General features: G+C 43.5%; 1 protein-coding gene and 1 long non-coding RNA gene across 6 annotated transcripts; both read right to left on the bottom strand.

The window, feature by feature from the left end:
• Positions 1-5356: 5356 nt before the first annotated feature.
• Positions 5357-7569, bottom strand: LOC139040179 (uncharacterized). Its single transcript, XR_011494183.1, has 3 exons — positions 7309-7569; positions 6039-6219; positions 5357-5582 (listed from the first exon to the last, which is right to left on the bottom strand). It is a non-coding gene; the product is annotated as an uncharacterized lncRNA (long non-coding RNA).
• Positions 7570-7584: 15 nt separating this feature from the next.
• ITGAM (integrin subunit alpha M) lies at positions 7585-45643 on the bottom strand. Of its 5 annotated transcripts, none has more exons than XR_011494181.1 (31): positions 45499-45557; positions 45208-45262; positions 44275-44380; positions 41923-42026; positions 41514-41584; positions 41242-41359; positions 36989-37119; positions 36405-36550; positions 35219-35372; positions 34076-34226; positions 33153-33226; positions 25056-25185; positions 24629-24771; positions 18057-18197; positions 17754-17963; positions 16034-16164; positions 15776-15939; positions 13934-14088; positions 13706-13837; positions 13456-13529; positions 13086-13227; positions 12886-12990; positions 12261-12340; positions 11355-11438; positions 10973-11048; positions 10347-10454; positions 10070-10153; positions 9796-9909; positions 9607-9632; positions 9269-9379; positions 7585-8612 (listed from the first exon to the last, which is right to left on the bottom strand). XR_011494181.1 is itself a non-coding variant. In XM_070484538.1 (31 exons), the coding sequence occupies exons 2-31, from the start codon at positions 45260-45262 to the stop codon at positions 8553-8555; spliced, it is 3456 nt and encodes a 1151-aa protein (XP_070340639.1). In that variant the 5' UTR covers positions 45499-45570; the 3' UTR covers positions 7585-8552. The 5 variants fall into 5 exon arrangements, 3 of the variants coding, with proteins under 3 accessions (XP_070340639.1, XP_014697821.3, XP_070340640.1); XM_070484538.1 differs by having other exon boundaries at positions 9607-9708; positions 45499-45570; XR_011494182.1 differs by lacking the exon at positions 45208-45262 and having other exon boundaries at positions 45499-45637.
• Positions 45644-51338: the final 5695 nt, after the last annotated feature.

A 51338-nucleotide genomic window follows, 5' to 3' on the forward strand; every position in this document is an offset into this window, starting at 1 on the left:
CAACATAACCTAAAAAGGTTTATTATCACTTATTTGACCACGCTTCCTGTGTAGTTTGGCATATCAAATAAGCCTAATAAGTTTAACATCTTTTTTATGAGAGAAAACAAATCCTTTGAGAAGTTCCAAGGGTCTTCTGGAAATTCTCCAAGTTACTTTCAGGCCAAAAATACTTCATTTAGAATTTTAATTTTAGGGAATTTTGTCAAAAATATCAAAAGATTTGGACATGACAAAATAGGATCACAGATCATTATGAAATAATGCTTAAGTATCTATTGGATTAAAGTAACAATAAAAGATTTCAAAGGCAAATACAAAAGGTTACATAGCTGTAAACAAAATTTAACTTCTTTAATATTAAGAAGACTTGGTTTTCATAAATAATTAAAGACCTGATTAAAAACAACACTGGAAATTATTTCAATGAAACACAAAAGCTCGGTGTTCTAGGGATATTACTTAAAAAGTAAAGAAGCTTTCACAATCTATTATCAAAGGCAGACCAATAGCCTGAGAAAACTGTATCCTTTCAACAGAAAAGAAAGCCAGATTTTAATTTTGCATGAGCTTACTTCTGATATTAAAACTCATTCATTCTGATCTTAGCCAGTCCTGACCACTCATAAAATTCCCTTCCCAAGCAAGATTTCTTTCCATAAACCTTCTATAACTTTCTTTTTACATTCAGATTTTGTCCTATGTTTTCCTCTTTCTCATTCTGAAATAACCAGACTCTCCTTAAGATAAAACTGCTTTCTTTTCCTTCAACAAAATCCATTACACTTCTTTATACCTTCTTTTGCTGAAATCCACATCCTACTTTCCTTTCATAAGGAAATGTTTCCCTTTTTGCTTCTAGTAGCTTTAGTTACATATATTAAAATTCTTAGCCCTTAGAATCCTTAATCTCTAGTGAACACTGGGAAGTAAGCAATTGTGGACCTGCAAATTAATAATCTTTCAATGAGGCACAAGACATAGTTACTAACAGATCCAAATTTATCTTTAGTTTCTTTGCAATAGGAAGCCAAAAGTAGATGAACCTATGTTCATTAATTAATATTTTTAGTATTTTGTTTGAAAAATGATCCAAATATTCACTGAAATTCCATCATTTAATTTAGCTTAGCAAAACTCTAAAGTTTCAAGTTAACCAAAAAGATTTTGGAAGCTATTTTAAGCACACGTACCATAAAACATAATTATTGCACCCAAAACTCTTATTCCATTTCCATCTATCTAAATCATTTGTTCCAAACAATTATGTTTAGACTATTCACAAAAACTTGATGTGACATTAAATCAGTTAGCCATTATCTTAAGTTATTCTTTTCTTGCTGACAAATTTTGTAACAGACAGACTATGAACTTAATAAATTTGGGCAGAATGAAAGTTGCACATTTGCTTTACACCCAATATTAACAACTCTGAATACATGCATGTTTTTATTTACACCAACAAACTTAAACTAGCTTTTATTTACTAAAGATTAATTCTAGATCACATAAACTTAAAAAGCATTTGGGTTAGTTTCTATGTTGCTGAGAGTATATTTGATTTATATTAATGTTTGATTTCCTTTCAGCCAACTAAATATAGCTCTTTTACGAATTAATTTTGGCAATACCATCTGGAGGTAGGGAAATACCATATCTCTATAACATATATACACAGAGATACGTAACGTACAGACAGGTACAGAGAGAGATCTTATAGCTTTTGCTTTAAAATTTTTAGCCATGTCTCAGGTACAAAATTCAAAAGAATAGTTGGATCCAAATTGCATTAGTGGCAGGTGAGCTAAAGGGCGTCCTTGGTCCAACTCCCACTGCTTGGGAAGTGATTTAGCCAGAACAAGAAGAACATAGTACTTAATTTGTACTTAACTTCTGTGAAACAGAGACAGAGGAGAAAAGGAGAAGTGAAGACAAGTAACCAGGAAACAGGGTGAGCTGGGGGAGGCAGCCTGCTTAAGCGATGTGGAGAAACACTGAAAGCTGTCATAGACTTCTTGACCAGAGGCTGCAGAGCTCCCCAGAAGAGTACTCCTCTCTCCCCTCACGTACACCCACTTCCCCTTTCCAAGTTTGTACAAGATTTAGCATTTGTAAAAAGCCGTAAGCTCCTTTAAAAAGCAGAAAAAGATAAATAAGCTTCTGAAAATGCAGAGGGGGTAAGTTCTCTTGCTACTACTGTAAGATAAGCATCAGTTGTTCCATCAATTGCAAGTATCCACTGAGTGCCTCCTCAGTGCCAGGCATTGTAGCCAGGGCAAGAAAACAAATAACTCAAATACGTTGTCAGATACTCATAAGAGTTATAAAGAAAACAAAACCACACATGAGCCAGAGAATTCTTTGTAATGGCAATCTCCTTAGATCTGGTTTCCTGGAAGCAGAATCTGAGAGGGGAATTTGGGTGCTAGTGATTTACTGAAGGACGCTCTTAGGAAAAGGGGATGAAGGAAGCAGGATGGAGCAGGGAAAGAAGCTAAATGATAATGAGACTGAAATCTAGTTTCAGCCTGATCCCAGGGGGAGCTCTGAAGCAGGAACTGCACCACAGAACAGGTCCCCCCTTAAGGCCAGGATCTGGTCCTAGGTACCTGCTGCATCTGTCAGTCATCGACCAGTGGCTGCTCTTCCACCATCTCCCACACCCAGGGACAGAGGTTGCTCCTGTTCAGCCAAGGATGATTCTCCAGAGAAGGGGAAGCCTTTAACAGCCAATGCAGCAACTGACAAATGGGTGCTAACCCAGTGGAGGGATCCTGGAGGGGCACAGACAGCATCTAGTGACTATAGAATGGTTTCGTCTTAATCTCTTTTTAGGGCAAAAGGAAGGAGCAAGAGGTTCCTAGGAAGGTGGGGTGGGAGCGCAGAACAGCAGACATCCAGTGTCTCAGGGAGACCGTCGGCCAGGAGGGGCTGTGCCTGGGAGAGGCTGGGCTGAAGATGCCTGTGGGAATTAGGGAAGGGAGAATTCCAGAGAGGAGGGGTAAGTCTGGGTCGTGGCACTCAGCTTCTATATCTTAGTCTTGGCCTGAAAGTAGAATTGTTCTTAACAGGCAAATGTACATATGGCAGAACCTGGCAATCAATGCATTCAATTCGTGTTTACTCAGAGGGACCTGGAAGTTCAGTGGGCAGCAGAGGATAGGGGCAGGTAAGGGGAACATTTTCAGCAATTGTTCATCAAAGTCTGCACCAAAATGAGAATGCCCACAGAGAAACTGGAAAGAAAATAGCTATATTTAATTCTTATCACAGTCACTGGACCAGAGGATTGTGGAAATAAATGAAGACCAACCAAATGAGAACAGGCAAAGGTTATTTATTCAGAGCTTGCTCTAGCAAGAAAGTCAGACACCATCAGTTGCATCTTGGGAGATTTTCTTTGTCCATTTGCATAATCAGTCTCTCAGGATTTAGAAAATGTGAAGTAGTCACATATAGTCAGATACTATACGATGCTGAAGAAATATGTTGGGACATGGGGAAAAAGATTTTTGAGAGCTCTGTCTCCTGATAGAGGGCACAAAGATAACAGGAAGCTGGGAAACCCAACCTCTTCATTCATTCACTCATTCATTTACTCAACACATACATTCACAATTGTTTGTTCCATGTTCCAGATATTCTCCTAGGGGTCCCTACCCTCCAGGAATGGGCAGTGTCCAGCGGAAGAAACACAGGTTACTGGGCAGCATATGAGAGGTGGAGCTCCTGTCGGCTAGGGAGTCAGGAGGATCTGGATGAAGTCACACTCAAGCTAAGATAAGAATTATGTGAAGGAGAAGAGGAAGTGAGTTCCAGGCAGAGGGTACAGCATGGACAGAGGCTGGGAAGTGAAAGGGAGTGTCAGGAACACAGATACATACTGATCTGTCCTTGACAGGTCATGTTGAGGCCTGACATCCCAGAGTAATTATCAATCACACTCCCTTTCACTTTCAAAAGGGTCCTGGTTGGTCACCCTAAAAAAGCACATTTGAGAAATATGAGGTGGAGATGGAAGGGCTGGAGCAGAGGTGAGCTGCGGAGCTGGGCGGGGGCCGTATCATGCAGGGCCTCAAAGGTCACCTTAAACACAGCGGCCCTGGCCTCAGAGGCAGGAGTGCTGTATGGAGCAAACTGGAGAGCCACGTCCTGCCTCACAAGGTGGCTCAGCCGTACTGAAGCCTTATGTTGCCAAACACTCCTGTTTTTCAAGGGAAGCCATAGATCTGGATTTCTCTCAGAAATCTCTCAATTTTCAAATGTCAATAACTAACCCAAAACAAATAAATAAGTAAAACCATATGGGCTAAATAAAACCTGAGGGCTGCCTTTGGCCCAAGGATTGCCAGTTTGAGATCTATTTTCTAAAATGTAACTGGTTAAGAGCTGAGGATTAAAAAAAAAAAAGCCTATGAGCTTTCCCTGGGGAAGGGAAATCCCCAACATCAGGACACACATCTCTGGGTAATCTTTCAAGAGAGGGAGGGGAAACACCTGCCTAGGAACTTTCTCATGCATCTTTCTCATGCATCAAGGTAAACAGGTCAGTTAATTTCTCTATCAGGTCATTTTGCCACCAGGAGGGAAGGAACAGAGGGCTGGGACCCTCCCCATGGTGCTCTCAGGGCTTGAGGATAAATACTTGGAGATCAAACCAAGTGGACTCATCAGGAAGGTCCTACAGATGGAGAAAGCATAACTAAAGCCTGTGGCCATGCCAAGGATGGATAGTGGGGGACACTCCCAGCCCCTCCATTTTGGATGCCAACCATATCATGGGTTATGATAAGAAGGACAGGACTGAAATGCTAGGAGTTGGGTAACAGTATCATCAAGAAGTCTTCAGGCTTTACCACAAGTTTAGCTTCTTTTCTCAAGTAAGAAAACGGAACTTTTGGGAAGGTAGTGGTATCAGTTACAACACAGGGGAAGTTGCTGTTTCAGAGGCTCAGGATACCAGTGTCTTAAACAAGATCAGTGTTCATCTCTCTTCTATGACAGTATGAGAATATGGAGTCAGGGGCTAACATGGTGGTTCTACAGAGTTAGAATTCAGGGTCTTTCTGTCTCACTCTGGCATTCTTAGATGTTGCCCTCGTCTACAAGGTCCAAAATGGTGCACCATGACATTCACACTCCAGCTGGTGGAGAGACAGTAAGGATAAAGGGAAGACGAACCTTCTGTCAAAAGACCTGACTCCAAAGGTGTTCACTTACTCTACTCACATCCCATTAGCTAGAACCTAGCCACATGGCCATCCCTAGCTGCAAAGGAAAGTGGGAAATGTGCTCGTCAACTGGGTAGCTATATTAGTTATGCACTGCAGCATAATAAACCTCTCCAGAACGAAGTGGATTGAAACATCAACAATTTATTACTTCTCAAAGTTCCGTGAAGTGACAATCTGGGCAGTTCTTCTATTGGACTTGCCCAATGGCTGGACTGGGCTGGAAGGTCCGTGGTGGCCTCACGCATGCAAGTTGTGCTGCCTGTCAGCCACAGGCCTCAGTTATCTCCCCCACGTGGCTACTCATTCTCCAGTAGGCTAGAGTGGTCTCAGCATAGTGGTCTCAGGATTCTGAGAAGGTGAGAGCAGAAGCTGCGCTGCTTCTTACAGGCTAGACTCCGGAACTCGCACAACATCCCTTCTACCACATAATGTTGGTCAAAGGAAGCCACAAGACCAGCCCAGATTCCAGGGGGTAGAAAGATGGGGCCCATCACTTGACCAGAGGAGCAGCAATGTCACATTGCAAAAGAGCGGGGCTTAGGGAAGTACAATTCATGGGGGGTCACAGTTATAACAGTCTTTCCTGATGGCCCAGATAAGAACCACGTTACTAAGCAAGCAAAGGAGGGAGGAGACTGAAGGAATTCATTTATTCTGAATCAAGGGACCCCAGAAAGTGAAAACACGGGTAGATCTTCCTGGGGTTGGCTGCTTATCACCAGAGATTTATGGCCCTGTTTATTAGTAACTTTGTGGTCACGCTAGGGTAATTTGTCACTAGAAATGATTTACTTTCTAACCCACCATAAAGTTCCTATCTGGCTGAATTCAACACAAGCTTCCAATTCAAAAATGCTGACGTGGACTCCGAGCTCGCAGGACCTTGACTGTCCATTCCAGAACAGGTGCCTGCAGATGCAGAGGCCCTCTCCTCTCCGAGGTCAGTTAAGAACTTCTGCAGATACTGAGGTCTCTTATCGTCCAACTCAAGGAAGAAGAAAAACATTTTTAACCCATCTTAAAGTCAGGAGAGGACATTGTGTAGAACCATCTAAAGGTGACATGTGCTGTGGCACCCCCAAGGATACAAAGGGCGATTGCCTCATTAGTCACCCTTTGATGACATCTTATTGCACTTTGAATAAAACTGAAACTCCTCACTCTGGCTTACAGAGCGCATATGCCCAAGCTCCCGCCCAGGCTTCTAGCCTCACCTGTGCTGCCTTCTGACTGGAAAACTCCTGCCCCTACTTGAGTCAGGTGTCGCTTCCCCTGGGGACACTTCCCTCACCTTCCCAAGAAGGATAAGTTCTCTCTCCTTCCTATTACATCTGGAACAGATGTCCATCTAAGTCATAGTTGTCTTGTATTTCAGTGAACTGCATGAAATTGCCCTTTTTGTCAACAAACATGTCAGCAAGTTCATATGGTTCACCTAATATTATAACCGCTAAATAACAGCCTCTCCCTCCCTACACCTCCCTCGTGCCTGCTGCAGGGCCACTCCTCTGAAGCCACCAGGACAGTAAAAGAGAAAAGCTCTGGGGCCAGAAAGAGCTGGGTTTGAATTCCAGCTCCATTCCCTTCTCATCTGTGTGACCTCAGGCAATTGGTATGATCTCTCTAAGCCTCAGTGTCCTCATAAGTGAAATTCAGATACTACTAAATAGCAGGTGGTACCCACGCGGCAGACTGGTGTGAGAATTAAATAGGATGTGTGCTAAAGCATGAGTAGTGGCTACTGCATTGGCAAAAGCATGGAGATAGGCACTGGGGATACCTTCCTGAGGAGGGAGGGCTACCTGGAAACAGCTAGCAAAACCTGACCTGCAGACACCCTTGATAGCAAGTGCTGTTGGCCACCTGCCTGGACCCCTGTGGGCCTTGCCAGGGTCTATGCTCACCTGTCAGACTTCCAACTGGCAGCACCTGTATCCCCTTCTCTGACCACCAGTGCCCCCTCTGCCCACATTCAGGGCAGGCCAGAAGTGCCAGGGAATTAACACCCCACCACCACCACCGCCATGAAGAACAGCCCTCAGCTAATGACTATGTGGAATTGGCGTATACATACCCCAGCTCCTTCTCTCCTCAGGCGGGACAACGCTGAGGTGTGCATTCCACTCTGTCTCCCAGAACTCCTCAGTGGGGTTACCCTCCAGGGGCTCACAGTGGTGCCTCTGTTGATAACACCCCCTTCCCTTCTCCAGCTCACGTCCCTTCCCTATTGGTATTTCCTGAGACCACTCTTAAATATATTTCACTCAAATTCGTATCTTGGCTTTGCATCTGGGAGAACCTAAACCTCTGGGAATATAACCTATAAATTATCCTTACACATATGCGAAAATGACATATATTCAATTTATTTATTCACCATTGTTTGTATTTGTGAGAGGTTGAACATAATATATCGAAAGGAGACTGGTTAAATGCATTATGATCCACCCACACAGTGGAATACTATGCAGCTGTATAAAAGAATGAAAAGGTATTTTAAGTCTTGATATGAAACAATGTCTGGACTATATTAACAAAAAAAGCAAGATGCAGAACAGTATAAATGACATATGCTACGATTTGTGTAAAAAAGTTTGTGTGTGTGACCTGAAAACACATAATCTTGACTGCCCTTCAGGAGGGACTTGAACGGCTGGGGGGACCAGGAGGAAAGGGAGACTTTTCACCACACGCCCCTGCACATCTTCAATTTTTGTACTATGACAGGTTTATCTGTTCAAAAATAAAAGTAACATTAAAATAATAAATAAATGGATAAAGGGAGTACATCATTGCTCATTGTACATATTTAGCTCTAGTGTGGAATGAGTTGGACAGGCTCCTGTAATCTGACTACATCCTGGTTCCACCACAGTTCCTCCATGTGGTCTCAGTCCCAGGTACACAGGCTCCCGCAGGTCCGCGTGCTCACCCACAAAAGGAAGTCTCGCTGCCTCCAGCAGGGGGAGAATCTGTTGCATTTCCCTTTATGCTCACCCACAAGAGCTACGGTGACCTCTGTCCCAGAGGAAGGCCCAACGGCACCTTCACCCACACACAAGGAAGCCCAAGCAATTCCCTTCTGCCTGAGAGGTTGTCTCTGTGCAAGAGACATCTGAGTCACACACACAACTCACACACACTCATGCACACACTTGTACACACACACATGAATGGAAAACCAAGCAGGTCTTTCCTGAGACATCACCATCCCACTCTCCTAATGGACGTGTCTGTCCAGCAGGCTGGGGACCTGCATGTTGATCTAACCAAAGTCCTGCTTGTTGCAGGAGAGGCCACTCAGTGGGGAAGGAGCCGTTACTGGGGTGGTGCAGCTTCATTCATCATGTCCTTGTACTGCCGTTTGAAGAAGCCAAGCTGTGGGGGCAGAAACAGAGGAGTAAGGGCCACCAAAGCTGGTGGCAGGTGGGGGGGTGAAGGCCATGCAGACCAGGAGGGGAGACAGAGGGACCAAGAGATACAAAGAGTAATGTGGCAGAATGTAGAAGAGACCTGGGAAAAGTGGGGCAGAGAGGGAGATGGCATCGATATTGGGGCCAGGAAAGAAATACAAAATGTAACAATAAGAAGAAATATATAGTGGTCACTCTGTACCAGGGACCATTCTAAGTGTTTTACATATATTAACCCAATTACCTTCACAAAACGGGTACAGTCATATGCTGCTTAATGACGGGGATACATTCTGAGAAATGCATTGTTAGGTGATTTCACTGTTGTGTGGACATCATAGAGTGCACTTACACAGACCTAGAGGGTATAGCCTACTACACACCTACGCTATTTGGTACCAATCTTATGCGACCACCCATCGTACATGTGACCCTTCATTGACTGAAACACTGTATGCGGCACATGCCTGTACTTATATTCTCATTTTACAGCTGAAGCTCTGTGACTTGCCCCAGGCCACACAGCTGGCAACATTGGGAGTCAAACCCAGTAACGAGCGGCAGAGCGAGAAGCAGTGAGTAGGGAGGGGAGCGAGCAAGAAGAAGGCCACATGGGAATACCTTGTACAGTCCGGCAGTGATGAGAGCCAGGAGCACCAGCCCCCCCACTGAGCTGCCCACGATAAGGGGTACAGGGTCATGCATTTCATACAGCTCCACTTTGGTCTCCGTCTGGGGGTGGGGCATCAGAGGAGATGGACTTTGGATTTCTGGGAGTTCCCCAGTCAGACCTTGTGCCCTCCCTGAACCCAATAACTTACCCCTCCCTATGTCTCCAACCTCAGCCCTCACTCTTCCTCCCCACCTCTCTCTCTCTCTCTATCTCTTTACCCAGAGATCTCCACAAGCCCAGCCTCCCCTTCTCCCTCCAATAGTCCCTCTGTGTCTGAGACACATACCTGAGCCCTCACAAATGCCTCCTGTCCTGGAAGAAGGGTGAATATCGAATCATTAAACAAGATCTCCGCTGTGCTCACAATCTGAAGGTAGTTCTGCAAAGCCTGCGGGAGAGGCAGGATGGGAGCTGGACCCATGGGCCCCCTGAAGTATCACAAGTGTGTCCAGCTGAGCCTCAGGCCCCCACGTACCTTGCTATACCAGCCAAACGAGAGGTTGCCTTCGAGGGCGACGTTGAATTCTTGCTGGATGCCAAAGGATGGGATGTCACACTGGATTCTCTGGCAGACAGCAATGGAGCAGTTCTGAGGAAGGGAGGAGAGGAGAGAGATAACTAAGAAAGCTCGATGCAGAAAACGTCCCGTGCACTCAATTCATTCAGTTAAAAGACAGTACAGGGCCCCAAAAAGGGGATGGCACTGAGTCTTCGTGTGGCCCCAGGGCTGGGGCTAGGCTTATTCTCACCAGCACTGGGGTCTTTTTAAGCTCCACCAGGAAGTCAGAGAGCGGAGGGACCCTCTCCTTGGTGTGGCATGTCCTGGAGAGCTCCTGAGGAAAGAGTTTCACTGTGAGAAGAGAGAGAAGTGAGGGCTCCTGGATCCACCCTCGAGGAGGGCGAGATGGCCCAGGTCCAGGAGAGGTCAGATATGGCTCCAAAATCCAACAAAGGAAACAGATTTTAGAAAAGCCAGGGCTGTGGAGGGAGGAGTGGGGCCCGCCCCTTAGGCCCAGCTTGGCTTACCTGGGAGAAGGTAACCTGGGGGTGGTCCCATACAGCCGACTGGTTCAGCCGGATGGGGACCCAGAAGACCACACTGATGGGGGGGGTCCTCTGCCCCAGGTTTTTGAACTGCATGGAGAGGGAGGGAAGGCGGCTGTGAGGGCTCTGGCCTTTCTGTCCCCACCAGCTACTAGAATCAGCCTGCTCACTCTCGACAGCCCAGTACCCCTGAGGAAGGCCTCACACGCCCAAGTGTCCTGCCTCGCGACGTTTTCTGGGAGGCAGGAGAGTGTAGTGGTTAAACACACATTCAAGAGCCGGACAGGCCAGCCCTCAGTAATGGCTCCTCCACCTACTAGTGGTGAGACTGTGGCCATGTTCTGCTAACCTCTCCAAACCCCAGTTTCTTCATCTGCAAACTGGGGCTAAAGAGAGTGCCTCCATCATAGTCAGTACGATGATAAAATGAGTCAATTATGTACATGCGTGTACACACGTACATATGTGCATGCTTGGTGTGTAGACAGTGAGCATGAGCTTGGAACAGAGCCTGGCACATCGGAGGCATCTGATGCATGTTTCCTATCATTATTTCTGCATTCCCATCACATTGATTTCCCTCCCCGGCCTCCTTCTCAGCTCCCCACCTGATACTCATGCTTTATAATGCGGCTGGTCTTCTCTGAAGCTGTGAAGTTGAGATATTTGGTGGAGGCCTCACCGCTGATGAGAGAAAGAAGAAGGGGCAGGAGGTGACAGAGCATCAGGAGTGTCCTGGGAGGGGGTCTTGGGCTAAGCGTATAAGGGGTGAAGAGGCACATGCATAATGCAGCCCTGAGAGGGTGCAAGGGTGACGGTGAGCAGGGCCATGTGTGTTGGATACACTGTGTGCACTTGGGCCACACACACGTGCACATATCCTCAGACACACACATAGGCACACATGTGCACAGACTCACACACACAGATATACAACAGGCCATGTCCAGTCAGTGGTGAAGGCAAAGCCAAAGCCCTAGAAGGCAGCACCTGGTGACCACCATGTAGACAGCATATTTCACGGGCAGCTCCAGCTGGAATTGAGTTTTGTTGGTCTGAGGCATATTGTTCTCACTGAAGGGAAACAGAGAGCTCAGGCCAGCTCTTGAGAACTGAGATCAGCCTTTCCTTCTCCTTCCCCTCACCCTCCACCTCCAACCAACCACCAAGTCCTGTCCTCTCCGCGTCCTAAATACCACTGTTCTCTCCTCCCTCCCCTCCCCAGCCCCCGCCCATCCCTACTCACCTGGACGTCCACAGTGCTTCTTCTCACTGGCCTCTGAATCCAAAACTACTCCCTCCCCGACCCCCAGCCCTCTTGGAGAGTGATCTTTCTAGCATGTAAATGTGATCACTTCCGGTTAAACTGCAAATTTCCTCATAGCACCCATCAGTCATTTCATGACACGGCCCTAAATCCTGCATGATGTGCTTAGGCCACAATGAAACAGCCTGATCTTCCAGTCTCCAGGCTTTGCTTGGAACACACTTCCTTCTTCCTGTCTTCATGCCCACCCTCAATTCATGCCTTTGCTTGGCTAACTCACAGCCTAAATATATCTTCTTCAGGAATCTTCTCTGAATACCAAGCTCCCAAGAACACTGGACATAGCTAATTTCTTACTCTATTGTAATTGCCAGCTTCTCTGTCTGTCTTTGACACTAAATTATAACGTCTGTGAGGGCAGCAACCACAGCTGTCCTGTCCATCGCTGTCCCACAGGCACTGGGCACAATGCCCGGTACATGGTGGGTGCTCAGTCAGTGTTTGTTGAATGAATGAAGGAAGGAAGGAGCTGAAGGGAGAACCAGTGGGGAGAGGGCAATGGCGCACTCTGGGCAGGGGGTTGGGGCCTCAAAGGGGAGGATGCCTGAGAGAGGCCAGGCACAGCGCACCTGGTCACCTTGGCCTTGAGGAGTAATCTGTTTCCAAATGAAGCAGTAGAGTTCATGACAAATGTGATATTAAAGGTGACCTGGAGATGGAGAAAGGACAAGAATGGGAGAGAAAAAAAAACCCAAATGTCTATCAGTTCAAGAACGGATATTAAAATACAGTGCATCCATACAACAGAATATCACTCAGCAGTAAAAAGGAATGAAGTACTGAAACGTGCTGCAACATGGATGATCCTTGAAAACATTATGCTAAGTGAAAGAATCACAAAGGACCAACTACTATATGATTCCATTTATATGAAATGTCCAGAATGGGCAAATCTAGAGACAGAAAGTGGTTGCCTAGGGCTGAGAGAGATGGGAGGACTGGGGCTGATGGTTAAGGGGAGCAGTGTCTTTTCTTGGGGTATTAAAATGTTCTAAACTTGACCATGGTGATGGATGCACAACCCTGTGAACATACTAAAAGCCACTGAATTGTACACTTTAAATGGTGAATTGTGTGGTACCTGAATTATATCTCAACAAAGCTGTTTTTCAAAAAAGGAAACTTTACTTTGAAAAAAGGAGAAGAGAAGAATTCAGAAGACCAAGGAGAGGAGGCGAGAAGCAGCAGCCTGACCTCAGAGTTCTCTGGGAAGATGGGCCGGCTTATGTCGCAGGTGCAGCTCTTCAAGGCTCCAGACTCTTCAGTGGAGTTACAGTCATGGCACTGTGAGTACCGCTCCTGGAGAAGAAGGGAGGCAGAGGGGATGATGTCAACTAGCAGCCACGGGGACGGGGAAAGCAAGGTCAAACAGAGCCTAAGAAGCATTTGGCTACCTGGTCCCTTGACACCATCCGATAGGACAAGCCAGGCGGGTAGAAGAAGGTGACCTGAGTGTTGTACGAGTCCTCGCCCTGGTTTTTCACAGTCACTGTCACATTGAATTCCCGGGGACCGCCCACCACCAGAGTGTTCAGGCTGTAGGAGGAACAAGACAGGTCATGAGGTGCTGAGGGCTTCACTGTGGCAAGTCTGCTCTGGTGAGAAGGAGGTGAGGACACCTGGACAGAGAAGACAATGGCTGGGGCAGCTACACAAATACCTCTGAAGCAGCTGTTCTGTGCCGGCTCTCTTGAGAGCCAGGAGAAGAACAGAGCACCATGCGGTGGTGTGGGTTTGGGGGAAGCAATGAAAAAAGAAACTCACCTCATAAAACTCAAGGTTATGCTGAGGTCATCCTGGCAGATGCCATCACTGCCACAATTCTTCTCAAAGGGAAACTGCAAAAAATAGAATACGATAAAATGAAAGGAAAGGAAATAATGAAATGATGTGAAATGAAACAACAAAATAGAACATTGAAATAAAATTATGAGAAATGAAATAAAATGAGCTTCAACAATCTTGGCCTCTGGTCCTTTCCATGCCCCTGCAGGACCGCAACTCCAGGACTCACCAAGGCTGTGAAGAGTCTCTGAGCATCCAGAGCCAGCACTGGCCGGAGGTTCCCAAAAGAGGACGAGGGCTTCCCCACCAGAGAGAAGTTGAGCCGCAGGGTGATGGGGGCCACTGAATCCTTTATACATTCCTGAGAGATAGGGAGGATTTGGGGGTCTGCCCTCCTCATCTCCCCAAGCCCACCCCATGCTTAGAAGACCCAGGGGTGTGGTCACTGCCTGCTCACCGGTAACAGTAGCTTCAGAGTCTTACATTCCTGATTCAGCCCCAAGTTCTGTATCTGTCTGCATGTGCTGTTCTTTGTCTCATCAAAGACGGCCCGGCGTAGTAAGCGATTTGGGTCCAGAGCCAGGTCATATGTGACGATGCTCTGGATCTCTCCTGAAGGGGCAGGGCAGCATGGTGGTGAGGAGCCCAGCTTTGGAGTCAAATGGACAGGAGTTTGAGGCCCAGCTACTCTGCTTCCTAGCTGTACGACTTTTGGCATGTTATCTGACCTCTTTGAGTCTCAATTCCTTATTTTTAAATTGAAGATAATAACTGTTCCTTCCCAGTGGTGAAAATGAAATGAAACAGTGCCTATGAAGCATTTAGCATAGTGCCTGCCACATAGTAAGAGCTCAAGAAATAAATCGTAGTTATTCTGTTACATATTAGAAAATTAAGTATAATTAAGTGTATAAAATTAAGCATATGGTGCAAAGTAAACTGTTGTGTACACTGGTATAATATGCTGTAGTATGGTTTGGTTTCCTTTATATTTATCCTGCTTTGATTTGGTCGAGAGCCTTGATATCTTTCATCAGTTTTGGAAAATTCTTTACCACTATTTATTTAACTGTTGCTTCTTTCTAATTCTCTCTCTCTCTTCATTTTGGAATTCCAATTACATGGTTATAGCTCTTTCACCATATCCCATACGTTTCTTGTGATATTTTTCCTGTATTTTTCATCCTTTTTTCTCTCTGTGAGTTTATCTGGCTACTTTCAATTGCTTCACTTTCCGGTTCCCTAATTCTCTGTTCTGCTTCTAAACTGCTATTAAATCTATCTATTGAATTCTTAATTTCATTCAGTGTAGTTTTCAGTGCTAGAGTTTCCATTTGACTCTACTTTATGAATTCCAGGTCTTGTCTGAAGTTCTCCATTATTTCCTCTTTTTTTCTTGAAGCTATTAATTATAGTTCTTTTTAAAATTCCTGTCTGATAACTCTCATTTCCAAATCACCTATGGGTCTAATTCTATTGTCTATTGTTTTCTTTGTTGCTGGTCTCAATGGACATTGTCAAATGGAAAGACCAAGGTGTTTATCAAAACTCTCCTCAAATCTCTGTTTCCCCAGCACTGGGAAGCTGCTGAATTTCTGCTCAGCTCTTTCACTCTCCAGTTGCTGTCTTCTACTGACTTTCTTGGAGTATTGCTCTGGAAATGCAGCACTTAGGAGTCAGCCAATGACTTGAGAGGAATTTCTACGTAGATTTTGGGGCACCTTCTCTGCAACTGTCTATTCTCCAAGACTTTGCTTTCAATTTCTAGTCATGCTGGCTGCCCCAAACTCTAACTGCTGTCTCCTCAGCCCAGTAAGATTACTGCTAGAAACCTAATTTTCCCCCACACCCTGTTTCTCTCTAGGACCACCATTACTATTCCCACACCCCAATCACAATGCCACTCTTTAAGAACATAGACAAGGGAGGAAGTCAGGTTAGTTGTAATGAAATGCATGTCTGAATGCTTTGTGTTTAGCTTCATCAACTCAACCACCCCTTTAAATGAGTTCTTCTCAGTTAAAAAAAAAATCCTGGTTAGTTCACAGGTGTGGAGCCCCTGGTTCTCTGGAGACCTGAGAAAGTCAGGGGGTGCCACATGCTCACTTCCTTGCTGGAGTTTGCTGGGCCTCCCCACCCAGCAGGGGAATCTCCTGCTCACTCCAGCCAAACTTGGAGAAGGCTGTCAGAGCTTGTGAGAACTTTGCTCTGTACTGCCAGAAGGCTGGGAAGACTGGGCTGGGCCACCCATCAACATCTGCAGTCATTTAACCTCTTGAGACTTACCCACAAGCCTCACCTTCTCTCAGCCGGTCCGGTGTGCTCTTGCGGACTCGGAGGCAGACTCTGACCTCCCCAGCAGTCTGGTTTCTCACAACCTGATTACGACAATCAAATATATTCCTTGCCACTTCCCCTGGTGTGAACGCCATGGTCACCTCAACTCTCAGCACTGGCTGGGACCTATAGGGACACCAGAGGGCCATCAGGGACCTTCAGATGGCAAAGCCGCTCCTTGAAGGGAAGGTATCTGGTGTGCTCCAAAGGAGGTTCTCACCTGAGCAGCAGCACACGCCCCTGGGCCCCTACAGCCAGGTCCACAAGTCCGTCCATTGTAAGGTCCCGGCCCCCGCTCAATGACTGACCAAAATACTGGAGCCTGGGCAAGAGCTGGGAGCCTGCAATCCGCTAAGGGTAGAAAAGAAGAAGGGAGAAAGGGAATGGAAAAGAATAGGGAAGTGTGTAACTCAGTCATCCAGGGTGACCCAAAGAGACGTTCTCTGGGCTCAAGTCAAGTCTCATCTCCCACAGCTTCTCATGGAATTAGGGCAACTATTCTGCTGTGGACCACGGCTTCGAGATGACACCCAAAGTTTCCATTAATTACCTGAGTTTCCCAGGGAAAACAAAAAGTTTTACAGGAAAGAAGTGACATAGTGTCCACTCTGACTCAGCTGAATTCATTTACATGATCAGGATAATGCAAATATCGAATACTGATCTAACCAAAATTATCATGTAAATATAAGGAGTGGGGGTTAGGGTGGAAGGTACGTGAATATGTGGCAAGAGGGGTCTGAGAGAGAGCGCAGTCCTCACCCCCCGTGGTGGGAAGTCAACACTAAAACAAAAATCAAGGAGCAGCAAATACTCCTGTCATTGGGCAGTACGGAGAACCAGTGAAAGTGGATTCCCCAAGAGAAGGGGGCATGAAAAGGAAACCCGGTGTGGGAGGGAAATTGTTGTTTTTCCTAAGGAGCCTTTAAGAACTAGTTTGACTCTTTAATCTATGTGCAAGAGTAACACTGAAAGAATAACAACCCAATAATAAATTAAAAAGAAATTTTAAAAGTGATTTTGCCATGCACTTATGCCGCTGATGTGTACACTTAAAAATTGGCTAAGATGGTAAATTTTATGTCATGTATATTTTGCCACAATTTTTTAAGTGACATTATCAACTGAAAGGAACGCTGAGGAAGCCTGGGGTCCTGGAAATGTGCTGTATCTTAATGTGAGTGGTGATTACTCAGGTTCACAGATATGTGAAAATTAATCACTTAAGATTTGTGTGTTTACTGTATGTACATCATACCTCAAATTTTTTAGAGAAAAATTTATTGTATCCTGTTGGGAGGAAGCTTTGTTTTGAAATTATGTATAATGTGGTAGTTGGGAGATCCATAGCTTGTTTGCTTCTCCAAACGCTGACCACCTCCAGCCCTAATCGCAGGGAAAAAACAAGCAAAAAATGCAAACAGTAGAACAATAGGATACCATGATCCTTTTTGCATTTGTTTTTAATTCCAAAGTCTGTGGTATGCGCGCGCGCGCGCGTGCGTGCGTGCGTGCGTGCGTAAGCATAGACACCCCTGGTAGAGTGACCAACCATAGGAGTTTCCTGGGATTCGACTTTCAATGCTAAAACCAGGACACATCTGGGCAAACCAGGAGTCTTGGTCACCCTACCAAGACTGAGATTCAGAAGAAAGGAAAGCCTATATCCCAACACTTCCAGCTTGCCATTTACCACCTCTGAGTCCTCATCTCCTAGCGGTAAAGCGGGGGTGATGATGCCCCGTGCACCTCCTATAGTTATGGTAAAAATTAATCTAGAATTGAGGATTCTTTGAGGTTTCTGTGAAGTGTGTGATTATTTTTGAAGGTTCTAAAAAGGAGTACTGGGAGAACTGATCTGGCAGCTGTGGGAATGTTGAGTTAGAAGGCAAAGAGCAGCAGAGGCCACTGTTGTGATGGGGACAGTGACCGAGCCTCACCTGGCTGTGGGAGGGGCTGATGCCCAGTCCTGAGGTTCCATGAAATAGGTAGACAGCACCCTGGTTCTCCTGCTCTCCGGGGGCCCCGATGGCCACGTCCATCAGCTTGTCCCCATTCACATCCCCGAGTATTGTCAGGGCTGCCCCAAAGCCGCCCCAGGGGTGGCCCTGCTCCCCGCGGAGAACAGACTTACACTGCCACTTAGCCCTCTGCAGCACAAAAACAGTGTGAGGCCCCAACCCAGGCAACCCCTCCACCCCACACCCAGGCCACACCCAGCCCAGGTCTCATCAGCCACTCACCCCCCGGGGCAAGGGGCACACAGACACCTGGCCCCCCCGGGTCTGCTCATAGTAATGGGGAGCCCCGATGAGGACCAGGTCAGAGCTGCCATCTCTGTCCACATCCACAGAGCACAGGGAGGCCCCAAAGTAGGAGCCAATCTGAAAGAGAAGAGACCAAGATTACATACCTCTTCCCACCTAAAGCAGAGTGCGGGGGCTTTCTTTTTATGAAGAAAAATTATGCCTGCTGGGGAAAGCCCTTTGAAGTAGGTGTGACCCTTTATATGATTCACGATAAATTCTCATTTGAATGTGCTGCCAGCTAAAGGAGCATATTATAGAGTTGATAGGCAGTGGGTGAGGATTTACCCCAAATGGTGCTACAGGGAGATGACTGAGATAGCAAAGAAGTTGGCTTGGAAAACAGAGATAGAAAAGCCTGGAAAAGCAGGCAGGGTAGCTTTTCAATATATCGGAAGTCTTTAGAGGGGTACAAAAGTTGGTAGCCTGGCTAATAAGGAATCAACTGGCTTGGATTAAAACTAACTACTGCTACAGAAATTTTTTTGTGTGAGATTGAGAAAAAATATCTACGTTTTAACAAGATTTTTTAAGTACGTTCAAAGTGAAAATAAAGAATTCATCCATAGGATTCATCCATTTAATCATTCATTCATTCATTCATTTATTCATTCATTCAGCAAATAAGGGCTTGCTATTTGCTGAGCAGGAGGCTGGGTATTGGAGACACAGTGCCTTCTGGGGCTCTCAGCACAGCAGGGTGGAGTGCAGGGGAATAGCAACAGATGAACAGGGAGATGCTCATAGCAGTCTCAAACTGGGGCAAGTTCTAGGAAGGAAGAGTGCAGGGGACAGCAAGACATAACTCACTGCAACCTGATTTCTGCCCACACACCAGTGAGGGAGGCCTCACTGATAGCCCAATAAAGACATTTAAGTTTCATCCTAAAGTCAATAGGATTTTTTTTGTTTTTAGGTTAGGTTTATTGGAATATAATTTACATACAATAAAATTCAGCCTTTTTAGTGTTCAGTTTCATGAGTTTTGATAAACACATAAGCTCATGTAACCATCACTTCACGTAACCACCATTTCATCAGTGAAAATACAGAACAGTTTCATTTCCCCCAAAATATTCCCTCCTGCCCCGCCGTAGTCAACCTCTTTCCTCTCTTACCAGCCCCCTACAACCACCCATTTGTTTTCTGTCCCTATAGTTTTGCCTTCTCCAGACTATTACATAAATGGACTTATATAGTGCGTAGCCTTTCAGGTCTGGCTTCTGTTACCTAGAATAACACATTTAAGATTCACCCATCTTGTTGTGTGTATCAGTAATCCATTCCACTTTATTTCTAATTAGTATTCCATTGTATGGATGCACCATAGTTTGTTTATCCCTCCCCAAGTTGGGGGACATTGGGTTGTTTCTAGTTTTTGGCGATTATGAACAGAGCCATTAGAAACATTCACATACAAGTTTTCACGTGAACATCTGTTTTCATTTTTCCTAGGTAAGTATCTAGGAGTGGGATTGCTGGTATGGTAACTGCATGTTAAACTTTTAAGATGTTGACAAACTTTTCCAAAGTAGGCATGCCATTTTCCATTCCTACAGCAATGCATGAGAGTTTTAGTTGCTACTCCCCCCGGCCAGTTCTTGATATTGTCAGTTTATTTCCCTTTTTATGTTAACCATTCTAATAGGTGTGCAGTACTATCTCATTGTGGTTTTAATTTGCATTTCCCTAATGATCAATGACACGGAACATGTTGATGAACTATCTGTTCAAATATTTTGCTTATTTTTCAACTGGATTGTTTGATTTCTTATTGCTGAGTTTTGAGAGTCCTTTATATATTCTGGATATAAGTCCTTAGTCAGATATGTAATAAAAAAAAAAAGAAGGAAAATTTGCAAATATTTTCTCCCAGTCTGCAATGTATCTTTTCATTCTCTTAATAGTCTCTTTCACAGAGCAAAACTTTCCATTTTGATGAAGTCTTATAAATTTTTCCTTTATGGATCTTGGTATGAAATATGGGTAGGGGCTTTTGGTTTGGTTTTGATTTTTTTTACCAAGGATGTCCAATTGTTCCAGCACCATTGAACACTCTATAGAATTGTCTTTGTGCCTTTATTGAAAATCAATTGACTATATATGTGTTAGTCTATTTCAGGCCTATTCTGTCCCACTGATCTTCATGTCTATCCTTCTGCCAATGCCTTACTGTCCTGATTACTGTAACTGGCGCCCCCAAAGCGGAGCATGAGAACTTAACCACTACACCACTAGGTCAGCCCCTCTCTGTTTATTTAGGTCTTTGATTTCTCTCATTAGTGTTTTGTAGTTTTCAACATTCAGATACTGTAAACATTTTGTTAGATTTATACCTCAGTATTCCATGGTCTTAGGTGCTATTGTAAATCGTACTGCTTTTTTATTTAAATTTCCAAATGTTCATTATTAGTATAGAAATACAACTGATGGGGCCGGGGTTTGGAGGTTCAGATCCTGGGTGCAGACTTACACACCACTCATTAAGCATGCTGTGGCAGCGTCCCACATATAAAATAGAGGAAGATTGGCACAGATGTTAGCTCAGGGCCAATCTTCCTCAAGCAAAAAGAATAAGATTGGCACAGATGTTAGCTCAGGGCCAATGTTCCTCACCAAAAAAAAGAAATACAATTCATTTTTACATGTTGATCTTGTATTTTGAGAACTTACTGAAACAACTCATTAGTTATAGTAGCTTTTTTGTAGATTCTTTGGGCTTTTCCATGCAAACAATCATGTCATCTGCAAATAAAGACAGTTTTATTTTTTCCTTTCTACTCTGTAAGCTTTTTTTTCCCTTGCCTTATTGCACTGACTACGTCTTCCAGTATGATGTTGAATAGAAATGGTGAAAGTGGATATTCTTGCCTTGTTTACAATTTTAGGAGAAAAGCGTTCTCTTTTACTTTTAAGTATTATGCCAGCTGTAGATATTTTTGTAAATACTCTTTCTCAGGTTGAGGAAGTTCTCTTTAGTCTCCAGTTTGCTGAGAACTAAACATCATGAAAGGATGTATTTTGTCAAATTCTTTTTCTGTATCTTTTTCTCTATTAAGATTATTATGTTTTTTCTTCTCTAGTCTGCTCTTATGATGCATTATGTTGATCATTTTTTCAGAATGTCTTTTTTAAATTGAGATAAAATTTACATAACATAAAATTCACCACTTTTAAGTATAAAATTTAGTGGATTGGCACCTGAGCTAACATCTGTTGCCAATCTTCTTCTTTTTTTTTTTTTCCTTCTTCTCCCCAAAGCACCCCTCCCCCTGGTACATAGTTGTATATTCTGGTTGTGAGTGCCCCTGGTTGTGCCATGTGGGACGCCGCCTCACAAGACCCGAGAAGTGGTGCCATGTCTGCGCCCAGGATCCAAACCGGGGAAACCCTGGCCTGCTGAAATGGAGCCCGTGAACTTAACCACCCAGCCACAGGGCCAGCGCCAAAAACTTTAGTGGTTTTTGGTATATCCACAATGCTGTGTAACCATTACCGCTAATTCTAGAACATTTCCATCACCCCAGAAAGAAATCCTGTATCTGTCAGCAGTCACACTCAGTTCTCCCCCTCCCTCTATCCCTTGACAACCACTAATCTACTTTCTGATCTATGGATTTGTCTAGTCTAGACATTTCAGATAAATGGAATCATACAATATGTGGCCTTTTGTGACTGGCTCTTTTCACTGAGCATAAAGTTTTCAAGGTTTATCCATGTTGTAGCACGTATCAACACTTCATTCTTTTTACAGTTAAATAGTATTCGATTGTATGGATAAGCCACATTTTGTTTATCTATTCATAAGTTGAGGGACATTTAGGTTCTTTCCACCTTTTGACTATTACGAATAATGCTGCTATGAACATTCATGCGTAAGTTTTTGTTTGAATACTTATTTTCATTTTGCAAGAGGGTATACACTTAGGAGTGGAATTTCTGGATCACATGGTAAACCCATATTTAACTTTTTGAGGAACAGCCAAATTGTGTTCCCAAAAAGTTGTATTATTTTACATTTCCACCAGCAATGTATGAGGGTTCCAATTTCTCCATATTCTTACCAACATTTTTTTCTTTTTTTTTACACAGCCATTGTAGCGGTATCTCTATTGTGGTTTTGATTTGCACTTTCCTAATGACTATTAATGTTAAACATCTTTTCATCTGCCTATTAGCCATTTGTATATCTTTTCTGGAGAAATGTCTATTCAAATCCTTTGCCCATTTTTAAATTAGGTTATTTGTCTTTTTATTGTTGAGATGTAAGAGTTCTTTATATATTCTAACTACTAGACCTTTATCAGATATATGATTTGTAAATAATTTCTCCCATTCTTTTAATTTTCTTGATAGTATCTTTTGACACTCAAAAGTTTTTAATCTGATGAAGCCCAATTTATCTATTTTTTTCTTTAGTGGCTTGTGCTTGTGGGGCCATGTCTAAAAAATCGTTGCCAAATCTAAGGTGACAAAAATTCACCTGTGATTCCTTCTAAGGTGTTTCTAGTTTTAGTTCTTACATTTAGGTCTTTGATTCACTTTGAGTTAATTTTTGTATATCATGAGGTAGGGGTCCAAATTTATTCTTTTGCATGTGGATATCGAGTTGTCCCAGCATCATCTGTTGAAAAGAGTATTTTTCCCCATTGAATAAACATGGTACCCTTGTTGAAAATCAATTAACCATAGATGTATGGGTTTATTTCTGGACTGTCAGTTCTATTTCATTGATCTATAGGCATATCCTCAAGCTGGTGCCACACTGTCTTAATTACCATCACTTTGTAGTAAGCTTTGAAATTGGGAAGTGTGAGTCCTCCAACTTCATTCTTGTTTTTCCAGGTTTTTCTGGATCCCCTGCATTTGCATATGAATTTTAGAATCAGCTTGTCTTATTTCTGCAACATTGTTGAACAAGCTTATTCCTGGAGTAAACCACACTTGGTGGTAATGTATTATCATTTTTATAGACTGCCGAATTCAATTTGCTAATATTTTGTTGAGGATTTTTAATTGGATATTGGTTTGTAGTCAACAAAGAGTCTTAAACTGAAGACCGATACAAACAGCTTCTCATTTAGAAAGTTTACCGTCCTCTGTGGATTAGAGGGAGGTAACAGGGGACTTTGGGAGATCAATAAGGAGGCTACAGCTAGACTCACAGGAAAGATGATGATGTCCTGGACTAGGCTGAGGGCAGTAAAATGGAAGGAGTGGATAGATCTGAGATGAATCTGTTCCCACCCTTCTACCCAGAGTCTTCTTCCACCCCTCCACCCACAGCGCCCCGCCGCCCACCTCCATACACACACACTCTGAACTCCATCTCATGCTTTCTCCTTCATCTGGCCCTTTTATTTCCCCCATTCCGCACTTCTTTAATTCTTCTACCTTAACTGTCTCTTCTTCCAGGAAGCCTTCCTTAGTGCCCTTCTGTGGGTGCCCCTCTCATTTGCTCTCATAACACTTATACTGTCCCAGTTTAAGTATTTATCACTTGTGATCGTAATTTGCATGTATGATACCTGTGTGTGATGAGGAGTTGACCCGCCAGCCTTTCCTATTTGATCCTGGACCACACATACAGAGATGTAGCATCACATTCACACTTGGCTTCTTGGAATTCTCCTACACAATGTCCCCCATCCCACCCCTTATATGTGCCAGGCACTGTTGCCATTAATGGTCAATATGTGTTGGTAAAACCTTTAGAAAGACCATATGAAGAATTTGACTATTGGCAAAGAATTATGACAAGCTGATCAGGTATCAGAGCAAAGTGGTTTCATCCACATATGGTGCATTAATTGCAGGGCAAAGAGAACCATTGATAAAAATTAAAGGAATACACACAAAACTACAGGCACAATATCATGCGTGCAGTCCCGTTTCAGGAATTTGCAAGGATGATTTTAACTAGAGTTTTGCCTTCCATACCACATAAGATGCACCACATAAGATGCAATCATATTGCTTTTGCAGGGGTAATATTCAAAATATTGAACTACTGGGACTGCTCAAGCACCAACCAGGGGCTTAGCTGGAGCAGGTCCTAGAGGTCTCCTGAGGTGCCCCACCTGACCTCATAGTTGCTGGGTCATGGAGAAGTTCAAAGAACAGTAGGGAAGGGGCCAGAGTTCATGATGGTGTGGGGAGAAGACATCTCAGGGAAGCAGCTATTCATCAATAGGTATGGAATTATTCCAATATTTTAATAACTAATATGGCTATACTGGTTATGCACTGGTCAAATATCAGCTCTGGGTACAGGTAGACTCAGAGAGAGCTCTGTACAGATCAAATGTTGTTATTTATTGTTGTTAGAAAAGTGAGGACACAATGCTCTCAGATGCAAAGCTGATCCTACGCCTCTCCATCTCAAAGCCCTCTGAAGGCTCCTTTACAAAACCCTGCTAAGCATGGCACCTGGTGATGCTCATTCTAGAATCTCTTGGCCCCCAGGTGCCTCTGGTTGTACATTCATGCTCCATATGTTCTGCACTCACCTGGCTGCCCTTGATATAAGCGTTGTTCTCCCAGGCACCAGCATTCTGTCTGAACATTGCCACCAGGCCAGTGTGCTGATATCGAGGCGCCCCCATAACGAAGTTTTGCACTTGGCGTCGCGAGACGACTTCGACAGCATAACCTGAAGATGGTGATCTAAGAGGAGAAGTGCTTTCCCTCACAGACCCTGCCCCCTCTAGCAGGCCTATCCTTCGAGTAGGGGCAATGGGGCAGCCCCATGCTGGTAGATTGGGGTAACTGGGCCCTGCACTATATTCCTCTTTGTTAACATAAGTAAAATGAAATTTTGAAATTTCTGTCTTTAAAGTTATCCCAAGGGCCTATGAAAGAGCCAATAACATCTACACTAGTTGAGTTATGCCACATCCTGACCCCATCTTAGAGTAGCCCTCCCTCTCCACTTACCCAAGTAAGCATCCTTCATGTCCGGATCTACCATGGTTAGGTTGATGAAGGTGAATTTATCCCTTGATGTATGCAGAAAGGCTCCACCAGCCCAGTCAAAGCTCCCCACAGCGCCCAGCAAAGGACCACTCTGGGAAAGAGGATAGAACAGGATTGAGCAATCTATAGCTTCAATCCCTATCAAAATTCCAATGCTATTTTTCACAGAAATAGAACAAACAATCCTAAAGTTTGTATGGAACCACAAAGGACCCCAATTAGCCAAAGCAATCTTGGGAAAGAAGAACAAAGCTGGAGGCATCAAGCATCTTAACTTCAAACTATATTACAAAGCTATAGTAAACAAAACAGTATGGTATTGGCATAAAAACAAACACATAAATCAATAGAACAGTTAGAGAACCCAGAAATAAATCTACACGTATATGATCAATAAATTTATTACAAAGGAGCCAAGAATATACAACAGGGAAAAGACTGTATCTTTAATAAATGATGTTGGGAAAACTGGAGAGCCATATGCATAAAATGAAACTGGACCACTACCTTACACCACTCACAAAAATCAATTCAAAATGGATGAAAGGCTTGACCATAATAGCTGAAACCATAAAACTCCAAGAAGAAAACATAGGTGGTAAGCTCCTTGACTTTGGTCTTGGCAAAGATTTTTTTGGATTTGACATCAAAAGAAAAAATGAATAAGTGGAACTACATCAAACTAAAAAGCTTCTGCATAGCCAACGAAACCATCAACAAAATGTAAAAGCAACCTACGGAATGGGAATAAATATTTGCAAATCATATATCTGATAAGGGGTTAATATCCAAAATATATAAACAACTCCTAAAGCTCAAGAGCAAAAAAACAAACAATGCAATTAAAAAATGGGCAGAGGATGTGAAGACATTTTTCCAAAGAAGAGATACAGATGGCCAACAGGTAAGTGAAAAGGTGCTCGACTTCAGTAATCATCAGGGAAATGCAAATCAAAACCACAATGAGACATCACCTCACACCTGTTAGAATGGCTATTATCAAAAAGACAAGAAATAACAAGTGTTGGCAAGGATATGGAGAAAAGGAAACACTTGTGCACTGTTGGTGGGAATGTAAATTGACATAGCCACTAGGGAAAATAGTACAGAGGTTCCTCAAAAAATTAAGAATAGGACTACCATATGATCCAGCAACTCCACTTCTGGGTATTTGTCCAAAGGAAGGAAAAACACTAACTTGAATATGTGCACGCCATGTTCATTGCAGCATTATTTACTATAGCCAAAACATGGAAACAACCTAAGTGCCCATCAATGGATGAATGGAAAAAGAAAATGTGATAGATAGATAGATGTATATATATGTATATATATAATCTATTGTGTGTATATATAATTTTATATAGATTTATATTTTATATGTATTTAATATATATTTATATTTTATATATATAAAATAATCTATACAATATATGAGATATATATACAATGGAATATTGTTCAAGCATAAAGAGGAAGGAAATCCTGCCATTTGCAACAACATGGATGGACTTTGAGGGCATTATGCTAAGTGAAATAGGTCAGACAGAGAAAGACAATTACCATATGATCTCACTTATATGTGGAATCTAAAACAAAAAAAAACAAGCTCATCTGTTCTCACAGAGAAAAGACTCATGGGTTGCCAGACGTGGGGTCCGGGGGTGGGTGAAATGGGTGAAAGTGATCAAAAGGTACAAACTTCCACTTATAAATAAATTTTGAGGATGTAATGTACAGCATGGTGATTATAATTAATAATACTGTATTGTATATTTGAAGGTTGCTAAGAGAGTAGATCTTAAAAGTTCCCATCACAAGAAAAGGAAATTTGTAACTATGTGTGGTGATAGATAGACTAGACTTAGTGTAATCATTTCACAATATACATATATGTTGAACAATTACGTGGTATACCTAAAGTTAGTATCATGTCATATGTCAATTATATCTCAAAAGAAAAAAAAAAAAGAACAGGAGGGGTGGAGCAAAATGGCGGGGTGAGCTGACCCGGGATTCTCTCCCCTCCCAAATACAACAAAGGATTGGAAAAACTGAATTTCAGAGAATAAATCTAATGCCAACACGTTAGAGACCTACAATACCAAGAAGGCGGAGATCATAAACCTTGCTGACGGCCTCGGAGGCACTGGAATGGGTAGGAAAGAGGTCGCTCCCTCCCCTAGAGTCTGCGATCCTGCTGCGTGTGTCCGGGAAGGAGCGGGGGAGGGGCCATGCAACCGGGGGATCGTCCAGGACTCCCGCCACGGGTACAGTGGAAACCTGTTGACGGGGGGAGGGGGGAAGCTTCCTTGCACAGGGACCTCATAAACCCAGGGCCTCGGCAGACCAGAGAACACAACTGATCTGAATCCAGATCGGTGCTGGAGAATAGCAGCCCCTCCCTCCGGGCAAAGCTACTGGGCGCCGCCATCTTGCCGGAAGCAGAGAGCTCAGAACACGTGGCTCTCGATCCCCATCTAGTGGCGACAGGCTGTAACTGCAACTGAATTCTACCACCATGCGAAAAAACTGCTCCTCTACCATCCAGCAATTTATAAAAGCCCCAGACCAGAAGGAAAACAATAAAAACATAGAATTAAGTCCTGAGGACTTGGAATTAGGTAACCTAAGTGATAATGAGTTCAGAGCAGCTATAATCAAAAAACTCAATGAGGTAGAGAGAAAGATAGAGAAAGAAGCCGAGTTCTGGAGTTACTTCACAAAAGAGAATGAAATCATAAAGAAGAACCAAACAGAATTACTTGAGATGAAAAACACAATGGACCAGATAAAACAGAATACGGATTCCCTGAATGCCCGTGTAGACACCATAGAAGAGCAAATTAACATAATTGAAGACAGACAGGCTGAATGGCTCCAGACAGAGGAAGAAAGAGAACTAAGAATTTTAAAAAATGAGGAAAATCTCAGAGAGATAGTGGATTCAATGAGGAGTAAGAACTTAAGGATCATAGGAATTCCTAAGAATGTGGAAAAGGAAAATGGAGCAGAAAGTGTGCTTAACGAAATTATTGAAGAGAATTTCCCAAATCTAGGGATTGACAGAGAAATGTGTGTAGAGGAAGCTTTCAGATCTCCTAGATTTGTCAATGTAAAAAGACCTACTGCAAGGCACATAGTAGTACAATTGGCAAGAAGGAAAGATAAAGAAAGAATACTCAGGGAAGTAAGAAAAAAGAAGAGAATAACCTATAAAGGAGCCCCTATCAGACTTTCAGCGGATTTCTCTACAGAAACCTTACGGGCTAGGAGAGAATGGAGTGACATATTCAAAGCTTTAAAAGATAAAAATCTTCAGCCAAGAATACGCTATCCAGCAAGAATTTCCTTCAGATATGAGGGAGAAATTAAATCTTTTCCAGACAAACAAAAGTTAAGGGAATTTTTAACTAAAAGCCCTCCACTACAAGAAATCCTCAAGAAGGCTCTCACACCTGAAAAGAGAAAAAAGGGAGAAAGGGGTCACAATCCACAGACTAGGGAGACCGATGGATAGAACCAGAACAGGATAGCAAATGTTCAATTATAGCATTAGGGTAAAGATAAGGAAACTACCAAAGCAAGGACGATCTTATCACTCTAACTACAAATTCATAACACGAGTTGGAATAAGAAATAAAAATAATTATTTAGGAGGGGAAGAGCAAAGGGTCTAAATAAGTATTGGCCAAGTAAGTAAGAGACCACCAGACAATAGACTATATTATACATGAGATTCTAAATACAAACTTCAGGGTAGACACTAAAATAAAATACAGAACAGAGTCACAAACCATAAATAACGAAAAAATCTAAGAAACCCAGCATAAGAAATTGCAGTACTAAATGGGTAGGCTAAAGCACACAGGAAAAGAAACACAGGAAAACAAGATAATGAGCAACAGATTGACAGCATTAAGTCCACATGCATCAATAATCACTCTCAATGTGAACGGATTGAACTCTCCAATAAAAAGACACAGAGTGGCAAAATGGATTAGAGAACAAGATCCAACAATTTGTTGCCTCCAGGAAACACACCTCAGCCCCAAGGACAAACACAGGCTCAGGGTGAAGGGGTGGAGGACAATACTTCAAGCTAATTGCAAGAAAAAAAAGGCAGGTTTTGCAATTCTTATATCAGACAAAACAGATTTCAAAATAAGACAGGTAAAGAGAGACACAGAGGGACAATATATAATGATCAAAGGGACACTTCATCAAGAAGAAATAGCGCTTATAAATATCTATGCACCCAACACAGGAGCACCAAGATTCATAAAGCAACTATTAACAGACCTAAAGGAAGATGTTAAAAACAACACAATAATAGTAGGGGACCTCAACACCCCACTCACATCAATGGACAGATCATCCAGACAGAAAATCAACAAGGAAATAGTGGAGCTAAATGAAAAACTAAAACAATTGGACTTAATAGACATATATAGATCACTTCACCCTAAAAGAGCTGAATACACATTCTTCTCAAGTGCACATGGAACATTCTCAAGGATAGACCATATGTTGGGAAACAAGGCAACCCTCTACAAATTTTAAAAAATTGAAATAATAACAAGCATCTTCTCCGATCATAATGCTATAAGGCTAGAAATTAATTACGACAAAAAAGCTGAGAAAGGCACAAAGATGTGGAGACTAAACAACACACTACTGAACAAGCAATGGATCATTGAAGAAATTAAAGAAGAAATCAAAAAATACCTGGAAACAAATGAAAATGATAGCATGCCATACCAACTCATATGGGATACAGCAAAAGCTGTATTAAGAGGAAAATTCATCGCAATACAGGCACATCTTAACAAACAAGAAAAATCCCAAATAAGCAATCTTAAACTACACCTAACTGAACTAGAGAAAAAAGAACAAATAAAGCCCAAAGTCAGCAGAAGGAGAGAAATAATAAAAATCAGAGCAGAAATAAATACTATTGAAATGAAAAAGGCAGTAGAAAGGATCAATGAAACAAAGAGCTGGTTTTTTGAGAAGATAAATAAAATTGACAAGCCCCTAGCCAGACTTACAAAGAAAAAAAGGGAGAAAGCTCAAATAAACAAAATCAGAAATGAAAAAGGAGAAATAACAACAGACTCTGCAGAAATACAACGGATTATAAGAGAATACTATGAAAAACTCTATGCCAACAGAATGGATAACCTAGAGGAAATGGATAAATTCTTGGACTCCTACAATCTCCCAAAGCTCACTCGAGAAGAAGCAGACAATTTGAACAGACCAATTACAAGGAAAGAGATTGAAACAGCAATCAAAAACATCCCAAAGAATAAAACCCCAGGACCAGATGGCTTTCCTGGGGAATTCTATCAAACTTTCAGAGAGGATTTAAGACCTATCCTTTTCAAGCTATTCCAAAAAATTAGGGAAGATGGAACACTTCCTAACACATTCTATGAGGCCAACATCACGCTGATACCAAAACCCGACAAGGACACCACGAAAAAAGAGAACTACAGGCCAATATCACTGATGAACATAGATGCAACAGTTCTAAGCAAAATTTTGGCAACCCGAATTCAGCAATTCATCAAAAGGATCATACATCATGATCAGGTGAGATTCATACTAGGGACACAGGGATGGTTCAACATCCGCAAATCAATCAACGTGATACACCACATCAACAAACTGAGGAATAAAAACCACATGATCATCTCAATAGATGCAGAGAAGGCATTTGACAAGATCCAACAGCCATTTATGATAAAAACTCTGAACAAAATGGGCATAGAAGGGAACTACCTCAACATAATAAAGGCCATATATGACAAACCCACAGCCAACATCATACTCAATGGGCAAAAACTGAACGCCATCCCCCTGAAAACAGGAATGAGACAAGGATGCCCTCTATCACCACTCTTATTCAACATAGTACTGGAGGTCCTGGCCAGAGCAATCAGGCAAGAAAAAGGAATAAAAGGAATCCAAATAGGGAGGGAAGAAGTGAAACTCTCGCTGTTTGCAGACGACATGATCTTATATATAGAAAATCCCAAAGAATCCATTGGAAAACTCTTAGAAGTAATCAACAACTACAGCAAAGTTGCAGGGTACAAAATCAATTTGCATAAATCAGTAGCATTTCTATACTCCAATAATGAACTAACAGAAAAAGAACTCAAGAACACAATACCATTCACAATCGCAACAAAAAGAATAAAATACCTTGGGGTAAATTTAACTAAGGAAGTGAAGGACCTATATAATGAAAATTACAAGGCCTTTCTGAGAGAATTGGATGACAACATAAGGAGATGGAAAGACATTCCATGTACATGGATTGGAAGAATAAACATAGTTAAAATGTCCGTTCTACCTAAAGCAGTCTACAGATTCAACGCCATCCCAATCAGAATCCCAATGACATTCTTTACAGAATTAGAACAATGAATCCTAAAATTCATATGAGGCAACAAAAGACCCCGAATTGCTAAACCAATCCTGAGAAAAAAGAACAAAACGGGAGGCATCACAATCCCTGACTTCAAAACATACTACAAAGCTACAGTAATCAAAACAGCATGGTACTGGTACAAAAACAGGTGCACAGATCAATGGAACAGAATTGAAAGCCCAGAAATAAAACCACACATCTATGGACAGCTTATCTTCGACAAAGGAGCTGAGGGCATACAATGGAGAAAAGAAAGTCTTTTCAACAAATGGTGCTGGGAAAACTGGAAAGCCACAAGTAAAAGAATGAACATTGACCATTCGTTTTCACCATTCACCAAAATAAACTCAAAATGGATCACAGACCTGAAGGTGAGACCTGAAACCATAAGGCTTCTAGAAGAAAACGTAGGCAGTACACTCTTTGACGTCAGTATTAAAAGGATATTTTCAGACACCATGCCTTCTCAGAGAAGGGAAACAATAGAAAGAATAAACAAATGGGACTTCATCAGACTAAAGAGCTTCTTCAAGGCAAATGAAAACAGGATTGAAACAGAAAAACAACCCACTAACTGGGAAAAAATATTTGCAAGTCATATATCTGACAAAGGCTTAATATCCATAATATATAAAGAACTCTCACAACTCAACAACAAAAAATCAAACAACCCAATCAAAAAAATGGGCTGGAGACATGAACAGACATTTCTCCAAAGAAGATATACGGATGGCCAATAGGCACATGAAAAGATGCTCATCATCGCTGATCATCAGGGAAATGCAAATCAAAATACACTAAGATACCACCTTAACCCATTAGAATGACAAAAATATCTAAAACTAATAGTAACAAATGTTGGAGAGGTTGTGGAGAAAAAGGAACCCTCATACACTGCTGGTGGGAATGCAAACTGGTGCAGCCACTATGGAAAACAGTATGGAGATTCCTCAAAAAATTAAAAATAGAACTACCATACAATCCAGCCATCCCACTACTGGGTATTTATCCAAAGAGCTTGAAGTCAGCAATCCCAAAAGTCCTATGTACCCCAATGTTCATTGCAGCATTATTTACAATAGCCAAGACATGGAAGCAACCTAAGTGCCCATCAACAGACGAATGGATAAAGAAGATGTGGTACATATATACAATGGAATACTACTCAGCTGCAAAACAGAACAAAATCATTCCATTTGCAATAACATGGATGGACCTTGAGGGAATTATGTTAAGTGAAATAAGCCAGCTACAGAAGGATAATCTGTGTATGACTCCACTCATATGAGGAATTTAAAAATGTGGACTAAGCACAATTTAGTGGATACCAGGGGAAAGGTGGGGTGGGGGGTGGGCACAAAGGATGAAGTGGTGCACCTACAACACGAATGACAAACATTAATGCACAACTGAAATCACACAAGATTGTAACCTATCATTAACTCAATAAAAAAGAAAGAAAGAAAGAAAGAAAGAAAGAACAGGATTGACAAGGAAAGGAGAAGGGATCACTGGTATACCACAACAAGTGCCTATCACAAAGAGCCCCCAAACCCTTGTGCCTCTTCTCCCCATTCTTCTCGCCCCCTCCTCCAATTTAACGAAGGAGCACTTACAGAGGTGACAGCAGCACTGAAGCCTTCCTGAGACATCTCGTGCTCAAAGGAGCTGGTACTTCCTGTTTGAGTACCTGTGAGGAGGAGAACTTTCTACATTAAAGAAAGCAGAACAGCCTAGAATGGGCTGGAAACGCAAATGCTATGGTGGCCAGACAAAAAGAGTTTCAGATGGGAGCTATGTTGAACTAGAAATCATATGCCCCTTTTAAAGCCACTTTTTGCCAAGTGGGAATGTGGTCCTCAAGATGTCTAATCTTCCAGCTTTTCAAAAGAAGCCATAAATTCAGATTGTAAATGAACTGTCCCTCAATTTTTAAATTCTTTTCTTCAGCAAACACTCATTGACACCCTCTCTGCACCAGGCACTATTCTAAGCACTTGGGAGACAGCAGTGAACCAGGCAAATGTTGACTACACAGCCAAATTTTTGAAAAAATACTGTGTGGGATTTGGCTCCCTTACCCTCCAATTTTTCAGCCTATAGCCAAGACTTGCAAAATTAGAGATAAACGTCTAGATCCTCCAGTCTCAAAGGAATTGACCAAAAAAAAAAAAAAGATTTTTAGGGGCCTCTGCTTTGGCAGCCCAGGGTTTCACTGATTTGGATCCTGGGGGCAGACGTGGCACCGCTCATCAGGCCATGCTGAGGTGGCATGCCACATGCCACAACCAGAAGGATCCACAACTAAAAATACACAACTATGTACTGGGGGGACTTGGGGAGAAAAAGCAGGAAAAAAAAAACCCAGAATTGACCAAGTGAGGCCAGAGCAGCCCGAAATTGGAGGAAGTGGAGAGAGAGTTGATACTGAGGGTGAGAATACCAAGGGTTAGGAGCTTCTAGTTTCTAGAGGGGAATAATGTTTTGGGGTGATGGGCCGTCTCTGGAGCTGCTCCAGGAACACAGAACCCTGGCTCACCCTCGATCGCAAAGATCTTTTCCTGAAGCTGATTCTGAATGGTCTTCAGAGCTTCAAAGTTATTCACCCGGAACACATGGTCACGAGGCGGCTTGGATGCAATGGTGTTAAGCTCTTCACGAGATTTCTCAATGCTGAAGGCAATGCCCACCTGTTACCAAGGAGCAGAGGCTGAATCAGACGCTGTCTAGAGGCAGCCGTCTCATCCAGCAAAGAAAATTCTTCAGGAAAGGCATCTGAAACAGTGTTTGTCAAATGAGGGAATGCACCAGAAGGCCCCTAGGGCAGGGCTGCCAACTACAGTAGAGCAGGCTGCACACTGCACAAGGCATTCTGTCAAGGCAGCAACTGGTCCATTTGCTGTGCCTTGCCTCCTGGTGTGGAGCTGGCCTCTCCCAGAGAAAGGAGGCTTTTTCTTTATATGAAAGTGTTCCCTACTTGCCAAGCCATGGACCTATTCTGTGTCACACAAGGTACTATGGTAGTTCAATTACACTGATGATCTCAACCCTTTATCCCTTCCTATATCCAAGCCCTCTTCCCAAAACTTTGCTGTAACCTCCTACTCCTGGCAGAGTAATCTGCCCCACTCATTGTCTTTGGGCTCAGCCCTGTGTCTTGCTTTAGCCCATGGATGTTATCAAATGTGATGCTAACAGAGGCTTGAAAAAGTGCTTGCAACATTCCCCTTGCTCTTTTATTCCTCTGCCTTCACCAAGAGGACATGCCCAGGCTAGCCCACTGGAGGATGAGACACAGGGAGCAAAAGAGCCAAGTTACCCCAGCTGTTCCAGTCCAACAGACAGACGTAGCTGGCAACCCTCAGAAGTGGAGAGAGCTCAGTGAGGAGCAGCAGAGCTGCCAACCAACCTGAAGCTGATTACAGATGCACGAGTGAGCCCAGCTGAGACCACAAATTTGCCCAGCTGACCAACAGACTCATTTATTGTTTTAAACCACTGAATTTGGGGATAGTGTGTTACACAGCATTACTGTGACATTAGTTAACCGATACAGGCACATATGGGCTAGCAGTGACCCTTCCCTTACTTTGATTTTACTGATGTTTGCAAATTGAAGGGAGGGTGTGTCCAATCAGAAATCCTCCACAGAAGCAGCAGGCCGAAGAGCCAAATTTCCTACCCCAATGACATAGCGAATGATTCCTTCTTGGTCTGCCTCAGGGATGACATCCTCGTATTCCAAGCGATCACCAAACTTTTCTCCATCTGTGATGACAACTAGGATCTTAAGAGCATTCTTCCGGGCTCCATTCCTGCTGTGAAACAGTTCCCTTCTGTCCAGGGAAGAGGAAGGACAAAGTCAAATGCAAGCAGACAAAGATACTCTTAGTGCCAGGGAGGGAATGTCATCAGTCCCAGACACAGATGCAGCTGGGCTCTGTCTAGGAGGGGCTTGGACTCCCCTGGGAAGAACACTGACATGTGGCTGGCCCAAGACCTGGAAAGGCAGCAGGAGAGGGAGGGAAAGGAAGCCTTCACTGCCTTTACATGTTTCTTCATAGGTTGATTTGTTTTTTAACTGAGTATTACCCCTTTAAAATTAAAAAAGATTTTTTAAAATAAGCTAAGGGGGCCAGCCCAATTACATAGTGGTTAAGTTCACATGCTCTGCTTCAGTGGAGTGCAGCGTTCGCTGGTTCAGATCCTGGGCATGGACCTACACACTGCTCATCAAGCCATGCTGTGGAGACATCCCACATAGAAGAACTAGAAGGACCTACAGCTAGGATATACAATATGTACCTGGGCTTTGGGGAGAAAAAAAAAGAGGAAGATTGGCAACAGATGTTAACTCAGGGCCAATCTTCCTCAGGAAAAATTAATAATAATAAACAAGTAAGTTTAATTGGGCCCTCATCAAACCCCTCCTGGAACATTGCAACTGCTCTCCAGCTCATCTTTCTGTACTTTTGTCCCAACCCCCACCCTCACCTCTTACACACACACACCAGGTGCAGAGTGAACTTTCCAAAACAAGATGTGGTGACATCTCCCCACTGTTTAAAACCTTCAGTGGATCCCCACTGGCTTTTCAGCTGCCTTTAGTGACCTGGCCTCAACTGATCTTTCTAGCCTCCCTCCAGCCTTCTCCTCTCCTCCCCTGTTTATTCCCATCTTTACTCACAACTTGCCTTTTCATGAACATACTATGCACAGTCCCTCCTCCACACCTTTACTTATGCTATTCCCCTCCACGGGAAATATCTTTTACCCCATCCCTGTCTAAACAACTCCTTTCACCCTTTAAAGCCCAGCTAGAAATGTCACCTCCTCCTTCCATCCTAAGCAAAAAGGCAAGAGCTTACACTACTTTGCGGATTCCGGTGGCAGTGTGTGTCCTCCCACCCAGCTGACTTATTGATCTCACCAGCGATCCTGGGTTAGGGTTGTTAGCGAATTCTTTGAAGGTGAAATGAGTCTGGAAGCTGTCGGAGTACTGCATCAAAGAGAACTGGACAGAGGCACCTGGCGTTACACTGGGGAAGGTGCCTCTCCTCCCACTCCACCATCTCCCAGCAAGCCCTACATAAAACTTGAAGCACTCCAGTCTCCAAATTCTGCACTGCCCCCAACCCTTCTGCCTCGCCAGAACAGAGATCTGCTATCAGCTCCCACTTCTCAGTACTAGAACTCAGCCAGAGAAGACAGGTGAGTTTCATCTCCCAGGCCAACCCCTATCACCTAGTCAGAGCTGCCTGTTCACAGAGGGTCGGAAGAATGCTGACACTGCACCCAGACAGGGCAGGAAAGAGAATTAGGAAAGAAAGCCAAGATGGATTAGTAATTTGGCAATGTCTGCAGTTGAAGTAGGAGGGGAAAGTGGCAGCAGGGTTGCCGTATACTTGCCAGCCTTATGTGGGCTATTCCCTAACCACCCACTGGCCCTCACCAAGGTTTTAGACTTTTTGAATTGATTCATCACAATTGTGACAAACTCCTTCATCTTCTGAAAGTCATTCTCGTAGATGCTACCAGAGCCATCAATCAAGAAGGCGATGTCACTCTCCTGCTGAGGGCACTCTGGGGAAAAAGAAAAAGAGCATGAATTGATTAAAAACTAAAGACTCAGGGTTTATTTTTTGCATGTCAGCTCTCTGCTAAGCAATGAGAATAAAAGGTAAACAAGATTCAACTCTAAATAAAAACATGAACAAAGTGGTATGGGAAAAATTGGTTAATTCTGCCCAAAGGAGTCAGGGAAAGTGGTGATATCAAACCTGGTTCATGAAGAATGGGAGATAATTTTCCAGAAATGCAAAGGGAGAAAAAAAATTCAGAAAAAAAAGGAAGAGCACATATAAAGGTATGCTGGATGTCCTCCTCCCTTTTGCCCAGGCTCCAGATCCACTTTCTACCCTCCTCCACTCTGCTTTGTGACCTGGGAAGTCAGCCCACATAGACCACATCAACAGGGCTCTGGCTTTGACTTGGATTTGCTCAGTTAAGATCCTTAACAGGAGACTGGAAGGGAGGAAGAGAGGTCCAAGTGTTCTCCCCCCAGCTCCCTCCCTGCAAGGTTGATTTGGGCCAGCTGTGTCCCTCAACAGAAGATCACTTCTCCTTTCAAGGAGGCCCACTTCACATGAGGCTCTCTCCTGGATTCTGGTGACTTCTCCCTCTCCTCGTCCCATCAGCCTAGAGGTGGTAACAGCTCTGCTGCTGCTCGCCATGGGTTCCTGGACCATCCCTCGTGGTTCCCTTAGACCCCACCACAGCTTTATAATTAGTCCCTTTGTAAAAAGCCCTCCTCAAATTATTATCCTAACAGGGATGTGCTGTCTGTTCCAGTTGAGACTCTGACTAATACAAAGGGGAGGGGCCCAAAAGGATTCTGGCAGAATCAAGGAATGGAAATGGCACTACTAGGGTAAATCTATGAAAAGGGGATGGAGATGAGGCTATGACATTAAGCAGCAAACAGTTGGGAAAGGCCTCTCCAAAAGGAAGTTTGACTTAGGCAGTGGAGAGCCACTGAAGGTTCTCAGAAGGAAGTGAGATGATCTGTTTTGTATTTTAGAAATATTCCCATAGAAGTGAAGAGTTTCAAGCAGCTCTATTCATGATTGTCAAACACTGGAATGAACCCAAACATCCTTCAATGAGTGAATGCATGAATTGGCCAATGGGATGTAGTAAATGAATGCAGTGGAATACTACTCAGCAATGAAAAAGAAAAGAATGACTGATACACACAGCAACATGAGTGAATCACAAATGCATTACACTAGTGAAAGAAGCCAATCTGAAAAGGTGACAATGCCATTGATGTAGCATTCTTGAAAAGACAAATATAGGCTTTTATATACAACTATACATTGTATATAGTGATGGAGAACAAATCAGTGGGTGCCAGGGGGAGGGGGAAGGGGGAGGAGGCAACTAACTATAAAGGGATAGCATGAAAGATATTTTAGGAGGGTAATCGAACTCTTCTGTATCCTGTTCATGTTGTTCTTGAAACAAATCTATACATATCTTAAAATTAATAGAACTGTGCACTAAAAGAAAAGGTCAAATTTACTGTATGATCACTGAAAAAATAAAATAAAATTACCCAAAAATATTATTAGTTTTTTTTAAAAAAAAAAACACATAAGCAGATTCTAACACTTACAGGGAAAATATACAAAGAAGATTAGCCAGAAAAATTCTTGAAAATCTGAAATATATGTTAAGTGAGAAGAATCAAATGTGTATAGCATGCTACCATTTGTGGCACAAAGTGAAGAATATAGATATATATATATATATGTTTGTAATACATGGAGTTGTTTCCAGAAGAAGACAAAAGAAACCAGTAACAGTGGCTGCCTTCCAGGAAGGAAACAGGAGGCTGGGGGACCCAAAAGGGAGAAATTCTTACAGTGCCTTTTGAATTTTGAACCAAGTGTATGTTTTATCTATTTTGAAAGAAATGAAAATGTGTTTAAAAGAAGAATCTTGAACTCCTGAGAGTGAGGATTAAAGAGAAATGTGGGGGTGGGAGCTGAAGCACAGAATTGGATGTGATCAGGAAGGAAGAACAGGTACCAGCCAGACGGCATGGTGGTTAAGTTCATGCAGTCCGCTTTGGCGGCCCAGGGTTTGTAGGTTCGGATCCCGGGCGCAGACCTACTTACCCCTCATCAAGTCACGCTGTGTTGGTGTCCCACATACAAAATAGAGGAAGATTGGCACAGACATTAGCTCAGGGACAAGCTTCCTCAAGCAAAAAGAGGAAGATTGGCAACAGATGTTAGCTCAGGGCCAATCTTCCTCGCCAAAAAGACAAAAACAAAAACAAAAGAAGGAAGAATACATGGGCAAGAATAGAAGCTGTAACCATGTGCCCCTAGGTGGACAGAGAAGGCAGAGGAAGATGCCTGGGGGATGAAGCTTAGCAGAGGCCCTCTGCAGGGGTAGAAGCAAGGGGAAAGGAAGGGGAGGAGAGGGGAGGCGAAAGGAAGAGGAGGGGAAGAGAAGGGAAGGGAAAGAAGGGGGAGGAGGACAAGGGGGGGAAGGGCAGCATGAGCACGTTTACATTCAAAGGATGGGGAGAAATTTAAGCTCCTGGAGAGAATGAGTGATTGAAGATGTGGGCCCAAGAGTTGGTGATGTGAGAGCCTCAAAAACCCAAATGGAAGAATTACTCAGGGAAAGGTGAGGAAATGCGTCTTCCTCGAAAACCCGTGAGACACTGCCAAGGGTGGTGCCATCGTGGAAATACAGACAAGAAGAAGGGGAAAGTGTAGGGAGTTCATGCCTGGAAGCTTGGTTTTCTCTGTGAAGAAAGAGGGAAGGTTATCTGTTAAGAGTAAAGTACAAAGGAGCAGAGATTGAAGAAAAAATAAACTATAAAAGGAAGACAGGTCTGCCCTTGGTTCCAGAGCCAGCTTGGAGACAAGGTAAGATGCCAAGCAGCTGAAGAAATCAGTGGCAGAAAGCAGCTTGCAAAATGATTCATTCACTCACTCACTCTCCTTCAATTAACACATGTTTGGGGAACAGGGGTGTGGTAGGCAGCCACCAAGATTTTCACCTCTGGTAATAACACCCTTGCATAGTCCTCTCCTCTTGAGTGTGAGCTAGACTTTGACTCAGTTCAAAGGAATATAATATGGCAGAAGTAATGACCTGTTACTTCTTAGATTAGATTATGAAAAGCCTGTGACTTCTGTCTCAGGTGCATACTCTCTCTCACTCTCTCATTTTTTGTCACTCACTCAGAGGGAAGCCAGCTATCGTGTTTCAGCTGCTCTGTGGGGAGGCCCACGTGTCAAGCAATTGAGGGAAGCCTCCAGCCAACAGCCAGTGAGGACTGAGGCTCTCGGTCCGAGGACCTTGTAAGTGAGCTTGGAAGTGCATCTTTCCCCAGTCCAGCCTTCAGATGAGAACACAGCTCCAATTTGACAACTTAACTACAATTTCATGAAAGACCCTGAGGCAGAGGCACCCAGCTAAGCCATGCCCAGATTCATGATTCACAGAAACTGTAAGATAATTAATGCTTGTAGTTTTAAGCTACTAAGTTCAAGGGTAATTTGTCAATACACACAAGGTCACAGAGCAGTGAGCAAGCTATACAATATCCCTGCTATCATGGAGCCTACATTCCAGAAGCAAGGACAGACAAGGGCCACTCAGGGAAGGTCTCTTTGAAGGGGTGACATTTGAGCTGAGATGACAATGATGAGTTGTCAGCTGAGATCTGGGGGAAGAGCATGCCAGGCTAAAGGAATAGTAAGTGCAAAGGCCCTGAGGCAAAGACAGCTTGCAGTGGTTCTTGGAGAAAAAAGGGAGACAGAGTGTCTGGGGCATGGTGACTGAGGTAGAGGGATGGGTAAGAAGTTGGAAAGGTGGACAGTGGCCACACCATCTAGAGCCTCGAAGGCTATGGTCGGGAAACTCAGGTACTTACTCTGAGAACAATGATTGAGACATCATCTCACAAAGATGAGTAGCTGTATCAGGACTTTTCTTAAAGTGCAAAACCCTAGCACCTCTCTCCTCCAGCCTCTCTCTGTATTGGAACCCAGTTCCCTCGCCCGTCTGCACCTAGACTTCTAAGTCACCCCCCAGACCGTGAGCAGTCCCCAGCCCAGTCCTGCTCCCACCCTCCAGTCTCATGCAGCCCATCTATACTCTCTGCCAAAGAAGACCTACCTCTGAGGGCTTCTGGGAGCCTCTGGGGCTGCTGCCGCAAGTTGGATCCAAACAGGAAGCAGAAGCCATTCACATAGATGTGCTCTTTGCAGGTTTGGTGCACGGTGGGGCCGCAGGCCTGGAGGGCAGGATGCGGGTAGGAGGGCCTGTCCTGGCTTCCTGTCCTTTTACCTCGGCATCTCCACCCTCCACAAGACCCCAGGAACGGCAGCCTTGGATCCCCAACTCCTTCCCTCAGGACTCCGTCCCTCCCGAGACCCAGGGCAACTCACCAGCAGCCGAAAAGGGTTGGTGGCGAACGCCAAAGACAGACCCAAGGACATGTTCACAGACTCCAGGGGGACTGAGAGGACAGACATATACATGATCACACTCAGGGGACGAAAGGGGCCATGTAAGAGCTGGACAGGGGACACACGGGAGACGTGGGACCTGGGAGACAAGGAGGTCTGACAGGTCATGGGGGCACCTAGGTCGTGGGAAAGGAACACGGGGAGGTGGTGCCTGAGGGTGTCTGAGGTCAAGTCTGCACACAGCACACAGGCTAGGGAGCTGGTCCCCTGCGCCCCCCACCACAGACCCCTTGGACAGACACCCAGAACAGAGGGAATGCCTGTGGAGTCCAGATCTACCCACTGGTGGAAACCAAGCCCTAGGTCCCAGGGAGGGGCAGTGACTCACCCTGCAGGGGGATGGGCTCACATGAGGCTGTGCTGTAGTCACACTGGTAGAGGCTGCCTGTTTGGTTGGCAGCCTTTATCTCCTGGGGGGCTCCAACCACCACCCTGGGGGGGAGAGGTGGGAAGAGATCACCACTGGGACAGGAGAAAACTCTAACATGTCAGGAGAGAAGGAGACCATGGAAGTTCTGCCACCCAGAGAAAAGTGAGCGAGCCAACTCTCATGGATTCCCAAATTCCCAGAAATAGGAAGAAGACTCAACAAAGAAAAAAATGGGAAAATTTTAAATCTTGGAGTGGGAAGAGCCTCTCTAAGAATGACACAAAACCCAGAGGTCATTAAAAAGTGAATAAATTTAACCACACAATCATTTTAATTCTTTTTTTTTTTTCGGTGAGGAAGATTGGCCCTGAGCTAACATCTGTTGCCAATCTTCCTCTTTTTTTTCTCCCCAAAGCCCCAGTACATAGTTGTATATTCTAGTTGTAGGTCCATCTAGTTCTTCTATGTGGGACGCCACCTCAGCATGGCTTGATGAGCAATACCAGGTCTGCACCCAGGATCCAAACTGGTGAACCTTGCGCCACTGAAGTGGAGTGCACGAACTCAACCACTACACCACCCCGCCAGCCCTGACACAGTCATTTTAAATAAATTTCTGGGTATGATAAACTATCATAAGCAGAGTCAGAAGACAAATTGTCAACTTCAGGGAGAGAGATGAGCACCTTGTACCACAGCCCCTTTCCTTCACCTGGTCAGAGCTCCTACAAACCAACAAGAAAAACAAAACAATAACCCAATAGAAAAACGGACAACAAATTTTTTAAAAAGTCTTCACAGAGAAGGAAATACAACTCTCTCTTTTTTTTTTTTTTTTTTTTTTTTTGGTGAGGAAGTTTGGCCCTGAGCTAACTTCTGTGCCAATCTTCCTCTATTTTGCACGTGGGACGCTGCCACAGCATGGCTTGATGAGTGGTGTGTAGGTCTGTGCCTGGGATCCGGGATCCGAACCTGTGAACCCTGGGCCACCAAAGCAGAGTGCACAAACTTAACCACTATGCCACTGGCCTAGACCCCATCTCTCTTTTTTTTTAAAGATTGACACCTGAGCTAACAGCTGTTGCCAATCTTCGTTTTTTATTTTTCTTCTCCCCAGAGGCCCCCAGTACACAGTTGTATATTCTAGTTGTGAGTGCCTCTGGTTGTACTAAGTGGGACGCCGCCTCAGCATGGCCTGATGAGCGGTGCCATGTCTGCGCCCACGATCCGAACTAGCGAAACACTGGGCCACCGAAGCAGAGCGCGTGAACTTAACCAGTCGGCCACGGGCCATTCCCCCATCTCTCACTTTTAAAAAGTGCAATTTAAAACTAAATTGAGATACCATTTCTCACCTATTCAATTTGCAAAGATCAGTAAGTTTGATAACACATTGGGTTGGCAAATGGGTGGGGAAATAAGTGCGTCCATAAATTTCTGGTGTGAGTATAAATTCTTACGACTTCTATAGAGTGTAATCTGGAAAAATCTATTAAAATTACATATGCATTTCTACCCTTTGATCCAGCAGTCCTAGTTCTAGGCATTTACTTCCAAATGTCCTTGCACATATGCAAAATGACAGCATTGTTTGTTTAGCAAAAGCTTGGAAACAATCTAATGTCCATCAAGAAGAGATTTAAATGTAATATAAATGTAAATTATAATACCTCCAAATAATAGAATATGATGCAAGCATGAAAAAGAATAAGTTCTTTATGCACTTATCTGGTAAAACCACCAAGCTCTATTAAGAAAAAAAAAATGCAAAGGACAGTATAGAGCAGAGGCCAGGAAACATTTTCTGGAAAGGTAGTATTATTTCCATAAATATTACTCCTGTAAAGTCTTTGCGGGCTGTATCGTCTCTGCGGCAGCCTCTTGATTCTGCCATTTTGGCTCCAAAACTGCCATAAACGGTAAACGATGAACAAAGAGTTGGGCGGCAGGGCTGGGAGGGGGTCAATAAAATGTACTGCAAAAATAGGCAGCGGGCCGTTGTTGGAGTATAATGGGCGCTACAGATTGTGTGCGGGATGGCAGTCAGGGCACCGTGGAGAGAGACACAGCAGGGAATGTCCACTGGAAGAACACGCAAGAAACCAGCTCCTAGAGATCCTGCCGGCAGGGACCTCCGGGAGGGATGGGGAGGAGATTGTTTACTGTCACCCTCTTTTGCATCTTTTGAATTTAGAACTCTGTAACTGTATTACCTATTCAAAAAATAAATCAAGAAAAAAACAAACCACGGGAATTGCGATTTTTTTGCAGGCATATAAGTCTCAGAGGAGCTCCACCTGCAGCGCTTACCGCGATCCCTCGAGCTGGACCACGCTGTGCCCGAAGCCCCTTGCGTTCTCCTGGAAGATCATCGCGTTTTCGGTGTCCAGGTTGAACCCATGACATAAGGTCAAGGCTGAGGAAGAACAAGGGGGTGAGGGTGAGGCGGAGATAAGGAGATGATTAAGAAAGCAGCTTGCCCTCCCGCTCTGTGCACTTCCTGCCAGGATTCAGCCTGACCCAGAATGGAGATGTCCGTCCCCAGGTCCAGCTCTGATGGTCTGGGACAGAGGGCAGCACACTTTTTCTACACAGGGCCAGGTAGTAAATATTTTAGGCTTTGTGGGCCAAGAGGCAAATAGAGTATATTACGTGTAGGCACTTGTATAACAAGAGAGAAAAATGCATTTCCACAAATTTTTCATTAGGAAAATTCAAAATATAATAATCGAGCATAATTTTTTTGCAATACAGATTTACTGAGACAAATGGAATTCTTTGAAGGAGATAACATTTCTCATCATTGAGATTCAAGGTTAGTGTCCCTATCAGGAATCAGTTATCAAGTTTCCCCTGCGACCCATGGCTCACATAGGCCAAACAGATGGTGGAATCCTTGCCTTTGGCCCAAGGCCAGTCTGCTGACCCCTGGACTAAGGACCACCATCGTGGGGTGCATTCAGCCCCTCTCTGAGCTCCACCCTGTGTTCTTACCCTGCTGATTTGTCCAAAGATCAAGTTCTTAAAGACTCTGAGTTAGGCAATTTCCTTGCTATGCAACTCCCAAGCATTTCTTTCCCTTCTTTGACTCATTCTCCACAAAACACAGGTATAAAAGGAAACAAACAATTATTTTGATCAGTCAGTCATTCAACAAACATTTACACCTGGGTCCTTGAAAATAGAACTGGAGGCAAAGTGGAGGCAGTGAAGAAGAAACGCTCTGAGAAAAGAATCCAATACCTGCTGTGCACCCTTGGCCATGGCATTTCATCTCTCTGGGCCTCAGTTTCCTCATCTGTGAAGCGAAGGGGGCAGCCAAACCCCCTTGAATAGTTTATGAATCTAATCATTCGTCCAAGCTTCTCTGGTCATCCCATGTTGGTTTGGCTCTACTCTGCTTCCTCTTAAATCTCTTCTCCTTTCCCAAGCCCCAGCCTAACTCCTAGATAGTCTGTGCCCCTTCTCTCCCATCACAGACTCACAGGTTTCCCTCCTCCTCACCCTGAGGGCCCCCCCAGACCCCTGGCGCACCTGTTAACAGAAGGACTCTGTGAGTCATGGCTGGAGGGAGCTGAAACTGTGGGGCTGCACACACTGCTGAGCAACTTCAAGGAAGCCACCAAAGCCAGAAGGGTCAGAAAAAGAGAAGTAGGAGGCAGAAGTCTGCAAGTGACTCAGAGGAAGAGGGTGGGGGCACCGTGAACACACAGACCTGCTTGACCTTCCGCTCGGGGCTGCACACACTTGCGCTCCCTCCCTGTCCAGTTTCCTGCCCAAACCATCAAGGTCACTATCCCAAAGGTGTGTTTGTTTGCCCACCTGCTGCTAGGGTCGGCCAAAGCGCCATCAAAAGCAAGCTGAATAGACCTAGGGCCTGCCCTCTGGAACGTGTGTTCTAAACATCAATACAGACCAAGCAAGCATGGGTGGTCACACCCCGTGTCTCCCTGAAAGCATACTGTACGAAATGTCCTCCCCTCCTGCCCAAGGAGACAGGAGCACCCTTCAGCCAGAGAGCTGTCCTCCTGCAGAGCAGTTAACAAGGACAACTCAGGTACGGAGAAACCCGGTGCTTTTCAAACATTATTTTGCTTTTTTTAAAAAAAAACCCTCAAACTCTTTGTCCAGGAATTTTCACTTCCAAGAATTTATCCTACGTAATAGCTGAGTACAGTCAAAGCCCGATGCACAAGCATGTTCCTTTTGCAGCATTGTCTTAATTGTGAAAAGCTAGAACAGCCTGAATATCCAACAGAGGAATGGTTGAATGACATCCGCTCTGTGACATGCCCTTACATTCCATCATGTCTAGTCACTTCTAAATCTGTGTTCATAACACAAGAGCACACTTCCATGAAATATATAGAACACCAAACCATCCTGTGAATGGGACTGCTAGTGTGACCCCCGAGCCAATGATTTTTTCACTCTATTGCAAACACATTTTCTCCTGTTCTTAGTTCTACTTTCTTAATGACCAGAGCACATAAATGTTTGCTCTCTGAAAAAATTTCATAAAAATTCTGCACATTTTGTTTTAAAATTACCTATTTAAAAATATGTGTGTATAGGAAAACCAAAATGTTAATAGTGGTTATCTCCAGATGATACGATTACGGGTGTATTCCAGTCATCTCTGGCTCACAGCCAACCACTCCAAATCTTAGTAACTTAAATCAGCACCGTATTATTGTCTCAACGGGCCCACAGATTGCCCGGCCTCAGCACTTCTCACTGGGAACTCAGATGGTCGCCATCAGATCGTGACTGGGGCTGGGGTTACCCAAGGCTCAGGTGGGCTGGACTTTCAAAATGGGTCACTCACATGATGGGCAGTTGGTGCTGGCTGCCTGTAGGGAACTCCGTGGGGGCTGTCAACTGGGGTACCTGCCTGTGGCCTCTCTATGTGACCTGGGTTCTCACATCAGGGTGGTTAGATTTCAAGAGCGTGTTCCAATAGACAAGAATTGAAAGTTTCCAGTCTCCTAAGGTTTTGATCTGGAAACTGTCACCAAGTCACTTCCACTATATTCTATTGGTCCAGCAGTGGCAGAGCTCATCCACATTCAGGGGAGGGGATACAGATCCCACCTTTCAGTGGGAGATGTGTCAAAGAATTTGTGGTCAACTTTAATCTACCACAGGACGATTTTAATTTTCTTCTATATATTTTTTGTATTTAAAACTTTTATACAAAACAATATGATGACTTTTATAATCAGAAAGAAAAGAAAAACACCAATAAATAGTTTAAAACAACAAAGTGCCTGTACTTGTTAGGAGAAAGAAAGAGCTGAGGGAAGAGGAATAAGGCCATGGGTGAAAGGATGAGAAGATATCAGCCAGGGTGTGGTGGAGTAATTTAATGGATAATCTGGGTTTGTTTTGGTAAAAAGCCTTCACACTCTGACCACCACAGGAAGCTGCTATAGCTCAGATGTCTTGGCCCCTCCTTGCCTTGAACAGCAGCCAAGTGTCCACAATCTGTAAAGGCACAGGCAAAAATCTCAGAATGGCTATTCAACCCACTCTTTCTCAGTGCCCCACCAATGCATGTGCACCTGACCAGGTGACCACAGGTGGGCATCTATCTATAGGCTTCCAGCCATTCCCTCCCACTCATCACCCAACCCCATTCTTGGTAAAATCTTAGCTTGGGTTCCCCTATAAATGGACCCTAAGACAAAGATTAAAGTGCAAGTAATTTATTTGGGAGTTGATTCAGGAAACACTGGTGGGGAAGGAGGGGCAGCAAGGGGCCCAGAAAAGATGTGTGATGAAACAAGTTACCACTACAGACAACCGAAGCTCAATACACTAGGCAACTCTGGAAGCAAGCAGAGAACATGCCTAAGAGTTGTCTACCTGAGGGGCAAGGGGGCTAGATGCTTATCCACACTTCACATCAGCTATCAGTTGAGCAGTGCTCTCTGAGAAAGCCCTAATTCTCTGCTGTTCCCAACCTACCCTGCACCCAGGCAGTGGAGGTTCCAGGAGCCAGAGAGAGGCCTCGGGCAAACACTTACAAGTGCCAGCAGCTAGAAATCTGGCCAGCTTGCATGAGAATGTTAAATGCTGTTGGGACGTGAATGGGGCAACTACAGTGTCTACTATAGATACCCAAATATTTTTTCATAGCACTTATCCTTACATGAAATTATACTATATGTTTATTTAGTTTTTCTATTTTCTGATTCCTCTAATAGAGTATATAAGCTCTGTGAGAGAAGAGATTCTTGTCTGTCTTGCTCATCCCTCTATTTCCAGTCCACAGAACAGTGCCTGGTTCACAATAGAGAACCCTCCCAAAACATTAATTGAATCAGAGAGAGAATTCTGGGAAGATGACAGAATATGAAGCACCAGGAATCCTTCTCCCTACCTAGACAGCAATTGTACTTTCAGAATCTGTCTGTTGTAACGATTTCAGAGCTCTAAAGTCTATACAAAGATTTGTGGTTAATTTCAGTCTATTTGGGGTCTTAGCACTGCAGCAGCTACCAACCTCCCACACCCTCCAGCCCTGTGGCAAGACACTAAGCATGCATTCCAGGAGCAACTTGCAGGTAGCTTGTGGTAGCCAAGGTGAGCAATGAGACCCTGTGCCCCAAATATGGAGAATCAGTGCTCTGATTGTTGATTGTAGCTCCTGATCTCAGAGGTTCAGACACAGAGGCAGGCAGCCATTGTTGGACCCCCTCCCCATTGTGCAAGCCCCTCCACCTCTGGCTGAAACAACTTCCAGGGGATTTAGAGAGCTGGTGCTTTTTTCCCCTCCTTCATTTTCCTCTTTTTCCCCTTTTGGGAGCCAGGCATTTAAGAACTAGAACATTCAAAAGCAACCACATACACAGAAGAATTTATAAAGTCACCATACACATCCTAAGACGAACGTAAGACCTCAGGCTGATCCCTAGCACAGAGACAGTCTATAACAATAAAAATAAAATAACAGCAAACCTTGGAGAAGGGGAAGAATCTGATTTACAGAATTAGTATATTATTAGATTCAAATGTCCAGTTTTCAAAAAACAAAATCACAAGTCATACAAAGAAACAAGAAAGTATGGCCCATTCAAAGAAAAAAAAATAAACAGAAATTGTTCCAGAGAAAGACCAGATATCAGACTTACTAGACAAAGACTTTAAAACAACTGTCTTAAAGATGCCCAAATAGCTAAAGGAAGACATGGAGAAAGTCAAGAAAATGATGTATGAACAGAATAGAAATATCAATAAAAATAAAACCTAAAAAGAAACCAAAAAGCAATTCTATAGCCAGAAAATATATTAACTGAGATGAAAAATTCACTAGCAGGATTCCAAAGCAGGTTTGAGCAGGCAGAAAAATGGATCAGCAAACTTGAAGGTAGGACCATTGAAGTTACTGAGTCTGAGAAACAGAAAGAAACAGAAAGAAAAAAGATTGAAGGAAAGTGAAAAGAGCCTAAGGACCTGTGGGACAACATCAAGGAGACCAACACATACATTGTGGGAGTGCCAGAGACAAGTGAGAGAAAGGGTCAGAGGGATTATTTGAGGAAATAACGGCTGAATATTTTCCAAATTTTGTGAAAGGCATGAATATAAATATTGCAGAAGCTCAAGAAACTCCAAGGACAATGAACTCGAAGAGACCCATACCAAGACGTATTATAATCAAACTGTCAAAGACAAAGAGAGAGTCTTGAAAGCAGCAAGAGAAAAGTGAATCATCACACAAAAGGGATCCTCAATAAGACTTTCTGAAGATCTCTCATCAGAAACTTTGGAGGGCAGAAGGCAGTGGGCTGGTATATTCAAAGTGCTGAAAGAAAAAATTGTCAATCAAGAATCCGACATCCATTAAAACTGTCCTTCAAAAGTGAGGGAGAAATCAAGACATTCTCAGATTAACAAAAGCTGAGGGAGTTCCTTACCACTAGATCCGCCCTGAAAGAAATGCTGAAGGGACTCCTGCAGGTTGAAATGAAAGGACACTAGACAGTAAATGGAAGTTGTATGAAGAAATAAAGATCTTATTAAAGGTAAATGCATGCAATTATAAAAGCTAGTATTGTAACATGATGTATAACTCTTCTTTTTGTTTTCTAGGTGATTTAAGAGATTAATGCATTTTTTTAACTATTAGTCTTAAAGCTAGTATTATTGTAGCTTTGGCTTGTAACTCCATATTTTGCTTTCCACATAATTTAAGAGACTAATGTATTCTAAAAAACAATGGTTAGTCTATATTCTTGGTCACGCAATGTATAAAGATGTAATTTTGGGGGCCAGCCCAGTGGCGCAGAGGTTGAGTTCGCTCGTTCTGCTTCTTGGTGGCCCAGGGTTTGCGGGTTTGGATCCCGGGTGTGGACCTGGCACCGCTTGGCACACCATGCTGTGGTAGGCGTCCCACATAGAAAGTGGAGGAAGATGGGCACAATGTTGGCTCGGGGCCAGGCTTCCTCAGCAAAAAAAGAGGAGGACTGGCAGTAGTTAGCTCAGGGCTAATCTTCCTCAGAAAAAAAAAAGTAAAATAAAATAAAATTCTATTTAAAAAAAGGATGTAATTTTGTGACATAAACATAAATAAGTGATACAGGATGTGGATGGAGCTGTACAGGAGCAGAGTTTCATATGTTATTGACGTTAAGCTGGTATAATTCAAATTAGAATGTTACAACTTTAGGCTGCTAAATGTGACCCCCATGGTAACCACAAAGAAAATAAATATACAATATACACAAATAGAAATGAGAGGGGAATTAAAATGTTTCACTGCAAAAAGAAATCAACTAAACACCAAAGAAGACAGTAATGCAGGAAATAAGGGATATAAAAGTTATCCTCCTTCTTGGTAATTACTTTAAATGTAAATGGAATAAACTCTCTAGTCAAAAGATAGAGATTGGCAGAATGGATTTAAAAACATGATCCAACTATATGCCATCTATAAGAGACTTGCTTTAGATACAAAGACAAACAGATTGAAAGTGAAAAGATGGAAAAAGATATTCCATGCAAATGGTAATCAGAAAAGAGCAGGTTGCTATACTACCATTAGACAAAATAAACTTTAAATCAAAAAAAGTTAGAAAAGACAAAGAAGGACATCATATATTAACAAAAGATTCAACAGAGCAAGCAGATATAACAATTATAAACATTTACACACCTAATAACAGACTATAAAAATATATGAAGCAAATATTTACAGAATTTAAGGGAGAAATCAGACAGAAGATAAGAAAGGAAATAGAGGACTTGAACAACACAATAGAAGAACTAGATATAAGAGATATATACAGAACACCGCGTGCAACAACAACAGAATATACATTCTTCTCAAGTGCATATGGATGTTCTCTAGGATAGACCATATGTTAGGG

Source organism: Equus asinus, chromosome 14, assembly GCF_041296235.1.
Source record: "Equus asinus isolate D_3611 breed Donkey chromosome 14, EquAss-T2T_v2, whole genome shotgun sequence".
Classification (NCBI taxonomy): domain Eukaryota; kingdom Metazoa; phylum Chordata; class Mammalia; order Perissodactyla; family Equidae; genus Equus; species Equus asinus.

Bases quoted from the DNA above. Each gene is read 5' to 3' on its own strand.
- ITGAM (XM_070484538.1), bottom strand. From the start codon at position 45,262: ATGAGGAAACTGAGGCCCAGAGAGATGAAATGCCATGGCCAAGGGTGC. The intron at 18,198-24,628 runs GTGAGTGCAGAA...CTTCTCTTTCAG, and splicing joins CTTATATCAAGGGCAGCCAG to ATTGGCTCCTACTTTGGGGC. The intron at 12,991-13,085 runs GTAGCCAAATGC...CTTCTTCTCCAG, and splicing joins GGATGGTGTCAAGGGACCAG to GAGCGGTACTCACAGTGCCA.